This window comes from Pelobates fuscus, chromosome 4 (genome assembly GCF_036172605.1).
Source record: "Pelobates fuscus isolate aPelFus1 chromosome 4, aPelFus1.pri, whole genome shotgun sequence".
Lineage (NCBI taxonomy): Eukaryota > Metazoa > Chordata > Amphibia > Anura > Pelobatidae > Pelobates > Pelobates fuscus.
This window is the reverse complement of record NC_086320.1, coordinates 362,183,002-362,255,090: the sequence shown is the minus strand read 5'-3', so window position 1 is coordinate 362,255,090 and position 72,089 is coordinate 362,183,002. Positions and strand designations below refer to the sequence as shown.

At 41.6% G+C, this 72,089-nt stretch overlaps 1 protein-coding gene across 1 annotated transcript; it reads left to right on the top strand.

Moving 5' to 3' along the window:
* Window positions 1-41,698: 41,698 nt before the first annotated feature.
* On the top strand, window positions 41,699-63,857 carry LOC134609153 (sterile alpha motif domain-containing protein 9-like). Its single transcript, XM_063452649.1, has 2 exons — window positions 41,699-41,782; window positions 58,519-63,857. Exon 2 carries the CDS (start codon window positions 58,538-58,540, stop codon window positions 63,221-63,223), a length of 4,686 nt encoding a protein of 1,561 aa, XP_063308719.1. The 5' UTR covers window positions 41,699-41,782; window positions 58,519-58,537; the 3' UTR covers window positions 63,224-63,857.
* Window positions 63,858-72,089: the final 8,232 nt, after the last annotated feature.

Below are 72,089 nucleotides of genomic sequence, written 5' to 3'. Positions count from 1 at the left end.
GTTTTTCTGGCACTGGAGTTTCCCTTTAAGGCTGTATAATTGGTGCCTAGGTTCCACCCCTTTCCCACTGGGGAAATCTAGCTTCCAGATTCAGTCATCCAAGTATTTACTTGGTGATTAAATCAGAAATGCTGGATTAAAGGTTTCACTAAAGAAAAAAATCCTAAATGTTCCCACCTAGCCATTTCCACAGTCCATTAAAATATTTCAAGTACCAGTTTTATCTCTCATACCCTCCTCCACTTTCACAATCAACAACATCGCCAACTTAGGAGTCAGCAGTATTTACTTCCCCTTCCTATTACAGTCATATCTCCTCTCCCCTACCTTCCTATTACAGTCATATATCCTCTCCCCTTCCTTCCTATTACAGCCATATCTCCTCTCCCCTTCCTTCCTATTACAGTGATATTTCCTCTCCACTTCCTTCCTATTACAGCCATATCTCCTCTCCCCTCCTTTCCTATAACATCCATACCTCGCTCCCCTTCCTTCCTTTTACAGCCAGAACTCCCCTTCCTTCCTATTACAGCCATATCTCCTCTTCCCTTCCTTCCTATTACAGCCATATCTCCTCTCCCCTTCCTGCCTATTACAGCTGTACCTTCTCTCCCCTTCTTTCGCATTACAGCCATATCTCCTCTCCCTTCAATAAACTCCTTTTCAATCATATCTCAATAGCCTCCTTTGCTCCTCTGCAAGACTTAAATTCAGACTATCACTCTCATTATCCAAGATCAGATATTTACCTCATCAATACCTAATTAGTCGTATGCCCTGTCCCTTTGCTCCTTATCCAGTCACTCATAGTCCTTGGCACCATATCTGCTCCCCAGTTATTTTTCTCATTTCATGAAAGCATCATAACTACTACAGCTTACTTAAGTGACTATTTTTACTCCGTTTTTTATCAAAACATTTAGCAAATTTTCATAAATACTAGCTTCTCGTGGGACCCAGACCTTGGCCACTTGCCTGGCTCTCTCATTATAAATTGGAAAAACATCACTCCGAGGCTCCTTGCAATGCAAACACTACAATACGATGTATGTGGTTATGGTGCTTATAGTATCCATTTTAATTTATCCTGTTACCGGAGGGATAGTCTTATTTTGAAGTACATACTATTTATTGTAAATCAAATATAGTATTTCCTTACCATTAAGACGCTAATTAATGCATTGTTCTTAGACCTTTCTTCCTCAAATCTCTTTTGCCTGTGTCACTGTCCTTATTTTACCTATTTTATCATTTCAACACAGCAGAGGATTTCAAGAAAACAAAAATGCAGCATTCAGAAACTGATCGTCTAATAATCCCACATGACAGGTCTGCTTTAAGATGGAGGATTGGCCGCCAACTCAATACAGTCAACTGTTGAAAAGAAAACCTTCTCTTCTGAGTTTCTATATTTTGGATAAGATAGCTAAGCACACAGGCCAAATACAAGTTAGAACACTCTCTGAAAGTAAGTGAGGATTCTTTCAATCAGTGATCACCCAGGATTAGTTACACAGTAAAATGCTCTTATTCTTAAAATGTTGTCTTTGTGTTGATCACATCTTGGCTCTGAAATACATAATTTGGAGATGAAAAAAACACACACAAAAAAAAGGCTTTGTGCTGTGATAGAAAAAGGTTTTATATAACACCAATGTTTAAAAAAAAAAAAAACAGTGCGTAGAAAATGATCATAAAAAAAATATTGTCATATTCAATAAAATAATAAGTAGTGCTAAATTATTCTCTCTATAGCATAACGCAAATGCTATGTTATTTGTCCCTGGTAGTGTGTAGGGGGAACCAACATTTAAAATGAATAAATACAATTAGTTTACTTATCATTAAATAAAAAAGAAAAATATCCAAAACATGGATTGTAATATTCAATAGTTTGTGGTTGTATTTCATGGTTTGGGCAAAGTCCAAAGGCAAAGCTTTCTGATGCTAAAGCATTCTATTACATTTGTGAACATTCTTTTTCTTTCAGCATGACAATGACTGCAAAAATCAAAGTAAATTGAGGCTGGTTAAGTTGGAAGACCTTGACTGCCCTAACCGGAGCCTTAAATGGTTAATTGAAGTACCATGACTAATTCAGTGATTTGAAGGGGTCATGATGCATGGAGTCTGTGTTTGCCGCATTTTTGCAGTGTCCTATAGCAAATCTGTGCATATTGGACGTCTGCCATCAGCACTCATAGCATGAAGGTGTCAGGCGACCAATGGCAGCATGGCCCCCACCTGTTGTCACTCAAGTTCTCCTCCCAGCCCATCTCCCATGACGTTGTCCTCTCTCTAGTGCAGTCGAGTGACATCACTAGAACAGCAGTAACTTGCAGGGAGAACTTGGCTTTGAAGCAGGATCCAAGATGTTTCCTTTTTCTAATTTGTTTTGTCTTTTTAAGGTGCGAAAACATACCTTAGTAGGTCAAATTTCTTGTATGCATTCTAGTAGCCAGTAACATCAAGTACACTACAGGGATTCTTTGCAGGCTACAATTCCCTGCATGAATATGTACTTATTGACCATGCGCCTTATGCCTATATACAGACATTATTTTTACATTTTGGAGGATTTTTTAGGAAGGTGCAGCACTCCAAATGCCATCAAGTTATGTGATTAAAACTTCCACTGGGAGACGTATATACATTCTCTAAGCACTTTCAACATACTAGTTGGTACTCTTTGAATTCTTCCTGGGAGACCTCTATTTTAGCTTAACCAACTTGTTATACTTTATTTTCTTCTCCATTTCATCCAAAACCAATCAAAATACTTTTCTTTTAAGCCCATTTGTTTGTTAGGGTGTTCAGTAATGCAAGCTCAACACCCATTGTTTTTTTCTACTTCATGTTAAAACAATAAAATGTTTACGTAAAAAAACAACAACAACAAACCTTCCGTCGGTATGTTAATATCTCATGCCCTGCCTGAAACGTTACAAGACAGGTAATGCTGACAATATGTTTAATAAATTAAAAACACATCTAAATTAAACTAAGACTAACATAGACTCATACCAACACTGACTGTCAGTAAATTTTCATGTTGCACACTGTTTGATAGATACTATCATTTGTTTGCATACTTGGATATTTTAGTCTTTGTTACAGTCCACACAGTGATTACGCATTTGCAGCTTCCAGCTATTTAACTATAAAAAAACTTTGCTTTATATTTTATATGTACTGTTAATTGGTAGCTCATTGGTTTTAACATAACATTTAAATATAGTATACCCCTACTTAGACAGAGAAGTCACATTGCAAACTGTACTTTATCAAAGTATTGCTATGTTATTATACTTTTTATTTTATTTTATTTGAATAATGGGTTATTTTATCATAGGTTGCTTCATTGCATGCTTCATTTTAGTTTTGCCCCATCATTGGTGCAATAAATTAAATCACAAGTCTTACTTGACTAAGTCCACTAGACACTTTTCCACATGCTACAGAATGGAACATGAAATACTTTTTTCATATATATGAATAAGTGCGTTTATTCACATAAACTGATCAGCCACAACGTTAAAATCACTGATGGGTGTAGTGGATAACATTAAATATATCGTTACAATGGCACCTGTCAAGCGGTGAGATATATTAGGCAGCAAGTGAACAGTCAGTTCTTGAATGTCATGTGTTCGAAGCAGGACAAATGTGGAAGCAAACAATGTTCTTATGGAAAATCTTGGGTCCTGCCATTCATGTTGATGGTACTATAACAAGTTTCACCTACCTAGACATTGTAGCATACCACGTACATCCCTTCATGGCAATGGTGTTCCCTAATGGTAGTGACCTCTTTCTGCAGGATAACGCACCCTGCCACACTCCACACATTGTTCAGCAATGGTTTGAGGAATATGACAAAGTGTTCAAGGTGTTGCCTTTGCCTCCAAATTCCCCAAATCTCAATCCAATTAAGTATCTGTGGAATGTGCTGGAACAACAAATCTGATCCACATCGCAACATGCAGGACTTAAAGGATCTATTGTTAATGTCTTGGCCAAATACCACAGGGCATATTCAGAGGGCTTGTGGAGTCAATTCTTTACTCATCAGAGCTGTTTTGGTAGCACAAGAGGGATCTACATGGTATTCGACAAGTCGTTTTTATGCTGTGGCTAATCAATGTAACGTGTTTTATTATTTTTTCTTTTGTTCCCTCTCCTGTTTTGTTTTGTATAAACTCCTTTTTAATATTTGGCTGACATGAAACCCAGACTGGCACGAGGGTGAGTGGAGACCATCAGGGAGCGCTAGCGGTAAGCAACAACATATTAATATTAAGGTTGAGTGATAGCAATAGAGGGCCTTTAGCAGTATTTGGGACTTTACTAATTTTGTGTGTGTGAGAAAGTTGAAAATGTTATGTCTCTCATTTCAGATTTTAATTTGCAACCTATTATCTTAGTGTGTAATTAAGTTTTGGAACATGGTAGATAAATCTTCTAAAGTCTTTTACACAAAAAATAAATACACACAATAGCACATGTATTAAAATACTACATTGTTAAAATAACGAATGAATATTGATATTTCTTTCATGCTATTTGCATTATGCACATTTTGTTTGCTTTGTCTGTGCAACTACCTGTCACGGTGCCTGATCAGCACCTCAGTGTGACCGCACCAGATCTGTGCGGCCACACTATTGCAGTGCCCGATTGGCACCACGATGTGACCACATTTGATCGGTGCGGTCACCTTACCTCCAGAGACTCTCCCTCTGTGCAGTTTGTAAATCAGCAGCCGAGTCCAGTGTTAGGAAGGCCGCCGGCCGCTGCAAGGCGGTGCTATATAATAACACCGCCAACAATGACATCACTAGTGACTTGAACGTGCGAACGGCGTCACATTTTCGACTTGCACGCATGTTCTGGGGTCATGGGACCAAAATCAGCCAATAGCAGAATTTATTGGGTTATTTAAACCCAAACCTGCAGTTGTTCAGTGCCCTGTTGTGGTTTGCATCCTGCTGGTTATCCAAGAGAGCGCGTTCCTGATTCTGATTATTGTTTTTTGATCTTGTCTTTGCTTGACTTGCTGTATTTCTGGTATCCCTGACCCTTTGGCTTTGTTCTTCCGTATTTGTTCCTTTCTATATTCCTGACCTCGGCACTTAACTGTTTATTCTATTACTTTAATTCCGGCCATTCACTAGTTCGTCCTGACACTACAAGGCTCTAAAATATATCAAACCATTGTACATTTAATGTATAATTAACCGTCCTTAATTTGTATAACTATTTTCTTATTTTCTGTCTTTGTACTGGAAGAGTATAGAGATTATCTTGAGTCAGCTGTTGGCTTTTTTAATTAGTGCATTAAACCTCTCTATACCTGTCAATGGGATCATAGCAAACATACATGACTGAGTGGTTTGTTACAGCATTTTTTTTTTTTTTTTAAACAAACCTATTTGGGCAGGTGTGTAGTCTAGCTGCAGAACTACGCTCACAATATAGCATGGGACATCTTATAACAATGTTTAAAGACACCATGAGATCAGTGTGTGGGGAGCATCATTTGCATTGTCATCTCCCTGCAACTTTCAGGCCTCCATCTACAAACCCTGAAGCATGCAATACTGACTCTCTTCATTTTCATCTCAATGCAACTTTCAGGTATTGACTGAAGCTTAGAAGATACTGCATCTCATCTATTCTACCTTTGTCACCGTATTATTATTATTTGATAGTTTAACAATGTTACCATTTTACCTGTAGTTTGCCACTGAAACTCTCTGTGCATGCAGTTATTCATTGTTATTTTCATTGAATGTATTCCACCAATATTTCATGTACACGTTAATTAATATTTGGGGTGATAGAATTTGGTTGGCAAACTTTTCAGTTGTATACAACATTTGTTTGCTCTACTCACCCCCTCTCTGCCTCCTTCCTTTGCCCCTTCCAGCTGTAAATACCTTCCTATAACTGTGTCTCAACTCCATCTCTGATCCCTGGGCCTCAATCCACAAACCCAGAAACATACAATACTGACTCTCTTAATTTGCTCTAAGCACTCTATAAAGTATGTAATGCATTCCCAATGACCTACCTACCCTATCAGCAATTCAAATTATCTAAGTAACGTTTGATGATACAAAAAAGGATCTTTTGAGCATGTGAGTCCAACAGCAAATCAGAATGTTGGAATCCCACTGTGGATTTCCCAGGATTCCACTGTGAAGGGAAGGTAATATGAGGACGATAAATTATGCAGAAAAGTAAGTATAGACAAAGAAAGTCCACGTATGATATAAAAAATATGATACTCTTTAAAAACATGTTTTTAAACTTATCAACACATAGTACGATGGGTTTTTAATCAGCTGTAATATGTGTAATTATATAGGAAGAGTAACTTTGTGGAACCAAAGTATCAAAGACAAGAATATATAAGAAAAAAAGATTTATTTTTACTGATTTCAATTTTAAGGACCGGCTGCAATGAATATAGCCATTTCAATTCATAAAACTCAATGGGATGTACTTGAGAACAGAGTGTACTGAGGACAACGTGTGACGTAAAAGGTATGTGGAGCACCGCATTTAATATCTGTTGAACCCAAGGTTCTTGGACTCTTTCAACCCACTTGACAATTTTGAAAGGATTTCAGAAAACTCATTTTGACTGACCTTTAAATTTAATGAAACCTCAATACACACCTGTATTCATTATTAATGACATACATAGCTTGCCAGCCCCATAAAATAACTGCAAACCAATAATTGTTTCATGTATAGAAACGAAGACACCAGAAGGAACAATGTAGGTAACCGAGAAAGGCATGCAGGTCAAACGTAAACAGGAAATGGGACGTACACAGCTATATAGCATAACACTGAACAAAGTAACCCCACAACATCTACATTTTTTATATGTGCCATGTTTCTGCCCTTAGGCTCACTGTGCCATATCTCTGCCCGCAGCCACTGTTCCATGTCTCTGCCACCAGCCTCTCTGTGCCATCTCTCTAATATCCAGAGCACTTTTTTTAAAGAGTGATCCCTCTATTGTTAACTTTTTAAAAGCAGTATTTTGATGCTCTAATTGGACTGTTGGGTTTTTTTTTTAGGCAAGTTTGGATGTTCCCTGCACCCTTTCACATGGACAACATTGAGGCCAGATTTGGACATTGCTTACTTTATTTCTGGATATGAGCTTCGACTGCGAAAAGGAATAAAGATTGCTGAAAATGAGCAGTGTCACGGGTAGCAGGGTTTCTTAGTGTCCCTTGGTCACTGCGTCTCCTTTCCTTCGCTGGTCCTGGATTCAGCTACAGCATACAGTGATTATGAGCTACAGGAATAGTGATTCTAGCTCTCTGATACCTTGTAAACGTTCCCAACATAGAGGACGAGACCAGTTGTATTGGGTAAAACAAGGGAACTGTTTATTTCAATGAAAAACACACATATTTATACCCCTACACCCATGTCTTTATCCAGAACAATGCAAACCACTACCTGGTGCCTTGGTGTCTGGGACATAATTAGGTCAAGATAAGATAATTTAATTCATGCCGGACACCAAGACATAAGGCATAATACATTTTACATAATATAATTGACACAATAGCTTTCATCCAGTTCAACATTTTAAAAAATAACTGAGCACACACAAGTCATGGCTTCTGTGACAACCAGTAACACCAAACATTTTGTGGAGTCACTTGAATATGGAGTAAATATGGCGGTGTGGGCCTGATATATAAAGGAGAGGATGGAATATTGCTTTGAGGTGGAAATGCTGAGGAAATAAGAATATGGAAGATAGATTTTTGGGTATGTCTTCCTGGGAGCATTATACGAATGTGTATTGACTTCCCTTGCTGTGTAAACCTAGGTAAGCCAACATTCAAATGAGATATTTTCACTTGCAAGAAAACGTGATGGCCTGAAACAGTGGAAGTTAATATTCTGGCTGGTTTTATCTGGAGACACATGAATTAAATAAGCCTCTTTAACAGTATGAGAGTCTAAGTTGCATAGTTCGCCATTGTCAACAAATAGGACATAATTATAGTATCTAGACAATGGAATAAAAGTGCAATTGTCAAGCATATCTCAAATAGAAAAATAATATATTTTCTTTTGTTTAAATTGCATTATTATTGTTTGTGTTTATTTCTTGCATGTTACATTTTAATTGTCACATAAATAGCTATGGCAACCATGGAATGTTATGGTATTGTAGACTCAGCGTTGATAAAGAGATGACTTCCACTATAGAAGAATATATGATCAAACATGGTTCTCAACATTCCGACACCATAGGGGACAGCTAGCAATTAGAGTGGAATGATGCTGAAAGGGTTAGCAAGAGTCAATTGTTTTGTTTTTCCATTCTTCAAAGATAGCTTTAGTATGTTGCCGACGTCTTCATGATTCTTTTCACTAGATTAATTATTTCTTCTTCATTGGGATGTCGGTGTATAGGAGGGTGGGATTTGGGACAATTAATGAGATTAAACTTTGTCTTGAGATCAATTGCATCCATGAAAATACAGGACAGGTGGAAAACATCAACTGATTTTGTTTTCAAAGTATTCTAGTATCAAAAATCAGAAGTATTCTTTCGACACCAGATGTTCTAAAAAGAATGCTCACTAGTACGTGATTATCTTGCAGCTTTTAAAATCTGTTAGTCAAAAAAATTCTGTAAACTATGAGCAAAATGCTGTTTATATTTTTCATTCTAAACAATTGAACTTGGCCATGTGTATTTCCTCTTCTGTTAGTACGTAGATTAAGAACTTGCCTTAGGTGTTCTTCAAGAGTAACAGTCCCAGAAATCTACATACACACATAGAAAAGAAAACAAACAAAAAAATAATATATATATATATATATATATATATATACATACACAAAAAATAGAAAAGTCCATGCACTCTTGCTTAACGTTAATAAATTGTATTAATGATACTTGCCGGGTGCCAATTCCCATGGGGATGTAGATAGAGCAAAAGCAGAAGTAACTGGGCTGCACTCACGGTCTTAAGTAGAAAAATATAAATTTATTCCATAAGTTGTAGCAAAATCGACGTTTCGGTCCTCACAGGGACCTTCCTCAGGATCACAGGGACCTTCCTCAGGGTATGTCATTTGATCCTGAGGAAGGTCCCTGTGAGGACCGAAACGTTGATTTTGCTACAACTTATGGAATAAATGTATATTTTTCTACTTAAGACCGTGAGTGCAGCCCAGTTACTTCTGCTTTTGCTATACATATATACACATACACAAAAACACACACACACTTGGACATCATTCAGGACTAAAATCTGAGTTGTCACAAGAGTGACATCCTGAAAACTAACGAAAATGTAGCTGTGTTATGCTTTATTCTAATCCATTTGATTTTTTATTTTACATGGCATGTCTGAACGTGACATGTAAATAATTATATTTATTTATTTATTTATTTATTCCATAGTCAGATAAAATGTAGACATATCAATCTACAATAAGAAAAACAAAAGTAGATCATTCATGCACAATACCAATAAAATGTTGGCTTGCCTGACTATGGGTTTTTGTTATATTATAGCAAACTCCGGCTTTGACAAAACATCGAAGACAGTCTCATTACATGTGCATAGTTACCCCTGCGGCATATTCCTAACCTCAACACCAATCCCCATAAAGACACTGACACCATTTATTTTTGATAAAAAATGATCACTGCTTTTATTGATAATACGTTTTAACAAGTAAAAATTCAGTTAATTGTCAACACATTGCCAACATTGACATGTAAATCCACCATCCTGCCTTTATACAATTAAAAACACCCGACCTTGACCCAATTTTGCATAACAATAAAGCCCAACAACATTATAACACAATATAATTAACGTTGAACACATAACCATTGCCACCAAGAGCATCCATTTTCACAGTTCCTCAATCGTAGGAGTATACCGAGATATCCCTACACACCCAGGTTCTTAGCTGCCAACAAGCCCGAACCTACTTAACCAGTCCAAAGGCCTACCTATTTTCCATTAACTAAACATTTTACCCCATATCAATCTGAGCTACCCTCCAAATTTTCTCTCTATCCCCTGCCGCTGTGTCCAAAATGGGAGAAAAAATAAAGGGAGGGTGGGACAACAACAGGTAAGTGCAGATTCATTAAAATGTCCCCTTAACCTAAAATGGCCCCTTAATATATAGCCTCTAAGTTACAAACACAATGCTATTTTAAACCAAGCCCACACACCAACGTCACTATTTGCCTCTCTCCTAACAATGTCAAGGCCCACTCCCCTTAGCTACGCTAGTACATGGGTACAAATAGATTTGTGAGAATTGCACAGCGTTAATAGATTGAAAAAGGAAAAGGATATGCAACAGAAAGATATATCTTAGAATGTTAGGAGAGTCAGTTCCCCGTGAGTCAAGTTATTTTAACCCCTAATTTTGTTGATGTATGATGCAACCCCTGTGCACATAACCAAAAGCATATTATTATCATTTTTTTATAGTAATAGTATATGTTCGTAGTGATTTACAAAAATAGAAAGGGAATATTTCAAGATGAAGAATTCTCTGTTCAAACTCGCTTACAATCTAAGTAGATTTGAGGTAGGTGGGTATATATCATTCGGTGTCTGCCCCACGGATACTTGCTGGTGAGGTGGCCAATTACATCTAATAAATCTAATCTAGACTAATACATCTGTACTTCCACAGGTACATATCTATTTTCCAATCCTCCTATGTCCTGCGTGTGATCTCAAGATCGAGAGAGTTTGGGGAATGGCATTGTATGATGGAAGCCCACCATTTAAAAAAAAACGGGTAAGACTATTTATAGAGATATTACTGAATGGAACAAGTCATAATATTGGTGCTGTTCTTACCAAATCAAGACAGTGCTAACAAGACAAATAAAATCAAAAATCCCCATAAGAATTCTTTCCTTTTGTTAATTCTCAAAAAAAAGAATAATACAAAAAAAAACACAAAACCAGATGGCTCAGTCTTCCTTAGTTTCCATCTCAAACATATTAATATCACGCCTAAAATCTTTAATTAACATTAAAGTAATAATAAGAAAAACTAAACAAACTGGATCTCTTTTTTCCAAGATCAGGACAAATTCTAATACCTTCATTAATCATCTGGACATACAGTAAATCCCAGTGCTATGTATAAATAATAATATTCTCTATTTGGATTGTCTAACGGTTTAATTCCAAGCAAATGCCACAAGCTATCCAGATAGCATGCTGATGCTTTTTAAACGTGTGAATGATACGTGCAATTGTGCACAATGACACCATATGAGGAAATGTGGCTTCTCTTGGGTAGTTCCTTTTGGAATTTTTATGGGTGGCTGGAAAACTCCAACATGATTTAGTATGTACCGATGGGGGTGCATCCACTAATAAGCTGCAATTAGAACAGACCATACCTTACTCTTCCTGCTCTTCCTTATGGTATTGTAAATTACATTTAAAAATCCACATCCTTTCATCTTGCAACTGGGAGTTATCTGTCCGCCATTGTTTTAAGTGCTGTCCTTTGCACCGGTCAGTCATTATAGAGGAAGCAAGTCAAGAGGTGAAATTAAACAATGTTTCTAGTCAATCTCCTCATTTGCATTGTGTGCCCTGACTGTGCCTGGATTAAACTGGATTATGAAGCCATTTGCCAAGTGTTTAATATAAATTTAGAAAATGGAGCATTACATAAATAAGGGTTAATACAAGTGATAGGGGATTTTAATAGTTTACTCAATAGTGTGATGAAGTGATGGATCCCCTTTAAACACTTCCTAATTTGAGGTTTTGGGTGAGGGTAAGAAGATACCAAGTTGGGTCTGCTGCATTCCATTGTGATAGATGCCACCATCTTCCTGATGCCTGTAAGCTAGCAGTTGTATGCTCTAGGAGTCCTAGGAGAGTTTACATTTGACTGAGATACGTTTTCTGTACCGGAGCTGCAATGCTGAGACTGAGTATCTCCACTCTAATCCTCTAGAGCTAGAAGGGAAGCGCTGGTTAGTGGATATAGCCCATTCCCCCCAGTAACTGGACGACACACAGTTCTGGGAGTCAACTGATTTTTATTAGCCCACACACAGCTTTTTATGCACAGCCCCACAGTATGGGGTCTTCAGGACAAGTTTACAGGGAATTTTCACAAGATAATGGAGCTGGGAATTTTAGATAACTCAATTATCTCTTTGTTACATGAAATACATAAACTTTTATAAAACACCTCAAAAACATAATAAAACAGTACAGGAACCCCACAATTCATATATCCCTGAATAGCCTGAATCTGAGCGCACAACATATCCAAAAAGCACTCAGATTGGTTCAGTGGAACGGGATCGCTATTCGGTAGAAGTTTTGACCGGCTGGCCATGAGGTCATGCCTCAAAAGAGTTCCAGAGAATCTAGGGCTGTAGCCGCTCTTGGTTCGGGAGTTCCTACACGAACACAGATGAACTCTCACCCTGACTCTTAAGTAATGAATGCTCCCCCCAGTCAGTAGATTATATCTCCCGAACGTGGTTCGTGTAGTTGTTCGGGAAAGTATACAGCCAGCAGTACCATCTTGACCGGGGTTTGCGAGAACGTGTAGCCGAAATTAGTTCCACGCACTTGATGACCAAGTACCACTGCCTACGTTCGGGAGACAAAATGCAGGGCAGTAAACAATGTGCGTTCAGTTATACGAAAGGCGGCTACCCAGGGAAAGCACTCAAATACTCCTTAATTGCGGTTAACAGCCAGGGGTGGTCGGTGTTCTAAGTCAATAACAGGGGGCCCCCACGAGTTCTGTTCGGTTCCTGAACAGGGGGATAAAGATCTGTTCACAAGAACTCAATATGGGTTTGGGCAACCCCAGGAACTGATGCCAGGTCTGCCACATTCTTAATTTGGCTATTTTAGCTTGAAGTTTGCACCACACCCCAATTGATTGTTTGGCATTATGAAAACACCTCAAGGAAGCTATATTAACTATTCACATATTCTTCTGCCATACCGTAAATAGCAAATTATAATGAGTTGCTGTCTCATTCTACTCAATAAGGACAATAATTAAAATTAATTACCTAAAGGACCTGAATGCTTTGCCCATGGTTTCCCTATAATTTAGTGTTGCCCCTACATTTTCAGTATATAATGAGATTTGCATAGCCTATAAACCTACCTTCAGCACTAACCCTTGGAGTATGAGTGAGCATTCCAGTGGGTCATAATTTTGTTGTAAAATTAAAAACATAACTAATAGCTCTACTAAGATCTGGTCAAAATGACAATGATTTCCTAGATTTGCACGTTCACATTTTCACATTTTGACACTTTAACCCCTTAAGGACACATGACGTGTGTGACATGTCATTATTCCCTTTTATTCCAGAAGTTTGGTCCTTAAGGGGTTAAGATGGTCGCAATTGTAAATTGTTTCTAGAAAGGAAGACAAGAGGTGAAGGAGGAAGAGATCATAAAATAGGTTTGGAAGAAGGAACTGGAAAGTTGGGTACAGTGTTGGGTTAGAAATATCCCTTAGCTGATAGCACTAGCCTCCCAATGCTTCCCTATGGCAATGTATTGGATTGGCTGAAATCAGAGTAGCGCGGAAATCTTGATTTTGTGTACAATGGGCTTTGAAGCAAATACAAGACACTATGAAATAAGGAATACATGCTTATGTTCCTTCACCTGTGTCAATGCAATATGGTTATTTTTAGGTGCAGGAGCAATTAAATTAATTAATTATGGGATAAGTGTATTCACACAGCAGTTGCAACAAATATTTGCAACACACAAAAACATAAATTAGTTCTGAAAATACTTTTTAATTCAAATTATTAATGATTTTAATTCAAATTATATGATTTATTAAGTGTTCTTGCATAGCAAGACCACTTAATGTTATCTCACATATATATTATTATTATTATTATAGCCAAATTTACCACCATAACTCCTCCCACAGTTTTTACACTACATAGACAGTAATATACTGAAACGCGCGGATTGTTCCCGATTGGTGTGCTATTACTTTGTGGAACGTTTCGCCGAATGGTTCACGGAATATCGTCGTTCTTGTGGCGAAATTGGTTCCATAGGAATGAATGGCAAAATGTTCAAAACTAGAGTGGGAGCTGGCAAAAGCTGAAAAATCAGGACATGATTTCTAAACTGCCACCAAGCCCTCATTTTCAAGCCCACCTACACAAATCTTATATCAAAACGTTCAGCTATCCCTGCTTTCACTAAAAACGTCCCCGGCTAAGCCATAGTCCTGATAGTTTTCACAATATGACCATTTGTTTGCAACTCATGCCGTCCATGGACATTCATTGAAACTCCACTCTAGCCAGCTCAAACTTGAAGGGTAATTTCTAAACTGCGACTGTACCTTCATTTTTAATACTTCAGAGACATACTATGCATCAAAATGTAGCTCTGGGTCTTGTGATTCTCACAATATAAAGCTCTTCACTGTAGGATGTATACTTTTTAAAATACGACCATTTAAAATGGCAACCGCCAAAATACTCTGACCTGTGCCAGGCTGGAGCAGCATGTGATGTCATAGACAGGGCCTTTTGCACCTGCTAATGTTTTTATAAATGTATGTTTTAATGTAACTGTGAAGCACTTTGGGCAACAACGTTGCAATTAAATGTGCTTTATAAATAAATAATAAGTTACTCCGCCCACTCCAGTTGTAGACTACTGGTGGAGGCAAGAACACTTCACACAATTTCCCCAGAAATTGTAGCTTTTCTAGTTTAGATTGTTAAAGGAACACTCCACCGTTATAAATATTTATTTTTGATGTTAGAATGTTCCTTTCTTGGTATAACCCCTTCCCAAAACACACAATAAAGAAAGCAGAACTCACACACAATAAGAGCTACTTGCAGTGGTTCCTCTGGGTAACTTACAGCATAATGTAGATTAATTATGCTCCAAAACTACTACATTACATGTAGTGGTTATGCTGCTTAGAGTTTTCATTTTATAAAAGTGATTCTATTAAACCTACCATATATAGAAAAACAAAGCAAATCTGTCATTGGAAATTTTCCCTCGCTAAACAATGAAGTGTGAAACAATACAGTCTAAACATGTAACAGTTTTACAATATTTGTAATAATGAGTCTCAGGCATTCATTATGCACTAAGCATTATGGTCCCTAGTCTACATTTCATGTTTTATGGATACTGTTACCATGCACTTTGTTACAGAGGGGTTTGTTTAGTGACCAGTGAATTTAAACATGTAATTATCTCTCGTTTGGTGTGTTTGTAACTGCGATCACTTCTGGTATTGAAGACCGAGCCAGAATCCAGTAAATGAAGATTGGTAGGTTCACAAGATCAGCTTCTAACTTTGATCAGTCATCACTTACTGAATTATCAGCCATCATTTTTGGGAGAGCTAATTTTGCCAAACTTTCTACTACATCTTAAAAGACATATCATATTCCGTTTATATACTAAACTGCAGTAAGAGAAGCAGTCATGTTAAATTTTTATTACTAAATAGCTATGAGTTTTAGTATGTTGACTGTAGAGTTTCAAAATCTTTGTAATATATAACAGTGAAAAAAATGCATTATAGTTTTGTAATAAAAATATTACACCAAATGAACTAATTTTTAAAATAATAATTGTTGACCTACCACAACCTAGCATCCGTTTGTTACTCAGAAATACCTATAATATAGGTGTAATACAGAATACATTTTAGCACATAAAGCCAAATACAATTTTTGATACATATATTTGGTGATTTGCAAAATATAAAAAGTAAAGCCTGTTATATTTTTAAAATATAGATTCCAACAATATTATCATAATGCCTACATTGGCGAAAACCTGGTCTCTGTATCACTATATAGAGAACAGTAGGATGTTATTGCAGTATGCAATAAAAACTGTAGTGTACCTAGAACCCTCCTTTCTACCCTCCCTATGCGCAGCTGATGTTCAAACTTGAAGGGGAACCAAAGGGTGCTTTACATCTGTGCAAAAAGACAGAATGGAGGTCTAGTGGAGGGATTCATTTAATCTTTCACTGGGCAAAATCCAGTGATGGAGCCACTGGCAAAGTAATTGAGAATTTATTTTGAAAAAATATTTTGTGTTGCAAATCTTGTCTATGTTTATATGTTTTTTTGGGGGGAATTAGTTAGTGTATTTTTAATCCATACATGGAAAATTAATAAAATAGAAAAGACATTAGAAGATTAACTTTTTGAACCTTTGTTCTATTTTTATGAGTAGAATATTCAAGTAACCTTCCGGAGAACCTTTGACCCAACGTTATAAATTACTGATTTAGAAACAGCAAATAAAATGTCATATTCAAATTTCAATAGCTGAAGTTGCTACGCAAACAACAAGAAGGCAGATGGCTCTTCTTACATGCATTTCAATGACATTTACATATATTGAACCACTTGGCCTCTATTTGAGTAAAAAAAACTGTTTCAATGAAAGAGACAGTTAACCTTTAGGCGAAAACTTACCTTCATTCTTTATTTCTGCCTCTCAATGAACAATGTTCAATAGGCAGTTACAATGGAAGAAAAGAAAAAATATTTATTTTAACAAACATGACATGCATAGAATAAAAGATATTAAACTTTTTGAAAAAACAAACATAAAACAACTTGCAATTACTGTTCAGGAATGCAATCAAGATGTGAAATGTGTTCATTTTATAAATACATCTTTAATCAGGTAGCAAATATTAATGTAAATCACCCCAAAGCACTGACTAAACTTGTGTTATGTTGTATTTAAAGGGACACTATGGTCACCAGTACAACTACAGCCTACTGTATTTGTTCTTGTGAGTATGAGTCCATTCAGGCCTTTTGCAGTAAACAATGTCTTTTCAGAGAAAAGGCAGTGTTTACATTACAGCCTAGGGATACCTCTACAGGCCACTCCTTGTATGGCTGCTAGAGGTGCTTCCTGGGGCAGTGCTGCACAGTGTGACTGCCATTCTCTGCCTGGAGACACTGAACTCTCCGCATGGAGATGCACTCTATGAGGAGATGCTAATTGGCCAGGGCTGTGTTTGGCTTGTGCTGGCACTGCCCCTGATCTGCCTCCTTAATAGCTCGGCCAATCCAATGCTTTCCAATGGGAAACCATTGTGATTGACTGAGATCACCACATCTGATGATGTCAACCAAGCAGTCAGATCAGGGGCAGAGCCAGCACCAACAGACTGGAATAAATGTAATATTTTACTATATTTAGAGTGGAAATGGAGGGTCAGGGGGCTAGTGTTTTAACAATATAGGGTCAGGAATATATGTTTGTTTTCCTGTCCCTATAGTGTTCCTTTAAAGCTCCATACCTTCAGCACCATTCAGGACTAACCAGGTCGGCGATACAGCTTATAATTTCATGATAGTGAACACATGCCAGATGCTATATTTCATACAAACATGCTTTGTTTAAACTTGATGGCATAATTTTGTGAATAATGTTGATTTTTATGCTAAACATTAGTAATGAGGAAATAACATATGCAATGTAACCATGCTTAATGCACAATATTACTATATGTACACATGCATTTTATTCTGAAAAGTGCCAGTCGGCTGAAGTGCCATGATGGTTACAAATCTGGAAGCATAACCAAAAAAAAAGTTACTTACCCCCTTAAGGACCAAACTTCTGGAATAAAAGGGAATCATGACATGTCATGTGTACTTAAAGGACCACTATAGTGCCAGGAAAACATACTCGTTGTCCTGGCACTATAGTGCCCTGAGGGTGCCCCCACCCTCAGGGACCCCCTCACGCCGGGCTGGATGGAACGGAAGGGGTTAAACTTACCTCTTTCTCCAGCGCTGGGCGGGGAGCTCTCCTCCTCCTCTCCGCCTCCTCTCCTCCTCTTCGGCAGAATGCGCATGCGAGGCAAGAGCCGCGTGCGCATTCAGCCAGTCTCATAGGAAAGCATTTACAATGCTTTCCTATGGACGCTGGCGTGCTCTCACTGGGAAAATCACAGTGAGAAGCACGCAAGCGCCTCTAGCGGCTGTCAATGAGACAGCCACTAGAGGCTGGATTAACCCTAATATAAACATAGCAGTTTCTCTGAAACTGCAATGTTTATAGAAAAAAGGGTTAACCCAAGATGGGCCAGGCACCCAGACCACTTCATTAAGCTGAAGTGGTCTGGGTGCCTATAGTGGTCCTTTAAGGGCTTAAGCTATAATTATGCATTGCTCTTTAAATTAACATATTTCCTTCTAAGCTGTCCAATGTCTGTTCAACTTTTATATAAAAACTGCATTGAAATGAAAGTACCAAAGACATAGCACAAAGGTGTGCTGCCCTCTCCATCTAAACAATAAAGGAGGAAGTTTTAATGTGTTACATTCCTAAATTCAAGGAGTGGGGGGGGGGGGGTAGTATATATGCTCTCTCATTTCACTGTTAGCATTTGAGAGATTGATACGTTTTACAAAGATGTAACAGTATTTACAGGATATGGGCATTGTAATCTAATGCAGACATGCTTTTTAAATTCTGTAGCCATTTTTAATTACGTGTTCTGCTAGTAATGCCTTAAAGGGCCATACAAGTCCCTGTTAGCAATATATTGACCACTGTTATTTATCTTTTTAACACCCACTGTATGTAATAAAAATGAAAAAATAAAGATTGTGTACGTTTACTTCCTTTAATTCTTACGTTCGTCTGCAAAGCAATCTGTATACAACATTGTTATTTTATGATATGGATGTCTGCTAGCTGTGTGTATCCCTTGTTTCAATGAAAGTTCTTAATATTTTTCGTTCAAAAAGTGCTCAGTAGTGAATGGGGTTAATAATAATGCATGTTGGCTGCAACCAAGCAAACTCATTGTTAGAAAGATACATTTATATCTGATTCATTATAGCCTCCTCAAAAGTGAGGTTTCAATAAACTATTATCTGCACAAAATCATTTTCTGGTACAGATGAGGTCTTTGATCGCTATGTATTTTTTTTAGCAGAAAAACTACAATCAATCAAAAATAATAAATTTTAAAATTAGTTTTTGTTTAGCTGCGCACATACTTTTTTATTTTTAATATAGTTGCAAATATCTCGTGTTAGTCTTGATGCGAAATGCCATTTGCTGGATTTTATTTTTAACTTTAAATAGCTTAATTCTCTTGAAAGGTCTTCAAGGCTTTCAGTATTAAGGAGTTCCAACTCTGAAGAAGACACGGCCATTACATTAAAAGCAGTGTAATAAGCAAGCACGATGGTATGTCATATAGACATCTTTTAAAACACAAGTTAAAAAACAATTCTCAGCATCACAAACACATGGATTATAATGCTATATAATTTTCTAATTTGGGTGAAAGTGCACTTGGACATTTTTAGATTTGAAAACATGACCTTTATTTTACTTTTACCCTTAAAAAAGACATTCAGAAATTTCTAAAATATATTCAATATATTCAACCTACTACCTGAGGAGTTTAGTCAATATACCGTAGGATATGAGAAACTGATGAGAGACCTGCAAAATGTATGGGAGAGAAGGGGTTACAGTGTGGGGAGGGCAGGGAGTGAAGATGCTACAGTGTGGGGAGGTGGGCAGGGAGTGAAGGGGTTACAGTGTGGGGAGGGCAGGGAGTGAAGGGGTTACATGGGGGAGGGCAGGGAGTGAAGGGGTTACAGTGTGGGGAGGGGGCAGGGAGTGAAGGGGTTACATGGGGAGGGTAGGGAGTGAAGGGGTTACATTGGGGGAGGGCAGGGAGTGAAGGGGTTACAGTGTGGGGAGGGCAGAGAGTGAAGATGTTACAGTGTGGGGAGGGGGGCAGGGAGTGAAGGGGTTACAGTGTGGGGAGGGCAGGGAGTGAAGGGGTTACAGGGGGCGAGGGCAGGGAGTGAAGGGGTTACAGTGTGGGGAGGGGGGCAGGGAGTGAAAGGGGTTACATTGGGGGAGGGCAGGGAGTGAAGGGGTGACTTGGGGGAGGGCAGGGAGTGAAGGGGTTACATTAGGGAGGGCAGGGGGTAAGGGGTTACACTGTGGGGAGGGGGGAAGGGAGTGAAGGGGTTACATGGGGGAGGGCAGTGAGTGAAGGGGTTACACTGTGCAGGGCCGGTGCTAGGATTTTTGACTACACAGGCGAAGATGCATTTTGACGCCCCCCCCCCCCGCACCCAAAAAAAAACAATGCATCTTCACCTCTGTGTCTCGTAGCCCCCCTTTTGAATTTTACCCCCATAAGTGTTGCATATCCACTCTCTTACCCCTCTGGACCCTTTGTGCCTTACACCCCCCTTTAGTGTGTCTCATACAACCCCTCTTATGTATTTCTTACTTCCTCGTCAGACCCTTTCTATCTCTCTTTTTCTCCCATATAGACATAGACATAGATACAGGCAAAAATACATACATGCACAAATACACAAACATACAGACACACAACCATACAAGCACACAGACATAATTATTCAGGCACACAGTCACAAAGATATACAGACACACAGTCATAAAAGGCACACAATCAAACAAACAGTCATACAATCTACACATTCAGGTACATTGTCGTACAAACACAGACATACATTCATACAGACACAGGCACACACAAAAATACAGACACAGACATAAAGAAACATAGAGATTGGCATACAGAGACATACATACGCAGACAGTCATAAAGAGACATACAGACAAGGCATACAGAGACATACAAAGACAGACAAACAAAGAACCCTGCACACTGATACCGTGTAAGTGCTCCGGCCATCCACAGTGGTAGTTGCTCCGACGTCAGGCAGACATCGCTGGATCCACCAGTAAAGTCTTCAAAAGGAATAAACGCAGGCAATACTCCAATAGTAAGGATGGTATATTTATTGATAGGTGACCAACCCCATAGAAAGTGTGATGTTTCGGCTCAGCAGAGCCTTAATAATGCAATAATGCTCTGCTTAGCCGAAACGTTGCACTTTCTTTGGGGTGGTTCACCTATCAATAAATATACCATTATTACTATTAGAGTGTTGCCTGCGTTTATTCCTTTTGAATACATACACAGATCATCATACAGAGACATACAGACTGTATGTCTCTGTATGACGGTCTGTGTATGTACACAGGATGGCTAAACGATAGACCCCCATCTGTCGTGCAACTTTAACAATGCTTTGAAAGCTGGGGCTCTACCGATTCCCCATGCTTGCAGGATTGTATTTAGCACGGAGCAGTATTTGTGTGTTTGACTGTAAGTATGTGTTTGTATAGAGTATGTTTGTGTGAATGTAGGGGTGAGTTTGTATGTAGTGTTTGAGTTTGAATGCAAGCATGCATTTACGTGTAGTGTTGGGTTTTTGAATGCAGGTGTGTGTTTATATATAATTTTGGTGTCTGATACAGACGTGTGTTTGTATGTAGTGTTGACATTTGAATGCAGGGGTGTGTTTGTATGTAGTGTTGAAGTTTGCATGCAGGTGGTTATTTGTGTGTAGTGTTGGTGTTTGAATGTTGAGATGTATGCACATATACACATACACTGCCACACACGCACACACTGTGATACACATACACGAAGATGCACACACTGACACACATGCAGATACACATATACACAAATGGATACACATTCAGATAGACAGACACACATATACAGATACACACAAACACTGACAGACATACAGATAAACACACACTGACATACAGACACACTGACAGACATACAGATACACACATACACAATGATAGACATACAGTCACACACACAGACACACTGACAGACACACACACACACTGACAGACATATGGATACACACAGACACACTGACAGACAGATATATACACACACACACACTGACAGACAGAAACACACAAGACACTGACAGACAGAAACACACACAGATACACTGACAGACATACAGGCACACTGACAGACATGCGCACACACACATACACACACAAAGACACACTGACAGACATACACAGACAGACACACTGACAGACATATAGATACACACAGACACACTGACAGAAAGATATACACACACACACACACAGACACACTGACAGACATACACACACGGACACTGACAGACAGAAACACACAAGACACTGACAGATAGAAACACAGACAGACATACAGGCACACTGACAGACATATACACACTGACAGACATATAGATACACACAGACAGATATATACACACACAGACAGATATATACACACACAGACACACTGACAGACATACACACACAAACATGCTGATCAAAATATACACTTTTCTAGCCATACACAGGAGGGTGGCTTACCTGGGATCTAGAGTGCTGGCTCAGGTAGTTGGGAGTTGGAGTTAGTCCTGCCCAGCCCCCCTCCTCTCTGCATTCTGCTCTCTGCAGTCTTCTTGGGAGGAAGTCCTCCCATGCTGAAATGAAGGTGGCCAGCGTTAGCTCTGCCCCTGCTGGGCGCGCTGTGTGCTACAGAGGGAGCAGGGATATGACGTGTTCATATCCCCGCCCCCTCCACACAGTCCGCGGTACTGTAGGGAAGAAGGCTGATTTGTGGGGATGCTGCTGCCGCTCGGCCACGCTTCAAGAAGTGACCGGCAGGAAAGGGACGCTGTGCGCTTCCCTCCTGCCGGTCACCCCGACATTTGCGCCCCCGGGCCGGTGCGCCCTAAGGCGGCCTGTGCCGCCTTATGGACGCGCCGGCCCTGACACTGTGGGGAGGGGGTAAGGCAGTGAAGGGGTTACATTGGGGAGGGCAGGGAGTGAAGGGGTTACATGGGGGGAGGGCAGGGAGTGAAGGGGTTACACTGTGGGGAGGGGGGAAGGGAGTAAAGGGGTTACATGGGGGGAGGGCAGTGAGTGAAGGGATTACACTGTGGGGAGGGGGGAAGGGAGTGAAGGGGTTACATTGAGGGCAGTGGCGTACACACAACCCATGGGGCCCCGGTGCGAAAACTGATCCGTGGGCCCCCCTGCGCGCGCGCTTACTCTGCGCGGGCTGGGGCCGCAACACATGGCGCCAGTGCATGCATAAACACATACACTTAAAGGACCACTACAGACACCCAAATCACATCAGCTCAATGAAGTGGTCTGGGTGCCAGGTCTCTGGTTTTAACCCTGCAGCTGAAAACATAGCAGTTTCAGAGAAACTGCTATGTTTCACTGAGGGTGATCCAGTCTCTAGTGGCTGTCTCATTGACAGCCACTAGAGGATTTTCTGTGATTCTCACTGTGAAAATCACAGTGAGAAGACGCTGAACGTCCATAGGAAAGCATTGAGTAATGCTTTCCTATGGGCGGTTTGAATGCGCGCGCGGCTCTTGCCACGCATGCGCATTCGGAGCTGAGAGGCAGATCGGGGCGGAGAGATTCCCAGCGCCAAGGGAGTCCGGCGCTGGAGAAAGGTAAGTGCTTAAGACACACACACACACTCTCATGAACAGACACACACTCAGTGACAGACATACATACACACTCACTAACAGATGCACACAAACATACTCAGTAACAGACACACACACTAACACACACTCACACACACACACTCTAAGACTAACACACACACACACACTAACACACATACTCTAACACTAACACACTCACTAACACACACACTCTAACACACACTCACACACACTAACATACACTCACACACACTAACATACACTCACACACACTAACACACACTCACATACACTCACACTCACAAACATACACTCACACACTAACACACTCACTAGCACACACTCACACTCACACACACTCTAACACACACTAACATACACTCACACACACTAACACACTCACACACACTCTAACACACACTAACATACACTCACACACTCTAACACACACTCACACACACTCTAACACACACTAACATACACTCACACACTCTAACACACTCACACTCTAACACACACTCACACACACTCTAACACACACTCACACACACTAACATACACACACTCACACACACTCACATACACTCACACTCACAAACACATTTTTTTTTAATCCCCCCAGCCTCCTTACCTGTGGGAGAGCTGAGGGGATTCCCTGGGGTCCAGTGGTGTCACCCGGCAGTCACCCGGCTGGCCGGTCCTGCGGACGCGCGAGGGAGCACTGTCTCCTGAGTGCTTCCTCTTCAGCTCCCTCGCGCACCGCAATGATACCGGAGCCGGAAGATGACGTAATTTTCCGGCTCCGGTATCAGTGCGGTGCGCGAGGGAGCTGAAGAGGAAGCACCCAGGAGACAGTGCTCCCCCGCGCGTCCGCAGGACCGGCCAGCCGGGTGACTGCAGGGCCAGCCTCGGGGGGCCCGGAGGTGGCCAGCTCCTGGGCCCCCCAGGAGAAGAGGCTGGCCCAGTGACCTACATACCTGGGTCGCAGGGCGGCCGGGCCCCCTGGTGGGCCGGGCCCGGTCGCAGCCGCGACCCCTGCGACCCCGGTATGTACGCCACTGATTGCGGGAGGGAAGGGAGTGAAGGGGTTACACTGTGGGGAGGGGGAAGGGAGTGAAGGGGTTACATGGGGGAGGGCAGGGAGTGAAGGGGATACACTGTGGGGAGGGGGGAAGGGAGTGAAGGGGTTACATTGGGGGAGGGCAGGGAGTGAAGGGGTTACATGGGGGAGGGCAGGGAGTGAAGGGGTTACAGTGTGGGAAGGGGGCAGGGAGTGAAGGGGTTACATGGGGAGGGGAGGGAGTGAAGGGGTTACATTGGGGGAGGGCAGGGAGTGAAGGGGTTACAGTGTGGGGAGGGCAGAGAGTGAAGATGTTACAGTGTGGGGAGGGGGGCAGGGAGTGAAGGGGTTACAGTGTGGGGAGGGCAGGGAGTGAAGGGGTTACATGGGGCGAGGGCAGGGAGTGAAGGGGTTACAGTGTGGGGAGGGGGGCAGGGAGTGAAAGGGGTTACATTGGGGTAGGGCAGGGAGTGAAGGGGTGACTTGGGGGAGGGCAGGGAGTGAAGGGGTTACATTAGGGAGGGCAGGGGGTAAGGGGTTACACTGTGGGGAGGGGGGAAGGGAGTGAAGGGGTTACATGGGGAGGGCAGTGAGTGAAGGGGTTACACTGTGGGGAGGGGGTAAGGGAGTGAAGGGGTTACATTGGGGGAGGGCAGGGAGTGAAGGGGTTACATGGGGGGAGGGCAGGGAGTGAAGGGGTTACACTGTGGGGAGGGGGAAGGGAGTAAAGGGGTTACATGGGGGTAGGGCAGTGAGTGAAGGGATTACACTGTGGGGAGGGGGGAAGGGAGTGAAGGGGTTACATTGCGGGAGGGAAGGGAGTGAAGGGGTTACACTGTGGGAAGGGGGAAGGGAGTGAAGGGGTTACATGGGGGAAGGCAGGGAGTGAAGGGGATACACTGTGGGGAGGGGGGAAGGGAGTGAAGGGGTTACATTGGGGGAGGGCAGGGTGTGAAGGGGTTACATTGGGGGAGGGCAGGGAGTGAAGGGGTTACATGGGGGGAGGGAAGGGAGTGAAGGGGTTACATGGGGGGAGGGCAGTGAGTGAAGGGGTTACATGGGGGAGGGGTATGTCTTAGGGCTGTGTCCTACCTTCATTGAATTCCCTGGTGGTCCAGTGTCTCCCTGGTGGTCCGGTGGTTTAACTCTCCGGTCTGAGCTCCACCGGGTGCAGAGCTGCAGACAGTGTAATAAAACTCTCGCAAGCTCCCAGAGTGTTGCCATGGTAACGCCCTGGGTGCTCGCAAGACTTCTATCACACGGTCTGCAGCCAGGGCCGGTGCAAGGATTTTTGCCGCCCTAGCCAAAAGAAAAATTTGCCGCCCCCCCATGTGACATCACAATCCCCCACCCATATGATCTGCCATATGAACTAACGCCAGTGCTGCACACTGTGTTTACATTAAAAAGCCTGCAGGGACACGCTATAGACACCGGAACCACTTCATTAAGCTGCAGTAGCTCTGGGGACTATAGTGTCCCTTTAATGTGAGGTTAATTAGAGATTAGTGTCACAAATAATATACTAGATTGCCTACTTACAACCGGATGAAGATGGTGATGGGCACTGGCTGCAGTTTCGCTCCACTGGTCTGGTGTAGAACCGGATCTCTGGAGGCTGTTTGTAACTGCGGTCACAAAATTCAATGTTCTGGGAGAACAGGAAGCAGCTCAAGGTCTGGGCCCCAGGGCCTGACGGTGAGTATTCCCATAAGGCCCACCCATAAATCCACCTATATGTTCCACCCATTAAATTCGCTCACAGGAAGTGTAGTGTGTAGGGGATGTGTTATGTGTTATTGTAGAGGATCTAATGTGTGTGCTTATGGAATGTAGTGTATAGGCATACCAGTTTGTGTAGGTGATGCAGTGTGTTTGTGTGTAGTGGAAGCAGTGTGTGTTTGTGGTTGTGTGTAAGGGATCCATTGTGTGAATCTGTGTTTGTATGCATAAGGGATGCAAGGTGTGTGTCTGTAAGTGTGTGCATTGAGTGTGTGTAAGAAATGCAATGTTTCTGTGTGTATGTAAGAGAAGCAGTGTGTGTGTGTGTGTGTTTGCATGTGTGTGTAAGGGATGCATTGTGTGTTTCTGTGTATGTATAGGGATGCATTGTGTGTGTGTGTGTGTGTAGTGTGAAAGAGCTCTCCCGTCTGTCCCTTAGAGCTCTCTAGAGTCCCCTTAGTGGTCTCTCCTCTCCCCACACCCTCCCCTGGGGGTCTCTTCTCACACCCACCCACCCTCCCTGTGTTTTCCTCACCTCCCCTTCTCCTCATCTCCACTTCTCCTCACCCCCTCTCCTGTGTTCTTCTCACCTCCCCTACTCCTCACCCTCCTCTCCCTGTGCTCTTCTCACTCCCCCCTCCCTGTGTTCTTCTCACTCCCCCCTCCCTGTGTTCTTCTCGCCTCCCCCTCTCCTCACGCCCTCCCTGTGTTCTTCTTACTCCCCCGTGTTCTTCTTACTCCCCCCTCCCCTCTTCTTCTTTCCCCCCTTTCTTCTTACTCCCCCCTCCCCCTTTCTTCTTACTCCCCCCTCCCCTCTTCTTCTTACTCCTCCCCTCCACTTGTCTTATTCTTACTCCCCCCTCCCCTCTTCTTCTTACTCCCCCCTCCCCTCTTCTTCTTACTCCCCCCTCCACTTGTCTTCTTCTTACTCCCCCCTCCCCTCTTCTTCTTACTCCCCCTTCCCCCTTCTTAGCCCCCTCCACTTGTCTTCTTCTTACTCCCCCCTCCACTTGTCTTCTTCTTACTCCCCCCTCCACTTGTCTTCTTCTTACTCCCCCTCCCTTGTATTCTTCTTACTCCCCCCTCCCTTGTTTTCTTCTTACTCCCCCTCCCTTGTTTCCTTCTTACTCCCCCGTGTTCTTCTTACTCCCCCCTCCCCTCTTCTTCTTTCCCCCCTTTCTTCTTACTCCCCCCTCCCCCTTTCTTTTTACTCCCCCCTCCCCTCTTCTTCTTACTCCCCCTTCCCCCTTCTTAGCCCCCTCCACTTGTCTTCTTCTTACTCCCCCTCCCCTCTTCTTCTTACTCCCCCCTCCCCTCTTCTTCTTACTCCCCCCTCCACTTGTCTTCTTCTTACTCCCCCCTCCCCTCTTCTTCTTACTCCCCCTTCCCCCTTCTTAGCCCCCTCCACTTGTCTTCTTCTTACTCCCCCCTCCACTTGTCTTCTTCTTACTCCCCCCTCCACTTGTCTTCTTCTTACTCCCCCCTCCCTTGTATTCTTCTTACTCCCCCCTCCCTTTTCTTCTTACTCCCCCTCCCTTGTTTCCTTCTTACTCCCCCACCTTCCCTCTTCTTCTTACCCCCCTCCCCTCGTTCTTCTTACCCCCCTTCTTCTTATATCCCTCCACTCCCCCAGTTCTTCTACCCCCCCTCCCCAGTTCTCCTCCTAACCTCACCTCCCCTTCCTGTAGCGTGGCCGAGCTCCTCTCCGGTCCGCGGTACAGGAGTTTCTGTTTCCTGTACCCGGCCGGACTGATAGGAAGTGCACACTAAGTGTGCACATCCTGTCAGTCCGTCCGGGTTGCGTACCGGAGAGGGGCTCGGCCACGCTACAGGGGAGGTAAGAAAGTGCGGCAGCCGCCTGAGCGCTCTCTATAGAGTGCTCAGGCGGCTGCAACATTTAAAGGGCCGGCGATGGGGGCGCAGGGCGCCCCCTCCTATATGGCGCCCTAGGCGGCTGCCTAGTTCACCTTATAGGAAGCGCCGGCCCTGTCTGCAGCTCTGCTCCCTCCTGGTGTCAGTCTGCTTCCCCGAGTCCCCTGCGGCCCTGGATGTGTGGGTCAGCGCAACCCACTGGGAATCGCCCTGCGACCCACCAGTGGGTCGCGACCCACACTTTGGGAACCGCTGATGTAGGGCCCTAAAAAGGCCTTGTACATGTCAGACGTATTAAGATACGTCTGACGTGTGCAGGAGAGAGAAGGCACTGTGTGCGCGCCTTCTCTCTCCAGCCTGTCAGCAGAGGAAAGGGGGCGGGCAAAGATCGCGAGCTGAGCTGTCAGTCAGCTCAACTCGTGGCCTTGCACACCGCGCGCATGCGCGGTAGTGCGCTCAGGACTTCAGAGGGCGGCATGAATGCCATCCTATGAAGTGTGTGCGCATGTGTGGCGAAGCCCCGCATGCACACAAGGGAGCAATGATGCTTCCAAATGGAAGCGTCTGATTGCTCCCTGGGCGCCCCCGTCATTTTTAGGGGGCGCGGCTTCACGAGGCTCCCGGTGCTGGAACCAGGTGAGTAAAATCCTCTCCCTGGAGAGTCCCTTTAACTCAATCTTAGCTGGTTGATGAGATTATATGACCACCCCTGCCCCTTTATAGTGAATTTAAAGGAAGTGTGTCTAAGCCGCTATATATAATTTACTTAATGCATCTGTTGATATATTATAATGCTGAGGTACACATCTCTCCAAAATTAGAAGAAGAAAAAAAAAATACAAAAGATGGCTGACATAAATAGATGCAAGCAGATGCATCGGACATCTTGGTGTGGGATGGCATACACAACCTCATGGTGAGTTCATCTTTCAATCTTTATATCTGTTGCTGATTGATGACCAGTGCAATGTATGAATACATGCAGCTCACATTGTCATCTACTTGTTTTTGTAAAGCAAAGTACATTTAAAGTAGGGTATTTCCAAAACATCCAGTCTAATATTTTGCTCACATTTCACATTTTGTAGCCGGATCTCTCGGGTATCAGACGACACAAGCACGCTCCAGACACAGGTCGTTGGAAAAGCAAAAGATTGTTTATTTTGCAGCTGCAAAAGTCCCAGCACCTCTACCAGAAACACGATGTACTGGGTATCGAACCCACGAGAGAACAAATAACATATTCCACACGTATACAGAGAATACAAAATTACACCCATTTTACAATGATTATATCCAATTATTAAGCAAATACTTATCTCTTACTATGCTAACTAAGGGTAGGCGTTCCTGACATTCCACACATGCGCCCTGGTCTGAGAAGTTTACATAGTAGTTTTAACCATGAGTAGGTTCTACCCCAATTTCACATAGTGTATATCAACCTAGGACCATATTTCCCTCGGTACAAAGCATGCATGTCTGTTCCGCTGTCCCCATTGAGCATATTGCTGCCTAGACTTGATTCATACAGTCAAATAAACTTATAGGTCAGGATCTAAATGTCTATACATTCAAATACACTTAAAGGTCAGGATGTAAATGCCTATAAATCCCAAATTGTGCAAATATGCGTGTATGTCAGAATCTATAGGTCTATACATTCCAATATGTGCATATACACATGTCATAATCTATCAATCAATTGATGAAACAAAAACACTTTTTTTATCAGAGTATGGTGCTTTTTATTAATAAACAAATTGTGTTAACAAGTTGCCGGAGCTCAAAAGAACACATTTTGTTAAGCGGCCATTGTCAGTTTTTGATAGATATATAATCTAGTACAATCTGTAATGTAACAGAAATCAATATCGATTTACCGGGAACAAAGTGGGCTTTAAATAGAATGGATGGTTATTCTTGGTGTAGAAATGTTTATGAAAAGGCGAGTTGAGCTTCTTTTACGAAACTCAAAAGACATTTTGGATGAATCATACATTTGAGTTTACACAATTTATAATAGTTAGAAGTACAAAAGGGAAACAAAACCTTGAAAAACAACATTAAACACACCGTCCAATTGCTTTTTATAAACAACATTGTAGACAGAAAGACTCATAACATGATGACATGATCCTACTCAGAGATCGTTGATTTTGTCCTTTTCTTAAGATAAACGGTGATATTTCTTGCATTATGTCAACACAAGGACTTTACGAACTCCCCCGCTAAATTTTACAAGCTTGTTATTTATGGTGTGAGAGTCACATTTCTAAATGTTTAGACAATTCTATTTGCAACATTAACCTGTAAAATACTAAACATCACTTACGTTAACATTACTGGTGGTCTACCATTTTATGGAGGATTATGTGTGAAATAAATGACACAGGAAATAGATGTGATATTACCTGCTGGATCACCCTGATTGAATAAACTCCCTCAATTCTCCAAGTTATTCCAGATGACAAATGACCCAAGATGTACATGTTGACCAAATATGTTCTCACCAAAAAATATTGCAACCAAATTGAGTTCATGGTCAAATCGGACTTTTGGTAATTGAGGTGGACTGGTTTTAGACCTCCAGATCTAACATTACTGGATGTCAATATGGGTTCCTTTTGGGTCAGTTTAAGACAGAAATACGTAGGTTTCCTAGTTCATTATTCTGGCGTACAGCTTTTCTGCATTTATGACTAACAAGGAAACCCAAAGTTACTGTAACCATTTTCTAACTACCCCTTACATAATGAACCATAGCAGCAGAAACCCGGTCACAACTACCCACTGCATATTAATATAATTAAATGGAATGTTCTACAGCAATCTAGAATTATATTATATTAGGTTGCAATATATACACATCTTCTAGAATGTAAGCTCATTTAAGCAGGGTTCCTGTCCATCCAACTTGTCTTGATACAAATTCATGTCTGTTAGTCCAGCGTATGAATGTTGTTGGTACTTCATAAATAATAAAAAAAATATATAAATATATATATATTTTAAATATTTGGCAAAAAAACATAAGAAAAATCTGATTGGCCTGTAAACTGCATAGTTATTTTAATTTTGTATTTATTATAAAAAAGTATAACTTTATCATAACCTAAGTTAGTAACCCTGGTGGCACCACACCGATCTAACAGAATTAAATGTGAAAATGTGTGCATCCAAAACTCTGGGCTTTGAAAAAAAGACAAGGCATGACTCAGTTTGCTATAAAAAAAAAAAAAAAAAGAAATGTCAGCTATCTTGATTGCTTTATGAAGAGTCAAATAATTTATCCGTAACTTCAGCACAATTCCACTTGCCTATGAAAGTACACCATATTTAAGAAGAAACACAGCAGACTTTGATACTAGACTATTTTTAGCATTTGTTTAACTAGGTATTCTCCCGTTTAAGCAGACACTTCAGACAGCTTGCAATCCTGCCAAGTCCGATGTTTGAGGAACTTTAACAAAATGCATTTTCAAATGTGTCATTTTTAACAAATCAAGTAAGTCTTGTTGACGCTGAGGAGTTAATATGGAAAAAACTTTTTATCTGTTTTGAAAGGTTTCCCACTCTGGCACGGCCCAATATTTAACTAATGTGTTCAAGAAAAAGGTCAAGTAAAAAAACATTTTTATTGTTTATAAACAAAAATAAGAAAAGAGTAATAAAATGCATGACTAACTGTAACCTAATCTACACATTACACCACACGTGTATGGAGAATCTTTAATATCAGGATTTCAATGAGTTTATGTGATAATATTGCAACACCAGAGAAGTGTAAATGTTGCATGTGTGAGTGTGTGTCAGTATATCTGTCAGTATATCTGTGTGTTAGTATGTCTGTCAGTTTATGTGTGTGTGTGTCAGTATGTCTGTCAATGTATGTGTCTGTGTCAGTATGCCTGTCAGTGTGTGTGTGTGTGTGTGTCAGTATGTCTGTCAATGTATGTGTCTGTGTCAGTATGCCTGTCAGTGTGTGTGTGTGTGTCAGTATGTCTGTCAATGTATGTGTCTATGTCAGTATGCCTGTCAGTGTTTTTGTATGTCAGCATGTCTGTCAGTGTATGTAAGCATTTCTTTTGAGTGTGTGTGTGTGTATGTCAGTATGTCTATGTGTCTGTATGTATGCGTCTGATTGTGTGTCAATATGTCTGTCAGTATATCCGTGTGTCAGCATATGTGTCTGTCAGAATGTCCTGTCAGTGTGTGTGTCAGTATGCAAGTGTCTGTGTCAGTATGTCTGAATGTGTCAGTATGTCTGTCAGTGAATGTATGTTTGTGCCAGTATGTCTGTCACGATATGTGTCTGTGTGTCAGTATGTGTATCTTTGTGTGTGTGTGTGTGTGTGTGGATCTGTATGTTTGGCAGTGTGTGTGTGTATCTGCATCTGTGTCAGGTTGTGTATGTTGTGGGGGGCCCAAGAACATTCTGTGCCCAGGGCTCAATCAGTATTATAGACGGTCCTGGTTATGATGGTTATACTAGTTAAGTCCAGTGATGAAAAGAGGATGCATCACAGGAGCTTCTAGGGGCAAGCAGAACTTCACAGATCTTGTGCACCAATATTTTATCATAATACCTTGCAATCTATGACCGTTATCAACCTACTCAAAGTCCATCAATGCTCCTGTGCAGCCATTCCAATTTTTTACTGCACTAACTCCAATCACTACCAGCTATACCATCTGCTGCAAGATGTCCATACGCCAACTGCATTATAATATTGCCTTTTTGCTGGGGTAAGAAATATACATGATTAGTTATAAATATATATATATATATTATACATATTAAAATCTGTATTGGTTATTTATTGATTTAACTATTTACATTATCTCCCTGAAGGAGTAAATATTCTTTATCTATCAGACAGATACAATGTATCAAGCTGTTTAACAAACATTTTTCTTTCTATAGGTCAATTTCATAAAACCTGAGCGTATGCAAGCACTGCCATCTAGTGGCACATCTGTAGGACTGCTGAAAAGTATGAAATCAGAACAAATCGCCCCAAAATACCATATATAACAAACATTTTTTTTTCTCACATCATACTGAACGTGAAGAGCTCAATCATAAAACGGATTGTTGCTGACTATTCCTCTTTTCTTCAAACGCTATTGAAGATACAGCCTTCATTTGTGTAAAAAATGATTTCTATCCCAAATCCCCATAAACCATAAAGATTATTATAATAGTTATAGTGCCAAGACACTACGGGTGCAGGTCCTCCTAGAGTATTCCCCAGAAAACATCTGGAGCCTTCAGATATGGTACTCAAATTATTATGTAAAAATAATTAGAACTAGAGGATCCTCACAGACCTTTCAAAGAGCATTTGAAGACAATAAAGCAATCTGATGATCGTCATGGACATTTATTGAAATACAACAGTATTAAATATGTTTGTAAAATGGGAAAAGCTCCAGTGGCATTCATTTCTGCACCAGGTCTCTAACTGCACAACAAATAATAAAAGTTCAGATTACGACAAAAGATTTGGCATCTGCTAAAAAAAGGGGCAACATCCTGACAATAATTTATCATCATCAGGCTGTTATTAATTCATTATAAAACATATAGAACTGTGTTATTATTATGTCATTCCCTTCAATAATATAATTAAAAAGTCCCTCCCAAAAAAAAGAGGGCATACACCAATTTATGCAGCTGACATCCAAATTGTTCTCTAACCATGTCCGCTCTAGACATTGAAGAATTACAGATACTATAAGAGCTATTCTCTAAAGTTAAAATAGCCGGGAAGTTAAAGTGAATCAAAGTAGATTTTCAATTTAAAAAACAAACTGAACTCAGAATTAATAAGGATTTGGACTTTTTTTTTCCAATTTACCTATTTAGGCCTAAATTTTGAAATTCATTATGAATTACCAAAAATGGTCAATTCAGTGAATTACCTTGTACGTGCGTATTTTCATTAGTTACTGACATTACTATGTTAACTCAATCTTTCATTGGTTACAGAATTATTATTTTTATTTGCTTACTTATTCATTTGTTCCTTGCTCAGGCACTCGATAGCTTATGCAAATTGACACATGCACAGATTTATAAACTAAAGTAAACTCTGAGGCAAAAAAAAGAAACTGGGCATGAAATATTCTGCAACTCAAACATTGCCACATTTATACTTATATTTTATATCTATCATTTTGTTTGTTTAGATTAACCCCTTAAGACCGCAGCCAAATGTACAAGTTGTGATCCAAAAAAAACGTAAACAAAACCTGGCATTTGCGCTACATGTCTGTCCAACCGTAATTCACCTCTTTCATATTAAATGCACCCACACTTATTATATATCATTTTATTCAGGGGAAACAGGGCTTTCGTTTAACATCAAATATTTAGGTATGGAACATAATTTAATATGAAAAAAAATTACAAAAATGAGAGAAAATAAGATTTTTTTTAATTTTTTTAGTTCTACGTGACATTCTAACTGTGAATGTCATAATACTGTTTGCTTTTACTGCAATACAATACACATATTTGTATTCAGCGATGTCTCACGTGTAAAACAGTACCCCCTATGTACAGGTTTTATGGTGTTTTGGGAAGTTACAGGGTCAAATATAGCATGTTACATAATTCAGTTTTTTCACATTGAAATTCGCCAGATTGGTTACGTTGCCTTTGAGACCATATGGTAGCCCAGAAATAAGAATTACCCCCATGATGGCATACCATTTGCAAAAGTAGACAACCCAAGGTATTGCAAATGGAGTATGTCCAGTCTTTTTTAGTAGCCACTTGGTCACAAACACTGGCCAAAGTTAGTGTTAATATTTGAAAATGCAAAAAACTAATTTGAACGCAAATTTTGGCCAGTGTTTGTGACTAAGTGGCTACTAAAAAAAAAAAAACATACCCTATTTGCAATACCCTGGGTTGTCTACTATTGCAAATGGTATGCCATCATGGAGATCATTTTCATTCCTGGGCTACCATACGGTCTCAAAGGCAACCTGGCGAATTTTAATGTGAAAAAACTGAAACGCAAACCTTATATTTGACTCTGTAACTTTTGAAATCACCATAAAACCTGCACATGAGGGGTACTGTTATACTCAGGAGACTTCGCTGAACACAAATATTAGTGTTTCAAAACAGTAAAACGTATCACAACAATTATATCGTCAGTGTAAGTGCCATTTGTGTGTGAAAAATGCAAAAAATGTCACTGTCACTGACGATATCGTCGTTGTAATATATTTTACTGTTTTGAAACACTAATATTTGTGTTCAGCGAAGTCTTCCGAGTAAAACAGTATGGCCTATGTACAGGTTTTATGGTGTCTTGGAAAGTTACAGGGTTAAATATAGTGCTAGCAAATTAAATTCCCTATAGTTTCAGCATGGGTTGTCAGGCAGGTCCCGCTAATTGTAATTAATAAAATTACCTAATTATGTAAAATTATTACATAAATATATGCGTAGAATTATTATATATATAGGTGTATATATATATATATGTGTGCATATATATGTATATCATTTTTTTTATTATTTTTATTTATATATAGGTATATATTTAGTGATATATACGTATATACTTATGTATATAGATATATATATTATTTCGTTCTACATGTATTTTGATATCAATATATATATATATTAATTTTAAAATACAGTTAGAACGAAATTTCGCATGTTTATATATTTTTTATCTATTTATTTTGTATTTTTTTTTTTATTTTTTTTTTAGCGTATTTATATATTTATTTATTTTTATTATATATAAATATATATATAATAAAAATTATATATATATTTAATCAATATCATTGTACGTGTATTTTGATATTAATATATATATATAATTATGTATATATTAATATTAAAATACATGTAGACAGTGTATGTATATTTATGTGTATATGTGTATATATATACTTAGATCATATATATATAATAAATATATATATGATCTAAGTATATATAATCTTATTTTTACACTGTGTTAACAGATTTTATTTGAATTTCAGACAGCAGGGGGAGTACCTGTCATTACAGGCACTCCCCCTGCTGGCACTGCCTTGGACGGCTATCGCGGGGTCCTCGCAAGAACCTCGCGATCACATGGCCCTGGGGGGCCGAAGAGGACGGAGGGGGACTCCCTGGGCTCCCAGGTAAGTCCCCCATACCGCGATCGCCGGCGTGGGATCGCCGGTGACCGGGTAAGTACATAAGACCGCAGGACGTTCTATGCCGCCCTGCGGATTTTAGAGCCATCTAAATAAGGACAGCATAGAACGTCCTGCGGTCTTAAGGGGTTAAAGTATACTTTTAAAGTTACTTTTTATAGTTACTATTTTTATTTCCTGGTATCCTGTATATCCTTGGTGGGGATCATACCACCTACGCTGTTTACACTAGAGCAGGTCACCTGCTCTGGAAAGTGTAAGTACAATACCATTTTTTATCCATTATATTATTGGTACTTACTTCACCATATTGCTGCTATCTTTCTTTTATACCAACTACGCACATTGCACCCTGAGAACATCTGTGGCAACTACTACAAATCCAAAGACGGGGATTGTACCATCCAGGCGCTTCACAGCAGAGCTCTGTTATAGTTCATCTCCATGTGAGTGGACTGTACATAGTTACTAACTACTTACTTTTAAGATAAAATTTACTGTATTGCACTATTATTTTTTATCTTAATTTCTTTTTGAGGTTACGATTAATTGGAATATCCAAGGATAAATGTATGTATCTTTTGCATATTTAAATCAATAGGCGCGGTATACGCCCTCTTTCTTTCTCTGTTATTCACTCACAAGGTTGGGGAATCCTTGTTCTGTATACTGCTGCCTGATTACTATAGCGAGCGCCTATTACTTTTATTTTTTCATTTCACTTACATTGTTCTGTTTGTTTCTCTACAGACTCATTAGGTCTTACCCAAATGTCTTGTCTTTCAATTGTAGGGTCTTATCCCTTCTTACTGAAAACATTGAAGGTCCCAATCCCCTTTCAGTTTAGAGGGTTAATGATTACAACCAGCTATGCTCACACTACATACATCTTTTTCTAGTGAAGACCGACCGACATTACTGGGTTTCAGAGACACCTGGAGCTTAAGCGAAGACAAAGTTCAATGACACCTACAAACAGAAAGTTGAAGATATGCCATTACATACCCACTTCTCTATTTATGTACTCACTCTGTCCATAAACAGTGTCTGATCTCAATGAAGGGACCGCCGGCTGCACAGAAAGGTTTTTATTGCAATCATACCATGCATGCAGACTAATAGAAGGTGTGCAGCAAAAATATGATCCCCAGCAAACTCTCCAGAGAGCTACCTGTCGGCAACCATCTTTAGTTCTAAGTAGCCTTGTCTAGCACTATTCTGGTGATAACTTTTTTTTTATATATATCAGGTGGTAAAAAAGCAGATGCCAGATGTAAAATAGAAAAAAGCACTAACAACCTCCTGCCCTCTCCACTACCTGTAGAGATCAGCGGCAAACGAGTCTCATATCAACGAAACGAGTCTCATATAATGAATGTTTTCTTATTTTTTGCCTTTATCCTGAAATTTTAGATTAATATATCTTTGATTTTGTTTTTCTATAATTATTTTAAAATTGTGCTTTATTTTTCCATCTTGCCTTTTGTGTCCCTTTCATGAATAGTCGAGTCATTGCCCAGAGGCTGCATTTTGAGAAGATAGTCATGTTACATCCTTGCCCTCTGTCAACCTCACTTTGAAGGAACACTCTGAATGCAAAAAGTTTTGCTGAAATGCATTATGTGTAAAGAGTGTGTCCTCTTTTTTCATTGTACAAGTGCAATAGGCTAATTTCAGAGTACGAGTCATGTTTTTGTAAGCTACAGAGAGCACTATATATGGTTTACTCTTTCCTCAAATGTAATCCATGCTGCTGAGGAAGAGGTGACTACTATGTAACCATAGGCGGGGATGGTGTTGGCCTACACTTGATACTGTGAGCATTAGTTGACAGCTCCCTCCTTGGGAAGTTTTTCCACTACTTTGTGTACTCTATTTCACTTCTAGTTACAATATTGCACTATCTGAGTTTCTTTTGTAGATACATTTTCTCTGCTAAAACCATTAGAGGCACTCACAGCAGACATATGTGCAAATCAGTGATCATGCCACATTATTGCGTTACTACTGGAGAGTGTATGAAGCTCTCGGACATGTGAGTGGCCATTTTTACATCTAGTTTTTGTCACCTAACTTTTGACAATATACTACAACATTAGTTTTTCTTTTCTTTCCCCACTTTTTTCATTGCATGTGATGTGACCACTGAGAGAAAGACAAGCACGCTAAAGATCAAGATTATCTGATAAATAGCTGAACTGTATATTTTTGATCCCTCTAGAAGAATGTCTATTGAAGGGGTTTGTTTTATTAGCCATCCACATTCAGTAAGCAGCCCACACAGTTGTGGGCAGGGCGGGACCTAAGGATATCCTACCGTTTGCTTTATTAAAAAAGTTTGATAAAGTGCTTTATGTATAAAGAGGCTGCCCTCTTTTTTATTTTACAAAAAGTATAGATTTGAGTAGAAATTGGCACTTTTATAACTGAACCTTGTTACATTCCCCTGGCTGTCAGACAATGATGTTAGGATAGGTTAGCGTTAGTAAAATTTTGTATTAGGGTACCTTGAGTGTAGGGGAGAGATGGAAGGGGAACTTTTCTCCTTGGCCACTAGTATAGACAGGTTTGTTGGCTTCCGACTCACAGCACAATAGTAAATATGTGAAGAAACTGTATTAAGTTCCCGACAGTGAGGTTACTACCACGGTTGCAGGGATTGCAGCTGCGGCCAGGCCCCCTGAAGTGACGGGCCCGGTCATAGCTGTGATTCCTGCGACCGTGGACCTGTCGGGGGTAAAACCCTTACACTTATAAGGGGCCCAGGCCACCTGAGGGCCCCCGCGAGCCCGGGCCCCTTACATGCACACAGACCCGGTCAGGAATATCTTTAGATTCCCCCCCCCCCAAGGTCTTTGCAGAGCTGTGCAGGGGGAAGGGGCAGGAGGCTCTCTGCCTTTACCTCCAAAGCTGGCCGAGTTCTGGCATTCAGAGAGTTGCTGCAGTAACCACAGTAACACTCGATTCCATGGGGTGCTGGGACTCGCGGGAAGAGCGTTCACCAGACAGAGGTGAAGGCAGAGAGCCTCTGCTGCACCACCGGACCACAAGGGAATATGCTGTCCCCTCCCTGGATGCTGGTAGGAAACAGGGAGAGGGTATATAATAAATGGAAAAAATATATAAAAATTACATTAACAAAATAAATATAAAAAGAAAACAATGCTCCCTTCTCAGCCCCCACTGTCCCTATCCTACTCAGCAAACACGCTCTCACACACATGCTTCCTTACATAAACACACAATGCATCCCTGCAATGGACCAAGTTCACAGTACAAAAGGATCAGATGAAGATTAGTCAGGGAAGCTAAAGGTCAGGACAGGCGGCACAGGTTCAGAAGCAATGGTACAGGCAAAGGTCAAAATCAGGATACAGCAGGACAGTCACTAAAGGTCTTTGCACAATCAGGAGCACAGTACAACTGCGCAAAGAATCAAGGGTGTGAGGTTTAAGTAGGGAGCGTGTGTGGTCTTGTCTATTGTAGTTCCTCCCTGGTCTCCAGCTCCAGTACCTTTAAAAGGCTTTTACGGTGCACATCCTTTGGTTCTCCCAAAGCTCTACCTCCTGTGTGGTCGCATGTGGCAAGCTGTGGCGTTCTCACAAACAGAGTTTCACCTTCTGTCTTGCAGTGTTTTGAAACCGGCGTTCGTACGAACGGAATTCTGCCTTCTGAATTGCCGTGTTCGGTAAGTGGTGTTCACATGAACAGAGGTGGCGTTCGTATGAAAGTGAGTGGTCGGCATGGGTGGTTGAGCCAACCGCGCTGTCTGTAGAGTTGTGCTCCGATGCGGAGCGAGACGTGGTGTGGTAGCGAGGTCTGATACACACAATGCATCCCTACACAAACACATAATATGCATCCTTACATACACAGAAACACAGAATGCATCCCCGTGCACACACACAGAAACAGACAATACTTACTTTACAGTAGTGTGGAGAGAATGACATGCATGGAGGGGCTAGGGGTGGAATGAGACGCATGGAGGGGCTAGGGGTGGAATGAGACGCATGGAGGGGCTAGGGGTGGAGTGAGACGCATGGAGGGGCTAGGGGTGGAGTGAGACGCATGGAGGGGCTGGGCAGGGATGAGACGCATGGAGGGGCTGGGCAGGGATGAGACGCATGGAGGGGCTGGGCAGGGATGAGACGCATGGAGGGGCTGGGCAGGGATGAGATGCATGGAGGGGCTGGGCAGGGATGAGACGCATGGAGGGGCTGGGCAGGGATGAGACGCATGGAGGGGCTGGGCAGGGATGAGATGCATGGAGGGGCTGAGCAGGGATGAGATGCATGGGCGGGTTGGGGGGAGAGGGGGAGGGCAGGGCAATATTCGCACTGGGACCCAGTGATTTCTAGTTTCACCTCTGGTCCCTGTGGAGGTTGTTTTTTTTTGTAGCACAGTATACTTTGTGAAAAGTGGTTGGCTTAAACACCATATGGTGTCACTAAATCCCCATATTTTGAATTTGTGTGCGCGCAGATCCATATTGTCTGTTTCTCTCTGTCTGTTTATATATCTACCTTTATGTATCAATCTCTAGTCTCAGTCTACCTACCTTTTTCTACATCTACCTCTATTTGTCTGTCTATATAGATCGATCTATCCATCCATCCCAGAGGTCCCTGTAGCTTTTAGCTCTCCAGTGGGTATGACAACCACTAGAACTAATCAGTAGTCAGGGGCAGGCTGGAATTGGTGGGAATTGTATTTCAGTGCTGTTTTAGAAATAAGAATTCCAATATAGTACTGACACTGATTACAACTCACAGCGTTCTTATCCAGCATCAGATCAGCATAACAAAAGCAAGACCAAAAAAGAGGTGGAGACCCCAGATTTTAGTATGCACAGGGATAAAGAAAATAATTCTGATACTGGCTCAAATGTTAACTATTAACTTATCAGCAGACATATGTTCTAAAATCTGATTACGGTATAGGTAATGTTAATGTTGCTCATATTGCCATGTTAATGATTGATCAGTATCCTACTCGTGTTTAGACAATGAAACATAACCTGAGCACGAAATGATTTCACAAGGGCGTTCAACCCAGATGTCAAAGAAATGAAACTTAACAATCAGAGGGCTCTTAAAGGGGCAACATCATAACTGGATGGTTTTTTTTTTTGCAGCTGGATTAATCTGTTTTCATATTACCTCACTACGAATGTGTTAATATGTATAATACTAGCTGAGTAAGTACAAGTTTAACTTAATAGATACAAAATATGCAGATTTGCATGATTCATAATGTTGTTTATACAGTAATTCCGAGAGAGGAAGAGAGCCAGCGAGAGAGCTGGGGAGGAGATATAAAGGAAAAAGAAACTATTGAGCTGGGAGAGATTAAGAAAGGGCTTCTCATTGGGTACTTGTTCTATATCTAGTCTATACGTCACTACTTCAACTTGTTTCCTTGTTTGTCTAATGTTTCTATAATTGAAGAAAAACACACAGCAAAGAACACACAGATGCAAAATCCATTATAAAGAAGTATAAGGAGATTTTAAAAAAAGGTAGGTGCTATATTTTTTTTTATTATTATCATATATTATTACCTGCTATACATAGCAAATGTAATAAACTCATAGCACTGGTTTTGAAAGGGTGGCTCTAAATTCCATCACAACTTAGCGTCAACTATGTAGGGAGACAAGCTGAGGATCTAGCTCTGCTGACCGGTGCATAATCTTTGATTCTCTAAAGAGCGAGCTGTGCTATGTGTAACTAATGGCAGATGTGACATGACTGCCATCGATTTACACAACTGTTCAAATCATTATGATGGAACTGCTATTGGAGGATAAACTAAACTACTTTCCCTATAAACATCTGGCTTTGGCTGGACAAGTCCTTTTTTAGTATTTGTCCGCTGTCCAGCAGGTAGCTTAAATAAAACTGGGAATATCTGTCCAAAATCAAACAGCACTGCACGGTTTGTTTCTGGCCAGGCATTTCATTTGCCAGACAGAGGGCATTGACTGTGAAATTCCCTCATATAGAAAAATGCAACAACCTTGACTTTGGTATGTACACAAGGTACATCTGTCTGTGCTTCTCGTATTGCTACCTTGTACCTACCTGAATTCTGCATGGCACACTATGGACAGAATTACATAGAGAAGATGTGGCTTCAAGGAGACTAGGAGAGGAACTAAGAAGAGTAGGAGTACAAGTGTGCTTGTGGGAGGGTGCAGGGACACAACTTTGTGGATGTGATTGTATGGACATGAACATAGGGGAAGTAAGTGTAGATACATGAACTTGGAAGATTCAGGGTCATGGAAGTGGGGGTATTTGACTGTTGGAACCAGTGGAAGAACCAACATAGAGAGGGCCCTGCTGCAATAATTTGTTTGCTCCCTTTCCCCTATCGCAAGGGTGCCAAGAGGTAGATCGCAATTTTTGCACAAGTTCCACAATGCTTTGCCAGCTGGGGGTCTACCATTTGCCAATCTTTGGGGACCGACTAAAAGGAATGACAGTATGGAATGCCAATAGAGAATAATGAAAACAAACTATTTGGATAAGAGACAGAACATTTAGACATAACAAATAAATCTTTTTCAGGCATACTCTCAGAGTTCAGTGTCACAACCACAACAGCCTAAACCCTCCTACTGCAATCCCTACCTCCTCACTACAGCCCCTATCACCCTACTACAGCCCACTAACAATGCCTCTTCCAAGATTAGGTTCTGGATCTGTCCTTGGCACTAATAAACCATTTGGCCAACAAGGTGGCACTAATAAGCTATTTGGGCACATAGATGTCACTAACTAGCTATTTTGGAACACAGATAGCACTGAGTAGCTGTATGGGGACATAGATAGCAGTGATGAGCTTTTTGGTGGAAAAGCTGACTCTGTAGTAAGTGGGTAACTCTGGGCATTCTCTTTATTCATTCACCCTTGTGATTCCATAGAAAACATTGATAATCCTACTTAATCTCAATTTTAAAAATTGACACTGAATCTGGAGAGTATTGTAGCAAAATATGTATTTCAAATGTCATAGTTTTGTCTCTAATTGAAATATTTTGTTTCTGTTATTCTCTAGGGACATTCCTTATACTTCTATTATTGTCTATGTGCATTCGAATACCTTGTTAAAGTCTATGGGCATTCCAATCTGTCATTACTTTTAGTAGGTCCCCAATCTTTGTAGGATAATATTTAGCACTGAGCAGTGTATTTTTTTGTGTTTGTTTTTTTGTAGCTGAAAGCAGTAAGTTTTGGCCTTGGCTGCATTGAGCACAGAGGAATTGTCTTGGGCAACACATCAAATATATATATATATATATATATAGTATAAAAGTAATAAAACTTTAAAAGCCATTTCCTTAATTTTGATATTTCAATTGCTTAATGGATAACTACTTTATCTGTGATCCTTATGTAGGATTGGATAATTAGGAAGCTATCTACTAAACACATATACACACAATCACAAATACACACAATCTCAGATGTACACGTACAATCAAATACACACAATCACAAATAAAACACACACACACACAGGGCCGCCATCAGGGCATGACAACCGCAACGGTTGTCATGGGCCCGGCGGTCCTGGGGGGCCCGGACTGCTCAGGTCGTCCGGGCCCCACATTCAGTGGGAACATACCGGGTCGCAGGGGGCCCTGCGACCCCGGTATGTCCCACTGGGCCAGCCTCTTCTCCTGGGGGGCCCAGCAGCCGGTCACCTCAGGGCCCCCAGAGGCTGGCCCTGCTGACAACCGGCGGGCGCGCGAGGGAGCACTCTCCTCTGAGTGCTTCCTCTTCAGCTCCCTCGCGCACCGTACTGATGCCGGAGCCGGAAGATGACGTCATCTTCCGGCTCCGGCATCAGTACGCGGCGCGCGAGGGAGCTGAAGAGGAAGCACTCAGAGGAGAGTGCTCCCTCGCGCGCCCGCCGGGTCACGAAATTTGAGTGGGTGGGGGAGAGGGAAGGCAGGAAATTTGAGGGAGGGGGAGAGGGAGGGAAGGGAGGGGGAGAGGGAGGGAAGGGAGGGGGAGAGGGAGGGAAGGGAGGAAATTTGAGTGGGTGGGGGGGGGATTTGAGGGGGTGGGTGGGTGGGGGATTTGAGGGGGTGGTGGGTGGGGGGATTTGAGTGGGGGGGAGAGGGAAGGCAGGAAATTTGAGGGGGGGAGGGAGGAAATATGAATGAGTGGGGGGGAGAGGGGGGGAGGGAGGAAATATGAATGAGTGGGGGGGAGAGGGAGGGAAGGGAGGAAATTTGAATGAGTGGGGGAGAGGGAGGGAAGGGAGGACATTTGAGGAGTGGGGGAGAGGGAGGGAGGAAATTTGGGGGGGAGAGGGAGGGAGGAAATTTGGGGGGGAGAGGAAGGTAGGAAATTTGATGGGGGGAGAGAAGGAAATTTTTGGGGGGAGAGGAAGGAAATTTGGGGGGGGAGAGGAAGGAAATTTGAGGGAGGGGAGGGAGAGGTAGGAATTTGAGGGGGGTGAGGAAGGGAGGAAATTTGAGGGAGGGGGGAGAGGAAGGGAGGAAATTTGAGGGAGGGGGAGAGGAAGGGGGGGACATTTGAGGGGGGAGAGGAAGGGAGGAAATTTGAGGGGGGGAGAGGAAGGGAGGAAATTTGAGGGAGGGGGAGAGGAAGGGAGGAAATTTGAGGGAGGGGGGAGAGGAAGGGAGGAAATTTGAGGGAGGGGGGAGAGGAAGGGAGGAAATTTGAGGGAGGGGGGAGAGGAAGGGAGGAAATTTGAGGGAGGGGGAGAGGAAGGGAGGACATTTGAGGGAGGGGGAGAGGAAGGGAGGACATTTGAGGGAGGGGGAGAGGAAGGGAGGACATTTGAGGGAGGGGGAGAGGAAGGGAGGAAATTTGAGGGAGGGGGAGAGGAAGGGAGGAAATTTGAGGGAGGGGGAGAGGAAGGGAGGAAATTTGAGGGAGGGGGAGAGGAAGGGAGGAAATTTGAGGGAGGGGGAGAGGAAGGGAGGAAATTTGAGGGAGGGGAGAGGAAGGGAGGAAATTTGAGGGGGGAGAGGAAGGGAGGACATTTGAGGGGGGAGAGGAAGGGAGGAAATTTGAGGGAGGGGGAGAGGAAGGAAATTTGAGGAGGAGGGAGGAAGGAAATTTGAGGGGGGAGGGAGGAAGGAAATTTGAGGGGGGAGGGAGGAAGGAAATTGGAGGGGGGAGAAGGAAGGAAATTGGAGGGGGGAGAAGGAAGGAAATTGGAGGGGGAGAAGGAAGGAAATTGGAGGGGGGGAGAAGGAAGGAAATTGGAGGGGGGAGAAGGAAGGAAATTGGAGGGGGGAGAAGGAAGGAAATTGGAGGGAGAGGAAGGGAGGACATTTGAGGGGGGGAGAGGAAGGGAGGACATTTGAGGGGGGAGAGGAAGGGAGGACATTTGAGGGGGAGAGGAAGGGAGGACATTTGGGGGGAGAGGAAGGAAATTTGGGGGGGAGAGGAAGGAAATTTGAGGGAGGGGAGGGAGAGGTAGGAATTTGAGGAGGGGGGAGAGGAAGGGAGGAAATTTGAGGGAGGGGGAGAGGAAGGAAATTTGAGGGAGGGGGGAGAGGAAGGAAATTTGAGGGAGGGGGAGAGGAAGGAAATTTGAGGGAGGGGGGAGAGGAAGGAAATTTGAGGGAGGGGGGAGAGGAAGGAAATTGGAGGGGGGGAGAAGGAAGGAAATTGGAGGGGGGGAGAAGGAAGGAAATTGGAGGGGGGGGAGAAGGAAGGAAATTGGAGGGGGGAGAAGGCAATGAGAGGGAGGGGGAGAAGGAAATGAGAGGGAGGGGGAGAAGGAAATGAGAGGGAGGGGAGAAGAAGGAAATTGACGGGGGTAGGGGGAGAGATTGACATCCATCACACACACACACACAATGCACCCCTTGCACACAGAAAAACACAATGCGTTACACACAGACACACATACACAAGCAATGCATCCCTTACACACAGCAACACACAATGCACCCCTTCCACACACTCAGTGCATCCCATACATACACAAACTCACCTTGCAGCCCTTACACATACAAACACAGATTCACACAATGCATTCTCCCCCCCCCCCCCCCCCCCCCCCACACACACACCCCTGTGAACAAACTCATTGGTGGAACATGAAGGTGGACCCTGGGACCCAGACCTTGAGCTGTGTAAAGGGCCCTCAAAAAATGGAGCTGCTTCTCGTTCTCCCAGAACATTGATTTTTGTGACCACAGTTACAAACCGCCTCCAGAGAGCCTGTTCTACACCAGACCAGTGGAGCCAGACGGCAGCTGAAGCCCATCATCATCCTCATCTGGTTGTAAGTAGGCAATCTAGTATATTATTCGTGGCACTAATCTTTAATTTACCTCACATTAAAGGGACACTATAGTCCCCAGAACCACTGCAGCTTAATGTAGTGGTTCTGGTGTCTATAGCCTGTCCCTGCAGGCCTTTTATTGTAAACACGGCGGCACTGCAGCACTGTGTTAGTTAACCTGGCAGATCATATGGGTGGGGCACTGTGATGTCACATGGGGGGGCGGCAAACTTTACTTTTGCCTAGGGCGGCAAAAATCCTTGCACCGGCCCTGCAGACACTGCATCCCTGTGAGCGGACTCAGGGGGGGAGGAGGGGACACTCGGGTGCAGGCGCCGGGGGGCCCAGACCTTGAGCTGTGTCAGGGGCCCCAAAATTTCTGATGGCAGCCCTGCACACACACAATCACAGACCTATTGTCAGGGATTTTACCTGAGGATGGAGTTTGTAGCTCAGATATGTTTGCTCACCCTTGCAGATAGACAAAGTCCAAGGTGACCAGGTAAGAAGCCACCTGTACTGTGAATCTGTGCACGGGGGCTGTGCAGGAAAGGTGATTCCAAAGCAGTACCGACAAGGAGGTCAGGATAAACAAAGAGTAGCCGATGTCAAAGGATGACAAGATAAACAAAGTCAGAAGCCGGGGTCAATATGGAATACAAGTTCAGGAGACTTGAAAACAGGAACTGAACACATAAACCAGGATTAAAGAACTGACAAAGTTCTCAGGGCGAGGCAGTGCTTATATACCCAGCTGAGCTGATGACTGATCAATCTCAGGTGAAGCACAGCAATTGATGAAGTCCAGCCCCCCAGTGCTGCAGACAAGCAAAGGACTAGGAACTGCTGTGGCTGAAATGTAGCTAGCAGGCCCAGAATAGCAAAGTACCCAGGTTCAAATACTGTATATACTCGAGTATAAGCCGAGTTTTTCAGCACAATTTTTGTGCTGAAAAACCCCAACTCGGCTTATACTCGAGTAAATTGTCTGTATTATGGCAATTTACATTGCCATAATACAGACTGGGGGCTGGCAGCGAGCGCTTACCTCTCCTGCAGCTCCTGTCAGCTCCCTTCTCCTCCGCGCCGGTCCGTTCAGCACCTCTGTCAGCTCCCAGTGTAAGTCTCGCGAGAGCCGCAAGGTCATAATGCGGCTCTTGCGAGACCTATAGTGTGAGCTGACAGAGGAGCTGCATGGACCGGCGCGGAGGAGAAGGGAGCTGACAGGAGCTGCAGGAGAGGTAAGTGCTCTCTGCCAGCCCCCCTCCTACACAGCACATCCACTGGACCACCAGGGAGGGAGAGCCCCCCTCCCTGACCAGCTAACAAGCAGGGAGGGGGGACGAAAAAAAATATTAATAAAATTAAATATTAAAAATAATAAAATAATAATATAAAATAAAAAATAATAATAATAATAAAAAAATTAATATAACAAAAAAATATTACAATTATAATAATAAAAAAAAATAATAAAGATGCCCACCCCCCACCAAGGCTCTGCATCACACTCTGCATCACACACACACACTGCACTCATATACACACACTGCATCCATACACACACACTGCACTCATACACACACACTGCACTCATACACACACTGCACTCATACACACACACTGCATTCATACATACACACTGCACACACACACACACACACACACTGCACTCATACACACACTGCATTCATACACACACACTGCACTCATACACACACACACTGCACTCATACACACACACTGCATTCATACATGCACACACACACACACACACACTGCACTCATACACACACACACTGCACTCATACACACACACTGCATTCATACATACACACTGAACTCATCCACACACACTGCATTCATACACACACTGCACTCATACATACACACACTGCACTCATACACACACTGAACTCATACACACACTGCACTCATACACACACTGCATTCATACACACACACTGCATTCATTATATACACAATCCTCTACATACATACCCTCCTACAAAACTTTCAAATCCTACTCCCACCTTCACTTCCTTTCTATCCTTCTGCTCCTAGCTGCTGGTGATGTCTCTCCTAACCCCGGCCCCCTCGCAACAAACTCAGCACATACTAACCCAAGGATCCACACTAATCTCATACCCATCTCATGTTCCTCTAAATCCTCCTTCAATACTGCCCTCTGGAACGCACGCTCTGTTTGCAATATAACTAAATCCACTGCTGTCCATGACTTCTTCATCTCTCGTTCTATAGATTTACTAGCCATAACAGAAACCTGGCTCTCCCCCTCTGACACTGCCACCCCTGCATCTTTGTCCTTCGGTGGTCTCCAACTTACCCACAACCCAAGAAACTCTGAATGTAAAGGTGGTGGTGTTGGGTTTCTCCTCTCCCCTCACTGCTCTTTTAAACCTCTTCCCACCCCCCCCTTCTCTCTCTTTCCCATCATTTGAAATACACTCAATTCGCCTTTTCAAACCCTTCTCTGCTAACATTGCTGTTATTTACCGCCCCCCTGGTTCCCCTCTTCTCTTCCTTGACCACTTTGCTGCCTGGCTACCCTATTTCCTCTCTTCTAACATTCCATCCCTAATTCTCGGGGACTTCAATATTCCTATAAACCCACCTTTGACCTCTGCAGCCACCAAACTACTTTCCATGACTTCCTCCCTCGGGCTATCGCAGTGGGCAGATTCTCCCACCCATGTAGCTGGCAATACCCTTGACCTAATCTTCACTTATGCATGTACAGTATCTAATATCTGCAACACTCCATATCCACTCTCTGATCACCACCTCTTATCATTTGCTCTCACATACCCCCTCACCCAAAAACCTCAGCCTAACCCCCCTCAACTCAGGAGGGACCTTAATTCTCTTGATCTCCAACAGTTGTCAGCTGACATTGATTCACAACTGCTGTCCATCCCTTCCCTCTCCTGTCCTTCACAGGCCATCTCCATATATAACTCTACTCTTACATCTGCCTTGAACACTGCAGCGCCACTCCGAACAAGCACCTCGAGGAGGACCCGCCCCCAACCATGGCATACTAAATCAACGCGCTACCTGCAAAGATGCTCCCGTTGTGCTGAACGCTCCTGGAGGAAGTCTCGTACACAATCAGACTTTCTCCATTATAGATTCATATTGTGTTCATACAGTGCAGCCCTTGCCCTTGCCAAACAGTCCTATTTTTCCACTCTCATTAGTTCATGTTCCCGCAACCCCAGGCGTCTCTTTCACACCTTTAATTCTCTTCTTCGCCCTGCTGTGGCCACCCCCAAAACTAACCTTACTGCTGATAACTTTGCATGTTACTTCACTGACAAGATTGAACAGCTAAGGAAAGAATTCTCTCCTCCTTGCCTTTCTGTTTCTCAATCACACATAGATCATGCCTTTCCTACCCTTCAGACATTCTCCCCAGCTAATGACCAAGAGGTGGCTGCTCTTCTTTGCTCCTCTCGCCCCACCACTTGCCCGCTCGATCCTGTCCCATCTCACCTTATTAGATCTCTCTCCACTTGTCTCGTGCCTTCTCTAACACACATCTTCAACTGCTCGCTCTCCTCTGGCATCGTCCCTGCTGACCTTAAACATGCCACTGTAGTACCTATACTAAAAAAAACATCCCTTGACCCATCCACCCCCTCTAACTACCGTCCCATATCCCTGCTCCCTTTTTCCTCAAAGCTTCTGGAAAGACTTGTCTTTACCCGTGTGTCTCATTTCCTCAATTCCAACTCTCTCCTTGACCCTCTTCAATCTGGCTTCCGCCCTCTCCACTCTACAGAGACTGCCCTTATCAAAGTTACTAACGACCTAATCGCAGCTAAATCCAAAGGCCACTACTCCATACTAATTCTTCTTGACCTCTCAGCGGCCTTTGACACCGTTGATCATGCTCTCCTTCTTCAAACTCTTCAATCGCTTGGTCTCTGTGACACTGTCCTCTCATGGTTTTCCTCTTATCTCTCCCAACGCTCATTCAGTGTCTCCTTTTCTAATGATACCTCCTCCCCTTGCCCTGTCTCAGTTGGAGTTCCCCAAGGCTCCGTCCTTGGTCCCCTTCTATTTTCTCTTTATACTGCCTCTCTTGGCAAACTTATTACCTCTTTTGGATTTCACTACCACCTGTACGCTGATGACACCCAGCTATATCTCTCCTCCCCGGACCTCTCCCCTGCCGTCCTGCAACGTGTCACTGCTTGCCTTTCTTCCATCTCTGACTGGATGTCCTCCCGCTTTCTGAAACTCAATCTCTCAAAAACTGAGCTCCTTGTCTTTCCTCCTCCTAATACTGATCCTCCTCTTTCACTCTCCCTCCAAGTTTGTGGTACCAACATCAGTCCATCCTTGCAAGCGCGCTGTCTTGGCGTCATACTTGACTCTGGTCTCACCTTTGAGCCTCACATCCAGCATGTTGCCAAATCCTGTAGATTCCATCTTAAAAACATAGCCCGCATCCGCCCCTTTCTTGCACCAGATACTACCAAGGAGCTTGTCCATGCTCTAGTAATTTCCCGCATGGATTATTGTAACCCTCTCCTGATTGGTCTCCCCAATAGCCGTACTGCACCCTTACAGTCCGTAATGAATGCTGCTGCTAGATTGATTTTCCTCTCTAGTCGTTTCTCTCACACCTCACCCCTCTGCCAGTCCTTACATTGGCTTCCTGTATGCTATAGGAGTCAATTCAAGGTACTAACTCACACCTATAAAGCACTGAACAACTCTAGCCCCTCTTATATCTCCTCACAGATCCATAGGTATGTCCCTTCTCGGTCTCTCCGTTCTGCCCGTGACCACCTCCTGTCCGTTGTCCGCACTCGTACGGCCAACTCGCGCTTGCAGGACTTCTCGCGGGCGGCTCCCTTCCTATGGAATAGCCTGCCTACCGCCATCAGACTCTCCCCTAGTCTTGCATCTTTTAAGAAGTGCCTTAAAACCCATCTCTTTAGGAAAGCTTATGGCCTCCAAGACTAACCCTTACCTCACATACCTGTCTCTTGCCCTCTCCTAAAGGGCAGCCCACCTTATTTGATTGTAAATTCCTGTCCTAATGTGTTTTACACCCCACCTCCTATAGAATGTAAGCTCGTTTGAGCAGGGTCCTCTTCAACCTATTGTTCCTGTAAGTTTATTTGTAATTGTCCTATTTATAGTTAAATCCCCCTCTCATAATATTGTAAAGCGCTACGGAATCTGTTGGCGCTATATAAATGGCAATAATAAATAAATAAATAAATACACACACTGTAAATAAATATTAAATTAATATAATTTTTTTAGGATCTAATTTTATTTAGAAATGTACCAGTAGCTGCTGCATTTCCCACCCTAGTCTTATACTCGAGTCAATAAGTTTTCCCAGTTTTTTGGGGTAAAATTAGGGGCCTCGGCTTATATTCGGGTCGGCTTATACTCAAGTATATACGGTAACCTGTTGGACACTTCGGGGGTGACCACATCTGGATGTCATGGTGAGAACCGAGACACCTATACATACACACATAATCACAGATGTGCACACACAAACAATCACAGACCCCCACACACAAAAACTAACATTCAATCATAGACCTATACATACAAACAATAATAATTAGTGATGTACCGAACTGTTCGCTGGCGAATAGTTCCCGGCGAACATAGTGTGTTCGCGTTCTCCGCCGCATGCGAACACATGGGCGGTTCGATCCGCCCCCTATTCGTCATCATTGAGCAAACTTTGACCCTGTGCCTCACGGTCAGCAGACACATTCCAGCCAATCAGCAGCACACCCTCCTAGCAGACACTCCCACCTCCCTCCCAGCATCCATTTTAGATTCATTCTGAAGCTGCATGCTTAGTGAGAGGAGGGAAAGGGTAGCTGCTGCTCATTAGATAGGTAAATTGATAGCTAGGCTAGGGTATTCAGTGTCCACTACAATCCTGAAGGACTCATCTGATCTCTGCTGTAAGGACAGCACCCCAAAAAGCCCTTTTTAGGGCTAGAACATCAGTCTGCTTTTTTTTTTTTTCTGTGTAATGTAATTGCAGTTGCCTGCCTGCCAGCTTCTGTGTCAGGCTCTCAGTGGATGCTGTGCCCATTTGCCCAGTCAGTGCCACCACTCATATCTGGTGACACAATAGCTTAAGCTTTACATTTAAATTTTTTATTTTTTTATTTCACTGTAATAGATTGAAGAGCAGTTAGTTGTCTGCCAGCTTCTGTGTCAGGCTCAGTGGATACTGTGCCCATTTGCCCAGTGCCACCACTCATATCTGGTGTCACAATAGCTTAAGCTTTACATTTAAAAAAAAATTCACTGTAATAGATTGAAGAGCAGTTAGTTGTCTGCCAGCTTCTGTGTCAGGCTCAGTGGATACTGTGCCCATTTGCCCAGTGCCACCACTCATATCTGGTGTCACAATAGCTTAAGCTTTACATTTTAAAAAAAAAATTCACTGTAATAGATTGAAGAGCAGTTAGTTGTCTGCCAGCTTCTGTGTCAGGCTCAGTGGATACTGTGCCCATTTGCCCAGTGCCACCACTCATATCTGGTGTCACAATAGCTTAAGCTTGACATTTAAAAATATTTTTTTTTCACTGTAATAGATTGAATAGCAGTTAGTTGTCTGCAAGCGTCTGGGTGTCAGGCCTCCTTCAGCGTGTGCTCTGCAGACCTCTGCCAGTGTACTTTGCCAGTTGCCACTCATATCTGGTGTCTCTATAGTGTGCTTTTACAAAGAAAAAAAGGTTTTCAGTGTAAGCTAATAGCAGTCAGTGTCCTTAAAGCGGGTGTCAGGCCTCCTTCAGCGTGTGCTCTGCAGACCCCTGCCAGTGTACTTTGACAGTTGCCACTCATATCTGGTTTCTCTATAGCGTGCTTTTACAAAGAAAAAAAGTTTTCCAGTGTAAGCTAATAGCAGTCAGTGTCCTTAAAGCGGGTGTGTCAGGCCTTCAGCGTGTGCTCTGCAGACCCCTGCCAGTGTACTTTGACAGTTGCCACTCATATCTGGTGTCTCTATAGTGTGCTTTTACAAAGAAAACAAGTTTTTCAGTGTAAGCTAATAGCAGTCAGTGTCCTTAAAGCGGGTGTGTCAGGCCTTCAGCGTGTGCTCTGCAGACCCCTGCCAGTGTACTTTGACAGTTGGCACTCATATCTGGTGTCTCTATAGCGTGCTTTTACAAAGAAAAAAAGTTTTTCAGTGTAAGCTAATAGCAGTCAGTGTCCTTAAAGCGGGTGTGTCAAGCCTTCAGCGTGTGCTCTGCAGACCCCTGCCAGTGTACTTTGACAGTTGGCACTCATATCTGGTGTCTCTATAGCGTGCTTTTACAAAGAAAAAAAGTTTTCCAGTGTAAGCTAATAGCAGTCAGTGTCCTCAAAGCGGGTGTGTCAAGCCTTCAGCGTGTGCTCTGCAGACCCCTGCCAGTGTACTTTGCCAGTTGCCACTCATAACTGGTGTCTCTATAGCGTGCTTTTACAAAGAAAAAAGTTTTTCAGTCTAAGCTAATAGCAGTCAGTGTCCTTAAAGCGGGTGTGTCAGGCCTTCAGTGTGTGCTCTGCAGACCCCTGCCAGTGTACTTTGCCAGTTGCCACTCATATCTGACATTCCAGTTATCATTCTGGATCCTTTTATTGGCAAATTACAGAACTGATATATAGAACTCTCAGAATTCTTTTATTTTTGGTACCCTTTTGATTTAAAATAGAACTAAGTGCTTATATCCACTAAGTGCTGATACTAGTGTTATAGTGTATTTTTACCTACCATTTCAAAGCTGTGGTGTACTTGTTTGCTTTTATTGTAAGGGCACCTGCCATGCTTACCTGGGTTGGGGACTGTTTGCAAGAGGAGAGGGATCCTCTTCCTTCTGTAACCCTTTGACTCGGCTTTTGTACCCTCGTTGTTCTTGACTTCTGGCTGCCCTGACCTTGGCTTGTCCCTGTTTACTCCCTGTCCTTGTGACGTCAACCCGGCCATTCTAAGGTTCAGTGCACGTTACTATTCTATTACACTCTGCATATAGAATCACAGTATTTCCTGACAGGCATATATTACAGGTACACCAACACACAGCTCCACACTCATACTCATATACATATAAATACACAGACACAAATACAAACACTGACACACATGCAGATACACAGACAACCACAGTACAGACTATGAAGGATTCATTAACACTGAAAATATTGGTGTGATGATTTATGTTTCAGTCACTGTGAGGATATTTATGGGGTGATAAATATTAAAAATAATATTTTCATAAAAAGTATGACATATTATTTTAATATTTTTTATTATATCAAAATTGATATCTTGGCACTGTCCCTGAATAATAAAGCTGAGAATTACCCATGATTTTTAATTCTCTTAGATCCTAGAGGAAGTTCACTAGAGGATTTTTACTTCACACAGTAATCACAATTTAATTATAAAAATATAATTTATTGTGACAATAATAATAAAAATAATAATATGTAACATGCATGACAATCAGTGAATAATTAGTATAACATAATTATACAATATGGCAACAGTTTCACAACACAATACAGACAGCTAAAAGCAACCAGTTGTCAACAGTTTAAGATTTACAATAGGACACTTTTTAGAAACCAACTTCACACAGAAAGCAGAACTTAACAGTACAGTGTATAGCAATAAACTTTGACTGTTAGTCAAATCACACTAAATTAACCCTTCCACTGCTGGCTACAATCCTCATAAGCAAGATAGCCTATTATGTTGCAACTTTACAATTAATGTAATGTTCATACCAGATCATTTGACCATTCCTAGGACCATCCAATAAGAATAATTCTACCAGATTTTTACGTTTGCCGAATTTTAACTTTCCTAAATAAGATTCACTATCTTATATCAGAACAAGTCAATACATGGATACAAATTGGTATGCGAACATATGGCAAATTTACCCTTAATATATTGTTATCTTTATTTCACCTGCAAGAATGGCGTTTTTAGAACCATATATTCCTTAGCTAATTATGATTTCTAATGATCGAAATCTGACCAATATTTATCCAGATGTATATTCCTGCTATTAGTAAAAAATAATTAATTTAATTTAATTAAATAAAACCATCATAATTACCAGTTGGGTTGTAGATTTTCTCTCAGATGTGTAGATATGTCCCAGGAATTTGAATGCAAGTATGATGTATAGAGAATTTTATGTAAATAGATACAAGTTCTCAGTTCTGGAGTTGTGTTAATAATAGTAAGAATTAGGTGTCCAAGAGAGTGCTATTTCTTGAGTACAGTCCAAGAGTCAGAATATGTTTCAAAGAGAGTTTGAATGTGGTTCAAAGAGTGTATGAATGTCCCAAAGAGCTGAATCTCCAAAGAGCTGAATCTTTGAATCTCCCTCTCTTCCCTTTGTCCTTACTTTTTAAAGGGAAAAACTCTCTGCACGTCACTAGTTGATAGGATCAATAGGGAACTGTAGGTGTGTCTTCCTTACAGACTATCATCTAGTTTTTGGTCAGTAGGTGGCGCAATTACATCACCAAAAATTCTTGTCAGGGGGGTCCATTTGCCTTTTTGCATAATGGGTTAACTGAATTGGTGATGCGTTTTACGTCATTTTCACTTATCTTTATGTCTGCTATAAATAACAGGACATGTCACTGCATGTTCCTTTGGTTTTTCTAATCTTAGTGTCTGCAATTTCAATCGTAATTTTAGAATTTACACCTCCTAACCTTAATTTCACCCTTTTCTTACAATGGAACTTTGTAAAATTAATTACTTAGTGTTATCTGTCATTGGTGTCAGGTTTTCACGTGTGAAACTGTGTTTAAGATGATTTATACTCCACTAACATTAGTAAATAATATATTTCTTCATTGATATTTATCCATGAATAGTCTATATTATTAACATGATACTAATTATATATGATTAATATAATAATAGTAAGTTATAAGTGGATAGCATATATATATATATATATATATATACATTTGTCTCTGGGTTGTATGTAGTATTCCATCCCCCTTTTTGACTGTTAGACATTATGCCTTATCACTTGTCTTGTTTACATAAGTGCATTCCTTAGCTCAGACTTGAATGAATAGAGTTACAGAGAGAAATCTTGTGTCTGTCTTAGCCTTGCAATACAAAATTGAGTCACCTCTGTTCTGAGAGTGACTGGCAGTATACACTTTTAATTTCTATCTTAGCACAAAATGTCTGCCGATATAAGTATACTGACATCACATATCGACTGATAAAAAGCCCTTTCGGATTCAACAAATAAAGTTTTTAATATATTTTGCTATATGCCCACTGACAGTACTAGCAATCAGCAGGCATATAGTTGGAAATAAAGTACGAGGGGGGATCTGACACATGTTGGGAGCGTAAACAGATTATTGTGAGCCCACCTGTCTCCACCCATGGGTGAAGGCTCTGTAAAAAAAAAAAAAAAAAACACGGAGGGCATACCAAAGCTTCACATCCAACATCTATAAATGGTAGGTCTCTAAAATCAAGAGAGGGAACACTAATACACCCCCTTCCCCCCACCTCTGTGTGACAGGTGGGGTATATTTAAAAAAAACAGGAAGACATGGACATGTTTTTATTGAACCCTTAGCCGCCCCCCAACCCATAGGCTTCATGTGGGGGTTATTAAAGACAATAATAGTGGAAAGATATGTGCCTTGGTGTACCCACCCTTCCTTTACACCTATAGATATCGAGGGTATAAATGATAACTGGGGGTGAACATACCATTGTCCACCTCGCCCAACAATGTATGCAATCCCCCCCACCGAGTACCTAGCTGTCCTCAATCCCCTGGCCTCCCCAACAATAACAAATTCCTTCTTACCTATCCCCTCCTCATAATACTAATTAATTTCTTTAATTTCCCCTGCGTCTCTTTAGATCATCATGAATAAAGGTCAAGATTTCATTAGCTATTCTCTAGTCTTTTTGGAGTTTTTTCTTGAGATCTAAAACTCTTCTTTCAGTGTGATAGCACTTATAAATTCCCACATTTGCTTTGTAACATGGGGATCATAACTGATCCCCATAGTGGTTAATTCATTTTATTTCATGTATCTAATTAAAGGGACTCTCCATGGAAAGGAAAACAAATCCATTTTCTTGGCACTGCAGGACCCTGCAGTATCCCCTCCCTCCCTCCTCCCCCCCATCCCATGTTGCTGAAGGTTAAAACCCCTTCAGTGACTTACCTGAATCCAGTGCCGATGTCCCTCGGTGCTGGGTCAGACTCCGCCCACGCTGCTTGCCCGACAATGTCAGCCGGCGGGGGAAACCTAATGCGCACTAGAGTAGGACTTAACCCTGCAAGGTAATTATTGCAGTTTATAAAAACTGCAATAATTACACTTGCGGGATTAAGGGTGATGGGAGTTGGCACCCAGACCACTTCAATGGGAGGAAGTGGTCTGGGTGCCTGGAGTGCCCTTTAATAAGTATATACGTTAAATTGCTATTTATATTTATTTTTTAAAAAGCTTAGAAAATTCCAAAAAGAGAGGGGTTATTACTTTTAGTATTATTTTCTAATATATATTCCTCATCTAAAAAGGCATAAACAAAAAATATATTGATATTGTTTACACATAAATTTAAGATGTTTTTTATATATATTTATATAGATATATGTATTTATTTACATAATAAAAAAAAGATATCTTTACTTATATTGAATTAATTACCTATGGAAGTAATTACAGTTCTGTGTATCAAAGTCGATGTTTCAGTCCCAGATCGGGACGTTCATCAGGATTGTCCACCCAATTTTATTCAACTTTATTGGATTCATCCACCAATAGAAAATGATGGTGTTTTTTTATACTTTTGGCAATATTGAGAAGAATTTTTAGATTAACCTTTTTTGTTTGAACAACATATTCTCCAGTTGAAAAAAATATAATCATTTATTGATGATATTCTTTTGTATTTTAGGATAACACAGCAGCAGGGAATTAAAATGGCTGAACTTATAGATTTGCCTAAAAAAGTTGAAGACTGGACTAAGGACCACGTAAAGCTCTGGGCTGCACAGAGCTTAAATATTGACTTAAACGATGTGGAAATCTTATTCAAGCAAAATGTGACAGGCGAGGTTCTCCAAATATTGTCTAAAAAAGACTTAACAGATATGGGAATTACACACGGCACTGCTATTTTAATAACCCATAAAATAAAAAAACTCATTACACCAAGTCAGAATGAAAAAAAAGGTATAAATTTGGGTTCAGCAGATGGACAAACAAACAAAAAAGAGATAGCAAAAACAAAACAAAAGATCCCAAGTAAAGAGGATGTGAAAGCTAAAAGCAATGACAGGGAAAATGAATCAAAAGAACCTGAAAATTTAGAAATCAAACCTTCTAAAGTTCAGTGCACACCATACCCTTTTGATAGATTCAATGAAAGTAAATGTTACACACAGTTTCATTTCCTTCCACCTGAATCTGGCACAACTAATTATATTGACCCCGTTCATGAGTACAAAGAGTTTACTAATACAATAAATGCAACAGAAGAGGACAGAAAAATGAAATTTTGTAATGAGGTCTTTCGGTTTGCAGCTGCATGCATGAATGCCCGAACGAATGGTACAATCCATTTTGGAGTCCGAGATAAACCACATGGGCAAATAATTGGTATAAAAATAGACAACCCCGAAACCTTTGTCAAGTACATTGACCAAATGATCAGCAAGTACTTTGAGATAAAACAAGTTAGTTTGGCAGAAAAATGTATTCGTTCACCAAGATTTGTCAACGTATTATCTGAACAAAACACCCAATCTAATCTAGTTGTCATTGAAGTTGATGTGGTCCCTAAACATGCTTTTTGCAAAGAAGAAATATTCTTTACATATCAACAAAATTTAAATGAAACTTGGAAAAAGTGTAAAAATAAGTCTTGTTTTAAACGAGATGGAGAAAGTTCCAAAGATATACTTGCCAATGTACAAAATAATGATGCAGATTTCAAAGAATTTTTTTCTTGTATGAAGTCAAGAGATTATGATAGAAAAATGGCAGAGGAGACTCACAGTAGAAACTACATTAAATCACAAGACGATGGTCTGAAACTTGTAAAATTAATTACAGGCAACAGAGGTACGTTGGACAACTCCTACTATAAATGGTATATACTAGTAGCAAACAAAAGTCACCCTAGCCAAACAGAACACCTTGATTTTATGCATGAACTAAAGTGGTTTGCTGTTTTGGATTTCGACTCAGAGTCACTTACAAATGGTCTGTGTAAATTTTACAGAGATAAAAGAATAGCAAACTTACATTTTCCCAGTCATTATCAGAATAATGGAAATGAAGGACCCGAATCACTTAAACTTTTTCAACAAACCAGCTGGATATTCTGTAATGGAAGGTCAGATCTTAACAGCAAGGAACACGAACCATTAAATTATAGGTCGTGGCAGAAAGAAAAAGCTGCGGAGGTCAGAAAGCTGATTTCTTTTCTTTCACAGAAGAATATACTGGAACGTGGTAAATTCCTTGTAGTTTTTCTGTTACTTTCTGCAGTTGATGACTGTGCAGATCCCATTAATGAAACATTTAGCACTTTTTACCAGGAACTTGGTGGCGTAGATGACATTTTATGCATTTGTGAAAATGAACACACTTACCAAAAATGGAAAGATCTACAGGTAAAACTAGATATAGAAGATATGGAAGACAGGTGTATTTTCAACTTAGACATTCAAAAAGTAAATGGGACAATTCTAAAACTAAAATCTATGATTAAATCCTCCAGTCTCTTTTTGCCATCACATGGGTCTTCCTCTATCATTCTTCAGGAAAAAGATAAAGAAGTAATGAGCTGTTTGGACATTCTTTGCGCAAATGAATGTGAAGAAACAGAGTTAGAGAAAAATGAAGAGGAATTTAAAAAATTCAAGACAACACAAGAGGAACACTTTTACAAAGGAGGAAAAGCTACCTGGTGGAATTTCTATTTCTCAAGTAAATACTACACAGGGCCATTTATCAAGAGAGACATTCACAATACATTAAAGACATTGATAGAGGAATGTCAAAAACAAACAAGTGTAAAAATTGTTACTCTGTATCACCATCCTGGTTGTGGAGGTTCGACTTCTGCAATGCATATTCTCTGGGAATTGAAAGATAAATTTCGAAGTGCAACTTTAAAAAGAAAGACAGATAGTTTTAAAGATATAGCAAGAGACGTCACAAATCTTGCCATTCATGGTTCAACTCCTATGGAATATTTTCCTGTACTTCTTCTGGTAGATGATTATGAAGAGGATGAAAATATATATGTTTTGCAGAATTGCATTAGAACAGCCATTGCTGAAAAGAACATACGATATGAAAGACCTGTAGTCACCATATTAAACTGCATGCGGTCTCAGACTCCAGTAAAAAGTTCAAAGGCAGATTGTACCTCAAGTGTAGCTTTAGAGCATAAACTGTCCCCTCAGGAACAGAGAGCTTTTGAAACCAAACTAAAGGACATTGAGCAGCATCACAAGAAACCAGAAGATTTCTATTCTTTCATGATAATGAAAAGCAATTTTGATAACAGCTATATTAGAAATGTTGTGAGAAATCTACTAAAAGGCTTAAACAGCGCTAGCAAGGAAGCCGATCTTATCTCTTTTTTGGCTTTGTTAAACAAATATGTTAAAAATTCCACTATTTCAGCTTCTATGTGTGAAGAAATCTTAGGAATAACTGCAAAACAAACATACTGGGGAAATGAGAGCATAGAAGATAAAATGGGTACTTATTGTACAATCTTAATCCGCACTGAGGTGGAAGAATATGGCAGATATGAAGGACTGCGTATAATCCATCCTCTCATTGCAAGTCAATGCATAGAAGAGTTAAAAATGACCTATGGAATACAGCAAAGCAAAATTATGTTGACTCTTTTAAATACTCGTGTTGAAGGAATCGGAAAAGAAATGTTTTTGCTAAATATGCAAAGTATGTTGGTCACAAGGCACAGAAAAGAACATGGCGATGAAACAGACACACTCTTTTCTCCATTAATTGAAGAAATACAAAAAGACGAGGGTAACGAGAGTGTTGAAACTGTTCTAAAAGAAGGATCCCTCAGATTTAACCAATATGCATTCATTTTCCAAGCCTTAGCACGGCACTACTACATTAGAGAGAAGAACTTCAAATGTGCTTTAGAATGGGCGGAAAAAGCAAAAACGATTGCACCTAATAATTCATTTGTTTTGGACACTTTGGGGCAAGTACACAAAACAAAATTGAAAAGTATGATGGATGAATGTAACAAAAGACATTCTTTAACACCAAGTGAGCTGAAATCTCTTCTAGATAGCGCAGTTGCGGCCTCAGAAGCATTTAAAGACTGTCAACAGCAAGCAAGAAAGACAGAATCTGAAAGAGAAGAATCAGAATGGACAAAGTCTAAACGGTACAATGTGTATAACACGGCAGGATACCTTGGACAGATAGAGGTATGTCTTTATACAATAGACATAATTTTTAGGTTGCCATGGTTCAACTCAAAAAATAAGCTATCTAGAAATCACCTAATTCAGTATCTGTCTGGTAAATGGGATATTTCAGTTGACAAAGACAGTACAAACCATGAGGAAGTTTATGATATTCTCACCGAGTTTAGATACTTTCTTATTAAAATTAAATCCCACTTACAGATGGCTTTTGATTTCTTCAATGATTACTTTGTACATCTGAAACAAAAAAACATTCATAAGGAAAGTGCAGACTTTAAAATACGTGAAAAAGTTGCTGACTACTTCAAAAAGTATCGAAAGACCTTCTGTCATCAAGATCTCACAACAATTTTAGACTCCCAAGCAGTTCCGAAAAGCAGCCCTTCACTGCATTCTGATTGTAGGGCTGGCATCGAAGGTTACAAGGCTCACAAGTTCCCAGGAATTCTAGAATATCTTACAGATCATGGAAAAGATCGACATGAGATTGAAGTCATAGTACAAGCATATGGATATTTACTAGAAAACCGTACAGACAAATTTGTAATAAGAGACAAAGAGAACTTCATTCTTGCAAACATTGTGCTTCATTGTGTTTATCCAAATTCTAAACAAATCTGCAAAGATGGGTCTTTAAAAAAATACCTGAGAGAGATTTTAGACAAAGTTGGTTTGAACCATGAACATTTAGAACCCTACTTTTTGGCACTGTTACTCTTCTGGCCTCATAACATGCATGTTCTGGATAATGATTCTAAATACCTAGAGGAATATGTTCATGCCATGAGAAAATCCTTTAGGGTGCAATATAAACATATGTGCCATGCTAAACAAGCCATTGCACATTTCTACCTGGGAAAAGGGAATGGATTAAAAAGATTAATCCACAAAGGCAAAATTGATCAGTGCTTTTCTGATGTTCCAAATTTGCATTCTCTCTGGCAGAATGGAGATATATGGAAAGAACAAACAACAAAGGAACTTTTGCTGCGAGTAAATGGCAGAACTGAAGACAATACAATTTATGTTGAATGCGGCAACACAGAAAGAATTAAGATTCCCGTACGACCTGCCTACCTCGGACAGTTGAGAAGTGGAAGAAGTATTGAACGAGTGTCCTTTTTCCTAGGATTTTCCATTGACGGCCTGGTAGCATATGATATAGAAAGCATGTAAACACATTTGTGAAACCATCTGGATACTAGGCCTAATTACATTTCCTGCCAGTGCTTCAAACATACCGGTAAATACTTATATTCTGTATTCTATGATTAGCAATCCTACATCCTTCGTCTTCTGTATATTCCTTATCTATACCTATAATATTTTCTATTTAAAATATCAGAGAGAACAAAGAAACAATAAGATCTTTTCAAGTAATAACTAAGAATACATATTAATGCACAGATGCACATACAAATGGCTAATGGATTCACTACGTATTACGGATTCTTAACATATTATAAAAAAGAGTGACACAAGTCACATGCATTGCTACATGTATACAATAAACTAAATTATGTACAATCTGCTTAACAAAAAAAAAATCAACATTTTTCCATATTTGCCAATTGCATCTGGGAATAAGTTGGACTTCTTAAGATAGACTATAACAAAATATGTCGTTCCCAATTATGGAGGTCAGACACTCAATTTGAAAACATAATAACTAGGGCAAAACCTCCATCTCATACTTTTTTTGTCCTTTACTGCAGTTTGAACTTCTTTAAAAAAAACTTTTTTTGTTAAACTGCAAGAAATTTCTATAGGTTCAACGCTGACCCAGGAAAATAGTATGCTACATTCTCTTTGTTCCCTCTAAAATCTTTTTTTTTTTTTTTTTTTTTTTTTTTAAAGAGCAAAACCAGATTATCAACGATGCGCTACTTGCAGCCACCTAGGGCTGGGCTCAGACTGGCACTCTGTGAACCCTTGCCTGGGCTAGGATTTTCAGCTCTGGCATTGACATGGTCCTTCTTGAGCCAGAAGGTAGATCAAATAATCTCCATGCTTGGCCCTTCACCTGCTCAAACACGCAAAAGTCTCAGCCTCTTTAACATACAGAGCACTCAACTAACACCTAGAGGCACACACAGAACCCTACAAAAAGCTATCAGACATCTCCACACCTCTCTTGTATACAAACTTTACAAATTGCCTCCTTCTATCTCTCCTCTTTGGTATCCCACTATACACCCACCCACCCACCCTTACCGTTACCTCTTTTATAACTCATTCCTCTGATTGACCTGATCGGACTCCTTCTAAATATCTGTATCTCCCAACCTAGGCATATTTCATTCTTATCCCTACCTTCCTTAGCAATAATCTAAATAGTTTTGCTGAGAAAAATATATACCATATCTCAGTGTAAATTTTATTGCTATGTAACCTTTCTTTTTATTTATTCTATGTAACTTTTCTGTTCTTGTATGTTCAATAATTTACTGTATTTGTTCTTTAATCTAACACAATTTATCCTCTAAGTATTTTAATTAAGTACCGTATTTACTCAAATCTAATGCGCACCGTTTTATGGAAAATAAAGTTTCCAAAATTTTAATGCTCATTAGATTCGATGGAGCATTAAATTGGGGGCAAAATTTTAATATTTCTGGCAAATTTTAATCCGGAGAATTCACACAGGTGAATTAAAACTGGTGAATTCACACAGGCAAATTTAATTCCTGCAAATTCACATAGTCAAATTTATTTCTTGAAAGAGGGCTTCAAAAAGAATATACTTAACATGTAACGCTAAAATTGAAACACCATCAAGGTTACTCTGGTATATGGCAATACGCATTTTCATTGTAGCACAATGTTGTATGGTAGTATCTTCTTGTATAAATGTGCATTACATTCCCCAGCAGAAACATTATCGAGCTTCCAGGTTTCAAAAACCTGCGCATTAGATTTGATGGCGCATTAGATTTGGGTAAATATGGTATATTGCAATTCAATGACTTATTAAAATGTTATTTTTACTCTATGTAAATTGCTCGGATAAGGGTGCTATTATTAAATAAATATTAAAATAAGTTTTTTGTTTATTTTTCTTTAGAAGATAGTATTTGAAGGGTAGTCATCAGTTCTCTGAAGCTTACACATGTGATACTCTATTTTCTTTAAAATGTATATTAACGATATAGGATTTTACATCACAATCCAGTTAAGTCCAGGCAGAGCCATGGCACACTATGCATTGAAGGTAAAGAAACATAAACATTGTTTCTCCTCCTCTTCTCTTTATTATCTCTCCATGCTGGGGGTGGTCAAAAGATAGATCTCCACATGTTTTAGAACTACAACTTCCTTGATGCTCTTACTATTCTTTTTTTTTAATATATATTTTTATTTAGATAGGAGAGTCCATTCGTTAACTTTGTAAAAAGGTTTGCGTATCACAGATAGTGATGTACCGAACGGTTCGCTGGCGAATGGATCCTGGCAAACATAGCGTGTTCGCGTTCGCCACGGCGGGGGAACATATGCGCGGTTCGATCCACCCCCTATTCGTCATCATTGAGTAAACTTTGACCCTGTGCCTCACAGTCAGCAGACACATTCCAGCCAATCAGCAGCAGACCCTCCCTTCCAGACCCTCCCACCTCCTGTACAGCATCCATTTTAGATTCATTCTGAAGCTGCATTCTTAGTGAGAGGAGGGAAAGTGTAGCTGCTGCTGATTAGATAGGGAAATGGATAGCTAGGCTAGTGTATTCAGTGTCCACTACAGTCCTGAAGGACTCATCTGATCTCTGCTGTAAGGACAGCACCCCAAAAAGCCCTTTTTAGGGCTAGAACATCAGTCTGCTTTTTTCCTGTGTAATCTAATTGGAGTTGCCTGCCTGCCAGCTTCTGTGTCAGGTTCACAGTGGATACTGTGCCCACTTGCCCAGTGCCACCACTCATATCTGGTGTCACAATAGCTTGCATTTAAAAACAAAAAAAATTTTTTTCACTGTAATAGATTGAATAGCAGTTAGTTGTCTGCAAGCGTCTGTGTGTCAGGCCTACAGCGTGTACTCTGCCAACCTCTGCCAGTGTACAGTGCCACTCATATCTGGTGTCACAAAAGCTTGCATTTAAAAACAAAAACGTTTTTTCACTGTTATAGATTGAATAGCAGTTAGTTGTCTTCAAGCGTGTGTGTCAGGCCTACAGCATCTATTCTGCCAACCTCTGCCAGTCCACAGTGCCACTCATATCTGGTGTCACAATAGCGTACCTTTAAAAACAAAACAAAAATTTCACTGTAATAGATTGAATAGCAGTTAGTTGTCTGCAAGCGTCTGTGTGTCAGGCCAACAGCGTGTACTCTGCCAACCTCTGCCAGTGCACAGTGCCACTCATATCTGGTGTCACAATAGCGTGCATTTAAAAACCCAAAAACTTTTTTCACTGTTATAGATTGAATAGCAGTTAGTTGTCTTTAAGCGGGTGTCAGTCCTACAGCGTGTACTCTGCCAACCTCTGCCAGTGCACATTGCAACTCATATCTGGTGTCACAATAGCGTGCATTTAAAACCAAAAACATTTTTTACACTGTTATAGATTGAATAGCAGTTAGTTGTCTTTAAGCAGGTGTCAGGCCTACAGCGTGTACTCTGCCAACCTCTGCCAGTGCACATTGCCACTCATATCTGGTGTCACAATAGCGTACATTTAAAACCCAAAAACTTTTTTCACTGTTATAGATTGAATAGCAGTTAGTTGTCTGCAAGCGGGTGTCAGGCCTACAGCGTGTACTCTGCCAACCTCTGCCAGTGCACAGTGCCACTCATATCTGGTGTCACAATAGCGTGCATTTAAAAACAAAAAAAATGTTTTCACTGTTATAGATTGAATAGCAGTTAGTTGTCTTCAAGCGGGTGTGTCAGGCCTACAGCGTGTACTCTGCCAACCTCTGCCAGTGCACAGTGCCACTCATATCTGGTGTCACAATAGCGTGCATTTAAAAACAACAAAAGTTTTTGACTGTAATCTAATAGCAGTCAGTGTCCTTCAAGCGGGTATCAGGCCTACGGCGTGTACTCTGCCAACCTCTGCCAGTGCACAGTGCCACTCATAGCTGGTGTCACAATAGCGTGCATTTAAAAACAAAAAACTTTTTACACTGTTATAGATTGAATAGCAGTTAGTTGTCTTCAAGCGGGTGTCAGGCCTACAGCGTGTACTCTGCCAACCTCTGCCAGTGCACATTGCCACTCATATCTGGTGTCACAATAGCGTGCATTTAAAAGCAAAAAAAACATTTTTGACTGTAATATAATAGCAGTCAGTGTCCTTCATAAGTGTGTGTCACGCCTACAGCGTGTACTCTGCCAAACTCTGCCAGTGCACAGTGCCACTCATATCTGGTGTCACAATAGCGTGCATTTAAATCAAAAAAACTTTTTACACTGTTATAGATTGAATAGCAGTTAGTTGTCTTCAAGCGGGTGTGTCAGGCCTACAGCGTGTACTCTGCCAACCTCTGCCAGTGCACATTGCCACTCATATCTGGTGTCACAATAGCGTGCATTTAAAACCAAAATTGTTTTTTACACTGTTATAGATTGAATAGCAGTTAGTTGTCTTCAAGCGGGTGTGTCAGGCCTACAGCGTGTACTCTGCCACCCTCTGCCACTGCACAGTGCCACTCATATCTGGTGTCACAATAGCGTACATTTAAAACCCAAACACTTTTTTCACTGTTATAGATTGAATAGCAGTTAGTTGTCTTCAAGCGGGTGTCAGGCCTACAGCGTGTACTCTGCCAACCTCTGCCAGTGCACATTGCCACTCATATCTGGTGTCACAATAGCGTGCATTTAAAAAAAACAAAACATTTTTGACTGTAATATAATAGCAGTCAGTGTCCTTCATAAGTGTGTGTCACGCCTACAGCGTGTACTCTGCCAAACTCTGCCAGTGCACAGTGCCACTCATATCTGGTGTCACAATAGCGTGCATTTAAAAACAAAAAAACTTTTTACACTGTTATAGATTGAATAGCAGTTAGTTGTCTTCAAGCGGGTGTGTCAGGCCTACAGCGTGTACTCTGCCAACCTCTGCCAGTGCACATTGCCACTCATATCTGGTGTCACAATAGCGTGCATTTAAAACCAAAATTTTTTTTTACACTGTTATAGATTGAATAGCAGTTAGTTGTCTTCAAGCGGGTGTGTCAGGCCTACAGCGTGTACTCTGCCACCCTCTGCCACTGCACAGTGCCACTCATATCTGGTGTCACAATAGCGTACATTTAAAACCCAAACACTTTTTTCACTGTTATAGATTGAATAGCAGTTAGTTGTCTGCAAGCGGGTGTCAGGCCTACAGCGTGTACTCTGCCAACCTCTGCCACTGCACAGTGCCACTCATATCTGGTGTCACAATAGCATGCATTTAAAAAAAAATTTTTTGACTGTAATATAATAGCAGTCAGTGTCCTTCATAAGTTTGTGTCAGGCCTACAGCGTGTACTCTGCCAACCTCTGCCAGTGCACAGTGCCACTCATATCTGGTGTCACAATAGCATGCATTTAAAAACAAAAAACTATTTTCACTGTTATAGATTGAATAGCAGTTAGTTGTCTTCAAGCGGGTGTGTCAGGCCTACAACGTGTACTCTGCCAACCTCTGCCAGTGCACAGTGCCACTCATATCTGGTGTCACAATAGTGTGCATTTAAAAACACAAAAACTTTTTTCACTGTTATAGATTGAATAGCAGTTAGTTGTCTGCAAGCGGGTGTCAGGCCTACAGCGTGTACTCTGCCAACCTCTGCCACTGCACAGTGCCACTCAGGGCCGCCATCAGGGGGTGACAACCATGACGGTTGTCACGGGCCCGGCGGCCCTGGGGGGCCCGGACTGCTCTGGCAGTCCTGGGCCCCACTTTCCCTCCCTGCACACATAGATAGCGAATATCGCTATCTATGTGTGCAGCCGCGGGCCCCCCCGGCTCCCTGTTACCGCAGAGGGGGCCCAGGCAGCACACAGCTTCTACTCTTCTCTCCTCTCTTCCAATAATTCTCGCGAGACCCGCGGAGCGTTGCCATGGCAACCGGATCTCGCGAGAGTTATTGCAAGAGAGAAGAGAGAAGAGTAGAAGCTGTGTGCTGCCTGGGCCCCCACTGCGGTAACAGGGAGCCGGGGGGGCCCCCCACTGGACCACCAGGGATCATGGAATCTCCCCCCTCCCTGGACAAGGTAAGCAGGGAGGGGGGAGAAATCATTTAATTAAATTAAAAAAAAATTATGTAAACATTTCCCCCCGTCCTCTGAGTCTCACCGGGTGGCCCATGCACTTAGGGCCACCCGGAGGGCTTGTATCAGCAGGGGCCTGGTCGGGCGCTCTTTCCCTTTAACACCGCGACCGGGCCCCTTGCTTTCCGGCAGCCGGCTGGGAGGAAGTGACAGCCGCAAGTCACTTCCTCCCATAAAGAGAGGAGCTGCATGGAAGGTGGCAGGAGGAGTCGCGAGGGAGAGAGGACGAGGCTGCAGTGAGGATGGGGGATCCTCACTCCCATCATCCTCAGGCACCACACTGGACCCCAGGGAATCCACCCTCCAGCAAAAGGTAGGAAACTGGAGGGTGGGTTTAAAAATGTACATTTTACATGTGTGTCAGTATGTCTGTGTGTCAGTATGTCTGTGTGTCAGTATGTCTGTGTGTCAATATATCTGTGTGTGTGTCAGTATGTCTGTTTGTCTGTGTGTCAATATATCTGTCTGTGTGTCTGTATATGTCTGTTTGTCTGTGTGTCAGTATGTCTGTTTGTCTGTGTGTCAATATATCTGTGTGTGTCAGTAGGTCTGTCTGTGTGTCAATATATTTGTGTGTGTCAGTATGTCTGTGTGTGTGTCAGTATGTCTGTGTGTGTGTCAGTATGTCTGTCAGTGCATGTGCATGCATGTGTCAGTCTCTGTATGTGTCTGTGTGTCTGTCAGTATATCAGTCTGTGTGTGTCAGTATATATGCCTGTATGAGTGTCAGTATTTGTCAGTGTATATGGGTGTCAGTGTGTCTGTCAGTGTGTGTGTGCGTGTGTGTCAGTATCTCGGTCAGTGTATGTGCCTGTGTGTGGGTGTCAGTATTTCTGTCAGTGTATGTGTGTCAGTATGTTGATCAGTGTGTGTGTCAGTATGTCTGTATATGTGCATGAGTGTCAGTATGTCAGTATATGAGCCTGTGTGTGTCTGTCAGTGCGTCTACCAGTGTATGTGTCTGTGTGTGTCAATATATGTACCTGTGTGTCAGTATGTCTGTCAGTGTATGTGCCTGCTTATCTGTATGTAGTCAGTGTATGTATCTGTGTATCTGCTTGTGTGTCAGAGTATGTACCTGTGCATCTGAGCCGCAACTTTATATACAAATACACCCCTCCATTCAAACTCCAACACTACATACAAGCACACTCCTACATTCAAAAACAAACACTACACATAAATGCACACTTGCATTCAAACTCCAGTACCACATACAAACACATTAACACAAACATACTTCATACAAACACATGCTTACATTCAAACACACAAAACAGTGCTAAATACAACCCTGCAAGCATGGGAAATTGGTAGAGCCCCAGCTGTCAAAGCATTGTTGGAGTTGCACGACAGATGGGGTTCTACCTTTAGTCCAATCTTGCAATTGGGTGTTCTATTTTAGTGCCGCCACTGCATTGGGATGGATGCCGTGATTGCATACCAGGGAGTGAGGGGCGATGGCGGCAGGGCCCAGGGGGCCCAAGCAAATGCTTGCCCAGGGTCCAGTCGTTATTAAAGACGGCCCTGCACACACACACTGCATACACTGACACAACACACACACACACACTGCATACACTGACACAACACACACACTGCATACACTGACACAACACACACTCTGCATACACTAACACAACACACACTGCATACACTAACACAACACACTGCATACACTTACACAACACACACACTGCATACACTGACACAACACACACTGCATACACTGACACAACACACTCTGCATACACTAACACAACACACTCTGCATACACTGACACAACACACACTCTGCAAACACTGACACAACACACACTCTGCAAACACTGACACAACACACACTGCATACACGAATACAACACACACTGCATACACTAATGCACACACACTGCATACACTAATACAATACACACACTGCATTCACTAATACAACATGCACTCTGCATACACTACACACTAACACACTCACTGCATCCACTATACTGACACACACTCTGCATTCACTACACTAACACACACTCTGCATCCGCTACACACTAACACACTCTCTGCATTCACTACACTAACACACACTCTGCATCCGCTACACATAAACACACACTCTGCATTCACTACAATTTACACACACAACATTCATTACACTGACACACTCTGCATTCACTACACCCTAACACACACTCTGCATTTATTACACCCTAACACACACTCTGCATTTATTACACACTAACACACACTCTGCATTTATTACACACTAACACACACTCTGCATTCACTAAACTATGCACACACTCTGGATTCACTATACTGACACACACTCTGGATTCACTATACTGACACACACTCTGCATTCACTACACTAACATACACTCTGCATTAACTGTACACACAGCATCCACTACACAAACATCCTTTATTCACAGTACACACACTACATCCAACACAAATTGAAACACTCTGCATTCACTATACACAGACACTGCGTCTAATACACACACTACATCCACTACAGACACTGCATCCACTAAACACATTGTATCTAGTACATACAAACACTACATCCACTACACAAACACACACTACATCACTGTACACACACTACATCCACTACTCAAACACTCTCTGCATTCACTACACATTAACACTCTGCATTCACTACACTAACACACCCTCTGCATTCACTACACATTAACACACTGCATTCACTACACTAACACACACTCTGCATCCGCTACACACTAACGTACTCTCTGCATTCATTACACATTAACACACACTCTGCATTC

Bases quoted from the DNA above. Each gene is read 5' to 3' on its own strand.
- LOC134609153 (XM_063452649.1), top strand. From the start codon at position 58,538: ATGGCTGAACTTATAGATTTGCCTAAAAAAGTTGAAGACTGGACTAAG.